General features: G+C 45.5%; 1 protein-coding gene and 1 pseudogene across 1 annotated transcript; both read right to left on the bottom strand.

The window, feature by feature from the left end:
• Window positions 1-2,971: 2,971 nt before the first annotated feature.
• On the bottom strand, window positions 2,972-7,598 carry LOC119339346 (annotated as a pseudogene).
• Window positions 7,599-18,784: 11,186 nt separating this feature from the next.
• Window positions 18,785-45,613, bottom strand: LOC119339345 (F-box protein At5g07610-like). The gene is made up of 5 exons (XM_037611447.1): window positions 45,552-45,613; window positions 45,244-45,474; window positions 33,503-33,510; window positions 18,940-19,396; window positions 18,785-18,848 (listed from the first exon to the last, which is right to left on the bottom strand). The coding sequence occupies exons 1-5, from the start codon at window positions 45,611-45,613 to the stop codon at window positions 18,785-18,787; spliced, it is 822 nt and encodes a 273-aa protein (XP_037467344.1).
• Between the last annotated feature and the right edge of the window lie 16,982 nt (window positions 45,614-62,595).

Here is a 62,595-nt window from a genome sequence, read left to right as displayed (position 1 = left end):
GGTGGCAGTCTAGCGCCCTATAGGCGGTGGTTCCTATTCTTCTCCTGCATCGTCGTCCATACCGTCGATGTCTTCGGAGTTGAAGTTGAGCACGTCGGTTAAGTCATCGACAGTGGCTATTAAGTGGGTGGTGGGTGGGGAACGAATTTCTTCGTCGTCCGCTTCCCACTCGAGCCGGATATAATTCGGCCAAGAGTCTCCTGACAAAGATAGAGACCTTAATGAGTTTAGCACGTCACCCAAGGGTGAGTGCTGAAAGATATCCGCGGAGGTGAACTCCATGACCGGTGCCCAATCAGATCTGGTAGGCACGGGTGTACGCGGTTCGGATCCTGTAACCGGAGACGAGTCCGAGGGTCCGATGGTACCGACCTCATGGGAGGTGGAATGAGTGTTCGGCTCCAAGGCCGATGAGTGTGCGGCCTCCGTGGCAGGGTCCATCCACCCGTCCTCGTATGGCACAATCTACTCCGGATTGATTCCCGGGGTAGCCGCAGGCGCGATCCCTCGAATACTGTCCGATGGCAGATCTAAGTCATGCTCGTCGGGACTGTTCGGCGCACCTGACATGGGCTCGAATCCGTCGAAGATCAAGTCTCCGCGGATGTCGGCAGTGTAGTTCAAGCTTCCAAACCTGACCTGATGGCCAGGGGCGTAGAAATCTATATGCTCCAGATGGCCAAGCGAATTGGCCCGCAGTGCGAAGCCGCCGAATACGAAGATCTGTCCGGGAAGGAAAACCTCCTCCTGGACCTCGTTGTTGAAGATGATTGAAGGAGCCATCAAGCTTTATCGTGACGACACGGTGGAACTCTCAATGAAAGCACCAATGTCGGTGTCAAAACCGGCGGATCTCGGGTAGGGGGTCCTAAACTGTGCGTCTAAGGCTAATGGTAACAGGAGGCTGGGGACACGATGTTTACCCAGGTTCGAGTCCTCTCAATGGAGGTAATACCCTACTTCCTGCTTGATTGATCTTGATGATATGCGTATTACAAGAGTTGATCTACCACGAGATCGTAGAGGCTAAACCCAAGAAGCTAGCCTATGATTATGATTGTTGTTGTCCTACGGGCTAAACCCTCCGGTTTATATAGACAACGGAGGGGGCTAGGGTTACACAGAGTCGGTTACAGAGATGGAGATCTACATGTCCGAGCCAAGCTTGCCTTCGACGCAAAGGAGAGTCCCATCCGGACACGGGACGAAGTCTTCAATCTTGTATCTTCATAGTCCAACAGTCCGGCCAAAGTATATAGTCTGGCTGTCCGAATACCCCCTAATCCAGGAGTCCCTCACTTGTTGCAAAGGGCTACATACAACGTCAAGGAGTTGACTATGAGGAGGTGTTTGCACCGGTTGCTCGAATCGAGACGGTGAGAGTGCTCCTAGCTTTGGGAGCAGAAGAGGATTGGAAGGTTCATCATATGGATGTTAAATCTGCTTTCCTCAACAGTGAGCTCACAGAAGAAGTTTACATGGAACAACCCCTCAGCTATGAGAAGAAAGGCAAAGAAGGAAACTTTACAAGCTCAAGAAGGCACTTTATGGGCTGAAGCAAGCGCCAAGAGCTTGGAACTAAAAGTTAGACCGAAGATTGGTCTCGCTCGGATTCAAAAGATGTCTCCATGAGAATCCGAAAGACAATCTATCAAGTACCGAAGAACAGGTGAAGTTTTAAGATGCGACCAAAAATGAGTGTTGTTGTCAACCTCCGGATGAGCTGACGGCATTGAAGTCAGTCCCTGCAATGCTACCAAGAACGACGAAAGTAATGCCTATAAGTAGCAGCAATCGTGTCTGGGATCCGGGTCGTAACGAGGATGGTGTGTTTAAGGGGGTGAATGTTAGAGTTAAACACGGCTTAGTCTCCATATCTGTACGGGTACTACACGTGTATATGTATGTCTCCGTGTTGGATTAGAATTAGACACGGAGTAGGCTAGCTTATGCTGGCTAGCTAATATACATAGGTACGTACCCCTGTAACCTTTGTAACAACGAGAAAAGCAAAGCAATAAAGAACCAGGCTCGAAACGAGCCTGTTGCGATACATCGATTTGGTGCCTCGTATCTCTTCCGCCGAGAGAAGCCGATCGCTAGCCCAAGTCAAAGTTCGTGTACCTGCGTGTGTGCTAGTGCTACTGATGTAGATCAAGCCAGGTGCTAGCTAGCTTTCTAGCTTTGCAGTGCACAACTATGGAAGATTTGGTCTAGCGTTTCTAAAGCCAACAATCTTGCTGTGCCATATGTGCTAATTGAAGTTGGTGTGACACTTCAATTTGGTGCACTGTATCTGCATTACCGACAGCCTGCAATGGTGAAGCTTGCCACGAGACATCTGCTGGTGTGGTTGCACGATAATAACCTGCGATCACGCGGAAGTTAACTTTGAAATCATGTCAAAAATGGTCCACCTCGGAAGGCAACTACAGTTGACAAGCATTGACCAACTGAAGTGGGTCAGGCATGGCAACTGTAGCTGTTAAAACATGGCAACTGTAGTTGTTGACTCATGGCAACTGCATTTGTTGACTGATGGCAACTGTAGTTGCTGACTCATGGCAACTGCAGTTGCTGAGACATGGCAACTGTCAGCCCTACATTTAATTTCACACACACATTCGTCTACATGTGGCAAATAAAGCTGTGCAGGCTTGTCATTTGCACTTCCCATCATTTTCTTGATTTCTATCAACTACAAATTCAAGTTGCCATCTTTTCTTCATTTTTATCGTCACACCATGCAAACACCAATGTCATCTAGTTTCCTTTCCCGATACACTATCCGCAAAATCATTTACATATGTCTCACATGTGTATGACGTTGATGGCAGGTATCCGGTTGCCGCCTGTCGCCACGTGCTGCATGATGGTCCTGTGTTTTTGCAAAATACTCGTAAGTCTTGCCATCCTTCCAAGTTTTATTCGCCAATTTTTCTTTTTTCATTACCTTGATTTGCCACATTTGCTACTTGAAGTTGGTTTCCTGTATATCTATCACCGATAGCCCCTTGTGTTCCAACTTGCCACGGTTCCCCTGCATGTGTGTTTGTGGCATAAGAACCTGCAAACAATGTCATTGTAGTACATAAGTAGAATACCATTTTGAAGTCCACAAACATGTCAACTGTCCTTTTTTGATCATGCATCGTACCTAAGCTCGTGTACTGCTCTAGTAGTGGCAGCAATGGTCCTGCGGAAATGAGTTGATTGTACTCTATTGCATCCCAAGATGGTGCTTGCGGCCTTCCAGAAAACCAAGAATCAACCATGTCTTCATGATTCATTTTCTCTGCTTATCACACTCTGTTTTAGGTCACTGCACGAATAAGAATGCATCATTATTCGGTATTTGAATTCCATTTGTTTGTTGTTTGCACATAAAAGGAAACATGACAATGTTATCACATTTATGTCATAAACAACTATTACAGCATGTCAAGTAGGAATCATCGTAGCCGTGCATTTTTCGGATGATATGGAATGCATGTTCATCCTCTTTCTACAATCTGGACGGCAACTAGTTTGTTGAACATATGGCAACTGATGACATGGATATGATGGCAACTGACGACATAGATAGGTGGCAACTGACGACATAGATAGGTGGCAAATATTTTTTTCGCTTCATACGACCTGCCCCAAATTGCTCTGTTCTGCCTTGTTCTTAGTGAATCTCGAACATCCTTTTCAAACACCTACTAACAGCATCTGGAACCTAAATTCTTAGATTAAAGATCCATGACAGAACATGGCAAATTTGTGTTCGTTGGAGGGCAGAGGAGAATAAACATGAACGGCTGGAACTATGGATCCAGTCGCCATCTACATGGGCAATCTACAGTGGGGTGGGGGAGGGGGGGAAGTGGGGTGGGGGTTGGGGAAGGAGGAGGAGACATGTTTTCTTACTTGTGTGCTTGTTGCCGTCTTTTCCGTCGATGGGGGGTGTGGGCGCTAGGGATCTGATCTGGTTGCCATGAAAACTAGAGAAGGAAGACCGTTAACTCTACATTATGCTTTGAGAGTCTCGATCCCACTTCCAAAAATTGGAGTTCTTTTTCACTAGTATTCAGCCCAGCCTAGTATCAAAATTTTATCCTTATTTGAACTAAATTGAGATTTTTAATGGCTTTTTCTTCACACCGTTAACTTTGAGCCTCCCTTCATTTTCTTTTCAAGATTCGGCACGGATACCATGCAACAATTTATTGCTTTTATTTTACTATCTAATTGTTGTGTTTGATGATGAAAGTATGTTTCTTAGAAAAACGTGGCCCAAACAGACCAAATGAGTCAGCTACCCAGAAATGCACAGACAAAGAAGGGACGTTGCATCTACTGACCCAAACGAATGAAATCCAGGTTTACTTGGGTGGGCGCGTTGGAGCTGGCCCTGGATCGAGGCAGGGTACGTGATATTGCTGGCCGCTTGCGGCATGCCGCAGCCACAAGCCCACAACAGATCGAGGCAAGTGCACGAGGTTGAGGTCACGACCGAGACAAATTTATAATCCGTAGCGGCGGGCGCCCGTGGTCGAGATACGGGAAAAGGATACGCCAGTCAGTGGCCAGTGCGGTCGCGCTCGATCCGAGCAGGGCGGAATCTGCAATCCAGCGGCTGCCCAACTCAACTACGGTGGGGGCGGTCGACCATGGTGCGTGTTGACGTCGTGCCGTACGCTGCGGTGGGCGTGTTGGAGTTGGACTCCGCCGTGGCCTCGGTGATTGTGAACCACCCGCCCATCAGTAAACTGAGATGAGATGGCCAGAACCGAGCGTCGCAGAATCAAGGGCAAACAGAGGCGGAAAATGAGCGTCGCGACTTGCTGCTACTGTGCTGTGTCTCTGTGTAGGGCATCCATCGTCACGGCCGGCCGTACGTGCATGGAAGGAAGGAAGGAAGGAATGAGTAGTTTACGCGCTGCATGGAACGCGCGGTTGGACGTGAGTACGCACCTGAGACCGACCGACCGATGGGCACCTGACACCAGATCGATCACTCACTCATATGATCATCAGGATATTATGGACTACACGCTACGTAGTACTAACCATGCATACATGTTCAGGCGCTAGCTGCATTTAATCCGTGGCTGACTGACGACCTGCTCGTCACAAGATTCTGCATATGTTCATTTGATTTGATTTCATCAAGGATTCAAGGGGAATCTTGGAAGATTGGCACAAAAAGGTTAACATCTATAGGTAGGAGTATTATGCTTCCACGTAAGAACGGCACTGCTACGGGCAAAACGAAAGGCGCACTGAGCGCGTCAGCAAACCAGCTCTAGCCACCTACCCGGCCGATCTTGTGGCCGAGGGTTAACAAGGCATGCAGGCACCACTCACTCATGCATGCTGACATAGTGACAGGGCCATCGCTGAAATGGATCGCAGGTCACATCGTGCTCGTGTGTCTGCATTAGCAGAACCACATCCGATCGAGATGCATGCATCTCAACAGCTGCAAGCAGCTCTGCCAGAACAAGAACATCAACTTTGTTCGTATTTTACCCTTTTACTGCAACAGCCACTTGTTGCTCGTGCTGTAGGAAGTCCAAAATCAACAATTCGGAAATACTATCGCCGTAAAAAAAAGTTTGCATTGGACTGGTGGAGTGCCCGTGCAGTTCGCTTGTGCACGAACGCGTTAATCATATAGCTAAAAGTGACATGGCAGTGCTTATTCCAAACCCTTCTAAAATGGCTACCTGAACAAAACTCAGACACCAATTTCGTGTTATATGTCTAACAGAAGAATGACACTGCCATGGAGCAAATAGCGCACTCCACTCCACTGAATAACCCAACAGCCGGCTAACCTACCTATAGCTCCTGGCAGCTAATTAACCGATACACTCTTTTTCCTGTTATCCGTCACAAACTCCACATCAAGTGTTCATTACCTTGCCAATCAGAAGGCACAGCTCGCTGATGTTCTGCTTTCATCGGAAGACAGATATACGATTCTCACACAATCACGAAAACTCTGTCAATACGATATGCTTATACTCCCCAAGTGCAAATTCAACGTACGAAACCTTAACATGCATGACAATCATTGATAATGTTTTCTACGAAATGATCATAGTACCTTCACTCAAACACTGCTACACAAAGCTAACCAAACCCATGCAGGTAGCAGTGTCCAAAACACTACTGGTACACACGACAGGAAGTTTAGTGAAATTTTGCATAGCTAATCATTTGACAGGGGAATCAGCCAGGTTGCCTCCATAATGAACCACCATAGCTCAAAACTTAAAGCCATGCATACAACAGTGAGAGAAAATGAGGACCAGATTCAAGCATACATTGATACATACCACCTGCCGACGATCCATATTATAGCAAATCAATGTGGTGTCCCGCCCCACAGTGAAGAACACCAAGTTGCATTCCGGATGAATCGCAATCCAAATAAAGTCACCATTAAGGAGACTATTTATTCCTCCAAAGATGTATGACATTTCTTCAATGTTGTGCTTCATTATCCATTCTTGGCTGTCATAGTCCTCGAGAACATAGACTACTTGTCGAACCACATCACTATGGCCATCATTTTGAAAATTGGCGTAATGCAGATAGCCCTGTGACTGCTGAACAAAACCATCAACCAGACCACCAGGGACACCGAACCGCATCCATGTTTCCCCCTTCGTGTCGACAACAGCCAAACAATTGTATGTCTCGTGGTCGAAGGCATGAAAAAAGATACTCCCTCCGTCCCATAATGTAAGATGTTTTTTGACACTCGGAGGGGGTATATCCATTAAGAAAGACAGTTGCTGAGGAGTGACGACTAGCGATGAAGGTGTGCCCGTTCCATCTCTTCTCCTTATTAACCCATCGTCCAGTTTCAGAAGAATACACTGCCACTCCGGCAAGGTCGATGTTCCACTGATCCCACTGGTCCTCGACGCCATAGTACTTCTGCTCCTTTACCCATTCAAACACATGGAAATGCTGCAAGGAAAGAGCCGGGTCGAAGCCCAAACGTGTAGTGCCCACCTGTTAGTGGCCTAGCCAGAGTCTGGCATGACGACCCACTCCTTCGTGGCGGGATTGCATACAATATAATGGAACTGGCCAACCTTGTCGGAAACATCGTGCCAGCGGCAGAGGAGGAGGCCATTGCAGCAGTCCAACTGTCCAAGACATCAATGCGCCAGTGGTTAGGCAGGAAGGCGAAAGAGGTGTCGATCAGACGGCGGCAGATCCTGCTCATTGCCCCTGGGACACTTGTGAAGTGGACAGGTGACTTCAAGAAGAGCTCTTCGACGCTGCTTTTGTTGCTGGTGTAGAAGAAGCCGGCCAGGGTTTTTGGGAGCTTCTTGCGGTGGTCCGGGTGGTCGATGAGGACGAGCCAGTGGTTGGAGACGCACTTGATGCGGCAGACCGACTTGGTGGGGACCCGCGAGAGGATCTCCACGAGGAGGTCGTCGGTGAGCGTATCGTCCGCCGCTGTTCTGCTGGGGAAAGCAGAGGAGGACCTGCACAAATAGAGATGGATGAGATGTGAGGGGATCAGTGAAGGGAGAGAAGTCGATGGTGATGACGCTGCGCAGACCAAGCACGAACTGAAGCGCGGCCATCCTCCGGTGGGCGAGTGCGATCTGCCGGGACGGACTGGCGTCGGAAGAAAACGGCGGCGGCACCGTCGAGCGAGGAGGAATGAAAACCTATGGCAGGACGAGGCCTTTTCTTGGTAGAACAATGGCTGGACGTGACGGGACATCCTAAGTGCCGCTTGCTGCGGCAAAAGGAAAACCCTATATGCCGCATATTGCGTCAAGATGTCGAGGGTTTGCACAGGATTATGCAGGGAACGACGCAATCTGGCCCGGCCCGTTAGCGGTTAGCCTAGCAACGGTTTTTTCCGGTTTTGGGAACCTTCTAGAAGGTTCCCTGAATTGGTTTTTCTTTTTCCTGTTGTTTTTTGTGGCTGGTTTTCATTTCGTTTTTCTTTCTGTTTCTTTTTTATTTTCATTTTTGTTTTTATCTTTTCTGTTTCTTTCTTCCTTTTTGTTTATTTTTTCAAAAATTTCAAATTTTATTTAGATTTAAAAAAATGTTCCTCCTAACAAAATTTGCTCAGAATTTAAAAAATATTTACATATCAAACAATGTGCAGGAATTTTAAAAGAAATCCTGTTATATTTTTTTCAGAAATTCAATTTTTTTTCAGATTTTCAAAAAGTATTCCTCTTAAAAACTTCAGAATTTAAAAAAAGTTCATGTTTCAAAAAATGTGCAGGAATTTAAAAAAAATCTTCCTGTTATAAATTGTTCACAAATTCAAATTTTGTTCAGACTTTCAAAAAATGTTCCTCTTAACAAAATTGTTCAGAATTTTAAAATTGTTCACGTTTCAAAAATTGTGCAGGAATTTTAAAAAAAATCTTCCTGTTTTAAATCGTTCACAAATTCAAAAAATGTACAGGAATTCCAAAAATGTTCCTATTTTTAAAAATTTGTTCACAAATTCCACAAAAAGTTCACGTTCTGTTAAATTTTGTTGAAAATTCAGAAAATATTCATGATCCCAAAATCTGGTCTGAAATTTTTGAAATTTCGTGGTTGCAATTTTTTGTTCGGAATTTGATGAATCCATTTTTGCCCTTTTTGTTAATAAATTCTAAAAATGTTCGTAGTAATAAATTTTTGTTCAAATTTCTTGAAATGTTCCTTTTTAGTTATTTGTTCTAAAATTCAAAAAATGTTTGAAGTTTCAATTTTTCTTCAGATTTTCATAGTTTGTATATGTATTGAAAAAAATGTTCCTTTTGCCGAAAATTGTTCAGGAATTCTAAAAATGTTTGCACATTTTCAAAGTATACACTTTAAAGAAGTACGCTTAAAAAAACTATCACTGTAAATTCCAGTTCGTGACATTAACTGATTGAAATTCGCTGCAGTAGAGTAGCCCAGTTCTACGCTAAAACTAGTTCCTTAGATGCGCTGCGTTAAGATGTTAAAATATGGGTGGTCTAGTGGCTGTGCGGTAGCGACGACAACCTGGTGGTCTCGTGTTCGAATCCTGGATTTGTACCGTCGCTGCGTTTTCTACCTTTTTGCTACGAACCCACAGAGATTAGTAGCAATCGCTTTGTGTCACACAAAGGATTCAGTCACAAGAACACATAGTTCTGTAGATGAGAAGAGGGGAAAGCGGAGATACAGAGTAGCGGATAGGAAGAAGATAGACGGACAAAATATTCTTTTTACCCTCCTTATCTCCTCAGGTTAGCCTTAGTTTTTGCTTAAGAGGGGCACGTCCGGTAGATGGGCCAAGCCGGTCACGCGAGCGCCGGTTACCTGCTGGGCTTGACCGAGTCAGCTTCTAGGAGAGGCCTTGGTCTTGGCTGGCCCACATGGCAGGTGCGTAGCATGCCCTCCTCCTTGAGACACAGCATGCCCCCATGCTGCTGTAGAAGGAAACCGGTGCTGGAGTGCGTTCTTGTCTTCCCAGGAGTTCAGATTAGATGAGAGGCCAGCCCAATGAACGAGCACTTGTGCACGAGCGCCATTACCAGCTCGCACCAAACGAGAATCAAGAATCTGCCCCGGCTGAATAGAAACTGGAACATCCGTAAGCAGATGCAAAGAAGCATCAGAAGGCACCTGATTTGCCGGTAGAGAGGGCTTCAGCTGGGAGACGTGCACCACCGGATGAATACGACTATTTGTTGGAAGCTTCAATTTGTAGGCTGACTTTCCCACGCGAGCGAGCACCTCATAGGGACCATAAAATTTGAAGGACAACTTGTGATTTGCACGACGAGCAACAGACATTTGTGCATATGGTTGAAGCTTGAGATAAACAAAATCTCCCACCTGAAACACCCGATCAGAACGATGTTTATCTTCTTGTTGCTTCATGCGGTGCTGAGCTCGAAGTAGGTGTTGCTTAACAAGTTCTTGCATCATTTCTCTTTCTTGTAGCCAACCCGCCAGATCAGATGGTGTGGATTCTGGAATATGAGCAATGCCCAATTGTCGTGGTTTATAGCCATATAACACCTCGAATGGAGACTTGCCCAGCGCTGAGTGAAAATTAGTGTTGTACCAATGTTCAGCCGAAGGCAACCATTGAGACCATTTGGTCGGCGAAGCATGAACCGTACACCTGAGAAAGGTCTCAAGACATTGATTAAGCTTTTCGGTCTGACCATCAGTTTGGGGATGGTGTGCCGAACTCATATTCATCTTCACATCCGTCATCTTGAACAAAGATTGCCAAACATTGCTGGTAAATACCTTATCCCGATCAGATATAATGCCGGACGGCAGACCATGTAACTTATAGATGTGGTTGTAAAAGAGTTGAGCAACTTGAAGAGCAGAGTAGGGATGAGCCAGAGGGATGAAGTGACCGAACTTAGTGTACTTGTCAATCACCACCAATATGGTATTATATGAGCCAGACTTGGGAAGGCCCTCCACAAAATCCATGCTCACCAAACTCCAAGGTTCATCTGGGATGGGTAATGGATTCAGAAGACCTGGCAACTTCACAGTTTCAGATTTGGCTTGCTGACATATGGTACAATTTTGCACATATGTTTTTACATCAGTCTTCATACCAGGCCATGCAAACAGAGCACTAATGCGCTTGTAAGTTGCTAAGAACCCAGAGTGACCACCAATGCCACTTGCATGCAAGGAGAGCAGAATAGCTTGATGTGCCTCAGTGTTAGAGCCGAGCCAGACGCGTCCCTTATGCCTGATAATACCATTCACCAACGTGTAGCCAGCAGAGTTAGATCCAGTGAAACTCAACTCCTGTAACAACTTTTTAGTTGTATCATCTTTTGTGTAGCCATCCACAATTACTTCCAACCACTTGGGCTGACAGAGAGAAATTGCATGACATGATTCAGGAATTGCTTGACGGGAAAGAGCATCAGCAGCAGCATTTTCATGGCCTTTTTTGTAAACCAACTTGTACTGGAGTCCCATTAATTTCAGAAAAGCCTTTTGTTGGATGTCAGTAGTAAGCTTTTGCTCAGACAAGTAAGTTAAGCTACGGTGATCAGTGGAAATGGTGAATTCAGCGTGCTGGAGGTATGAACGCCATTTCTCCACCGCCATCAAGATAGCAAGACACTCCTTCTCATAAGTGGAGTAGCCTTGCGTCTTGGGTCCCAAAGCCTTGCTGAGAAAACTGATCGGATGCCCTTGTTGCATCAGTACAGCACCAATACCATACTTGCTTGCATCTGTTTCGACAACAAATGGCAATTTGAAATTTGGTAGAGCCAAGACAGGGGCTTGAGTAAGAGCTGATTTCAAATGTTGAAAAGCTTCATCTTCTTTGTTTGTCCAATAAAACATGGTATCTTTACGGAGCAAATCTGACAATACTCGACTGATGATCCCATAATGTTTTATGAACTTGCGGTAATAACCCGTTAACCCAAGAAACCCCCTAACTTGCTTGATAGTTGTCGGTGTAGGCCACTGAGCGACAGCTTGGATCTTCGAAGGGTCAGTAGCGACCCCTTTGTGACTGATGATGTGACCCAAGTACTCAAGTTGTTTTTGGGAAAAGGAACATTTACTCTTCTTGATATACAACTGGTGCTGGTGGAGAAGAGCAAACACTTGTTTCAAGTGACGCACATGATCTTCAAGTGTATGACTATATATTAAGATATCATCCATGAAGACAAGAACACATTTTCGAATGAGGGAAACAAAAATTGTGTTCATTGCAGCTTGAAACGTTGCAGGGGCGTTTGTGAGACCAAAGGGCATCACCTTGAATTCATACAACCCTTGGTGTGTTTTGAAAGCCGACTTGTGTTCTTCACCACGCACTAGCCGAATTTGATGGTACCCAGATTTGAGATCCAGTTTGGTAAACCAATTTGCACCGGACAATTCATCAAGCAGCTCATCGATCACTGGCATTGGGTATTTATTCTTAACTGTAATATTATTGAGGTGCCTATAGTCAACACAAAAACGCCATGAACCATCCTTCTTCTTCACCAACAACACCGGAGATGCAAATGAGCTAGTGCTATTCTGTATAAGTCCCTTTTGGAGCATTTCACACACTTTTCGCTCAATCTCAGTTTTCTGCATAGGAGCATAACGATATGGCTTGACATTAACAGGCTTCACCCCTGGAAGCAGTGGAATGTTATGGTCAAAACTGCGGTGAGGAGGCAACACCTGAGGATCTTCAAACACAGCCTCATGCTGAGAAAGAACTCGGGTAATGGCTGGTGGTAGAGGGGTGGATGAGCCAGGTGCCTCGAATACGTCTTGCACAGCACACAATTCTAACATATGCACCACACCTCCATTGTTAACCAAGCCCTGAAGCTGTTTAGCAGAAATAGCTGAGCAACTGGCAGGTTTATCTTTAATGCCTCGAAGAGTGATGCGAACTCCATTATGTGTGAACCGTAATGTCTTCTTTTTCCAATCTACCCACATTGGGCTCATCTCTTCAAGCCACTCCATACCAAGGATGATGTCATATGTGCCTAATGGAAGTACCTTCAGCGAAGATGTAAATGATGTGCCTTGAGTCCACCACTGTAGAGATGACACCATCATGTTACAGTCAAGAGTTCCTCCATCAGCAACTGTCACTTTGGCAGCAGGAAACGGAGCAGTGGTACACTGTAAACGGTCAACCAATTTGGAGCTTATGAAGTTACTGGAGCTTCCAGAATCTATCAGGATCAATACTTCTTGTTTGCCAATGAAACCCTGAAGCCGAATACTCTTCTTACACTGTGTCCCACATGCTGCATGGACAGATAGCTTCATGACATGGTCATCCTCATCCGGGTCAGGGGTGTGCTCTTCAGGCCATCCATTGTCATCTTCGTCATCAGAAATATCAAGAGAGGTAATCAGTTCTTCAAGGACATGCAACTGAACCTGCGGGGGGCACTTGTGGCCCGGGGAGAATTTTTCCCCGCACTTAAAGCATTCGCCACGAGCACGCCGTTGGGCCTTGAGAGAATCAAACTTAGTGTTGTACTTGATCCTGTCATCCGTCTGCTTCTCACCCGGGTTTCCTAGAATGCTTGGCAGCTGAGCATTCATCTTGAATTTGTGGCGATAATCCCCCTTCTTGAAGGACGGACGAGTATCTTCCACCAACAACACTTCCTGTGTTTGAGCAAGGGAACAAGCCAGATCAACAGTTCCAGGATTGTGTAATTTAATAGCAGACTTGATGTCTGGCTTAAGACCATCAATGAAACGGTTCACAAAGAAGGTTTCATCATAGGAGTGATTGTAAACCAGAATCTTATGCATGAACTCTTCAAATGTATGGGCATATTCATCTACTGATGCAACTTGCCGAAATGCAAAAAACATGTCCATGAGTTTAGCATACTGATTTTTGTTGAACTTAGCAAACACTCCTACACACAAGGCAGGCCAGCTATCCACTGAATGCATGGCTTCGAAAGTTTGCAACCACAGGGCAGCATTGCCGGTGAAATGCATAGTGGCAAAATCCACCCACAACTCAGGATTAACATGGTACATTTTAAAATACTTTTCGCATTGTTCCTTCCACCATTTGGGATTATCACCAGTGAATTTTGGGAAATCTGATTTGGGCAACTGCAGACCACTATGACTGTAGGGCTGATGCGGATATGCAGTGGTACGATCATCATCTCTCTCTGCTGAACCATACATAGCAGAAGTAAGGTGGTCACGGGTTTGCGATTGCTCACCCCCGACCAGGGCGTGTCCGGAGGTTCGAATCTCTCCAGAAACAGCACCCTGGTGATGCAGTTCTTCACGGTGCCCATGGGGCCGAAGCACACCCGGTCGCTGATGCGGCTGCGCCGGGGTCGTGGAAGGAGGCTGCCCCCGCTCGAGGAAATCGACGCGGCGCGCCACCGCCTCCATCGACAACTTCAACTCGTCGGCTGTCTTGTCGAGCTTGTTGTGGGCCGTGATTATGCGGTCCAGCGTAGTCTCGACACGCTGGGTCGCCGTCGCCGTGGAGCTGGTGAGATCGGAGAGAGCCTTGGTGGTCGATTCAGAGAAGGAGTCGACCGTGGTGCGGAGCTCGTCGATCCGCTCGGAGTTGCGGACCCCCGCGTCGGAGACGGCCTTGCTCTGAATCACCGTCGCTTGGATCAATTTCTGCAGCTCAGAGATGGTCAGCTCTGCCGCCCCCATCCTGTCCGTCAACGTTGGGCGCGCAGATTTCCCCGTCGTGGCTGGGAAAAAAAAATCGGTGGGAAATGATGCCGAAAGATCGGTGGCTCTGATTCCAATTGCTACGAACCCACAGAGATTAGTAGCAATCGCTTTGTGTCACACAAAGGATTCAGTCACAAGAACACATAGTTCTGTAGATGAGAAGAGGGGAAAGCGGAGATACAGAGTAGCGGATAGGAAGAAGATAGACGGACAAAATATTCTTTTTACCCTCCTTATCTCCTCAGGTTAGCCTTAGTTTTTGCTTAAGAGGGGCACGTCCGGTAGATGGGCCAAGCCGGTCACGCGAGCGCCGGTTACCTGCTGGGCTTGACCGAGTCAGCTTCTAGGAGAGGCCTTGGTCTTGGCTGGCCCACATGGCAGGTGCGTAGCACTTTTTTTCCTCTCGCGGTAAAGCTCGATGAGCCGGCCCACTCACCCTGTCTCCTATGCGGACGCCCCACATTTTTGACGCATAATGCAGCGCATAGGACCACCGGCAAATCCTATTTGACGCCCGCAGGCGTCAAAAGGAGGAGCCTTCGCTGAAGCAAGTCGCCACTTGGGCCCGCCCAGGTACGGATTTTCGTTCGCTGCTGTTTTCCCTGTTTCTTGCGGGGTTTTTTCGTTTTTCTTCTATGGATTTTTTGCTTCCAGTTTTTTCACGGTTTTGGCCGGTTTTCAGTTGTTTTGTTCCGTTTTTTAATTTTCTGTTTTGATTCCTTTTTATCCTTTTCATTTTCTTTCATTTACATTTCCTTTTTTATTTTCTGTTTCTGTTCTTCTTCTCATTATTGTGTATTTGTATAAAAAGTTCACCGTGTGTTACAAAAATCTTCAATGTATTAAGAAAATGCTCATCGTATATTATGACATAGTTCACCTTGCACTGTAAAATTGTTCATTGTGTATTAAAAAAATGTTCATTGTATATTATTAAATTGTTCAACGTATATTAGAAAATGTTCATTATGTATTACAAAAATGTTCATTATGTATTATTAAATTGTTCAACGTATATTAGAAAATGTTTATTGTGTATTACAAAAATGGTCATTGTATAATATGAAATTGTTCAACATATAATTAGAAAATGATCATTGTGTATTTAAGTTTTGTTCATCATATATTAAAAAATTGTTTAGTGCACACCCATCAAATGTCCATTTTAGTATTTGAAATTTGTTCAGTATTTTTTTACAGAAACGTTCACTGTATTTTAAATTTCTTCAAGGTATATTATAAAAATGTTGAACGTTTTTTTTTTAAGGATTTGCCCCTGTACATTCTACTTTAAGATTGGCGCTGCATGTAAAATTGTCGTGGTAGGTAGCTCAGCTGGTTAGCCTCACTTGATTCACGCAAGAGGTCGTCAGTTTGATCCCACGCTTTTTCTTTTTTTTGTTTATTCGCTCACAGCCAGATGATTGGGCCGGCCCGTGTGCGCGTTGCTTCAACAAAGTCACAACGATCGGACGCACGGGCGCCGTACGGGCGCTCCCAGGACCACCGCGACAAAAATGCCGACGTTTCGCATAGGGCGCGACTAACCTGGGCCGGCCCATTTCCGGTGGCACGATCGCAGTATGAAAAAAAGCAAAAAACACTAGGGGTCAATTCTATGACTTCGCAGTAGCTGGAGCGCGGTGCTAGCGCTGCGACTGTCAGCTTCAAATCTTAGGATTGCAGCGCCAAACTTAAAGAAGCATACAACATCGGCAGGGATCTAGGGATGACCTACTGCAAGTGAGCATCAGCCACCAGAATTCCTGGGATTTTGTAGACAAAATGGCAATCCGCCTTATAAAAACATAAGCCAAAACAGATTTAAAACTATTTCATATTTCATAGCAAAACAATTCATATTTCATAGCAAAAAAAATCATATTTCATAGCAAACATTATCATATTTCATAGCAAAAAAATGTAAAACTCAAACCATTTTTGGCAATCTCAAACATTTTTGCAAAAAAATGAACAAAATGAAAACGATATTGTTTTCAAAATTATGAGGAATTTCTTGAAATGCAAAACAATTTCCAAAAAACGGAACAAAAAGCTAAAAGCCTGATTTTTTCCAAATTATGAAAAAAATTCAAGACATGAATATTCTTTGAACTCCGACGAACATTTTTGGAATTCGGCATCAAATTTGAAAAATATGAACATTTTCATCATGTGAACAATTTTGGAAAGCGGGAACATTTATGGAAATTTCCTTTTTTTTGAATTGGTGATGAAAAGTTAATAAATGTGAACCTTTTTTAAAATTACCGAACATTTTTTTAATATGTGAGAGAAATTTAAAAACATGATTTTTTTTTTGAATTTGCGAAGAAATTTGGAAAGTTGGAACATTTTTTGAAATCTCGTTTCCTTTTAGTTTTGAATAATTTTGGAAAGCGGAAACATTTTCTGAGGCCGTAAACAAAAATAAAAAATACGTACATTTCTTGAAATAACGAAGAAACTTTCAGAACATGAACGAAAAAATTGGAAAGTAGAAACTTTTTTGAAAAAACACGAACATTTTCTGAATTTGAGAACAAAAATTAAACTACAAATAATATGTTATGAAATTCTCCCAAAACTTTTTTCAATTTCCGGAAAATTATGAAAGGATAATTATGTTTTCTTGATTTTGTGAACATATTTTGAAAACAGAAACATTTTATTTAATGAACAATTTTTGCATGACGCGAAAAGTTTTCCAAAATTTTATTTATTTTCCCGAACATTTTATGAATTTACGAACCAATTTTGGAAATATGAACATTTTTAAAATTTCCAAACTGCTTTGAAAATAGTAACATTTTCTGAAATCTATGAACATTTTTTGAATTATTGAACAAAATTAGAAAATGCTAAAAAACTTAAATTGTCTTATTTTTTAATTTTGGAAAATTTTTTGGGAAGAAGTGAACAAAATTTGAAGTACTAATCTTTTGTGCAATTTGTCAAGGAAATTTGGAAACTGGAACAAAATCTGGAAAATGAACACACTTTAAGAAATACAAACATTTTTGAAGTCCAGAATTTTTTTGAAAAAAAAGAAATAAATGCGAAAAGGAAAACTGAAAGTAAATTAAAAAGAAAAGTAATGAAAACAAAAAAAGGAATAGAAAAAAGTTAAATAGGGCAGAAAAAAGTAAAAAGAAAAATAGGAAGGAAAAAAGAAAAACCAGTTCAGGAACTTCTAGAAGGTTCCCAAAACCAGGAAAACCGGCTGGGAATCCTCTAGAAGCTTCCTAAAACCAGAACCTCAAAACTGTACGACTGTTTGACATGAAATACGTCAAATAGGTTTTTCCGGACATGACTGGCACTTTCGCATTTCCTGCCTAGCGAATGGGTCGCGGCGCGTCAATAATGAGATAACTATATCCTCGCGGATTGGGCTATGTACACGTTCATTAAGTTCTGGAAGGCCTTGGCCCTGCTCGAGCGAATCAGGTGATGATTGTTTTTTAACCCCTCAAAATAAAATAAGGTGATGCTTGTTTTTGTATAAAAACAAGATGATGATTGTTTTGGTTATATTAAGGATTTACACTTTCGACAATATATGCTCGGATCTATTATAAAACTTCACGGCAAGTAATTGGCCTCAACTGACGTGACACCATATTCATCCAGTTTCACTATGTGTTTGTATTAGGTGTATTTGTTTTTTAATAAAATTCCACAATATAAGGTGCATTTGTGCTAATTCCTCGTAATTCCGTTCTTTGGCCCTCCGGAAAAAAAGAAAGTATCTCTCACCTGATTGCATGTATCTCTCCTTGTAGAGAAAAAAGGAAACCATCTCTCTCCCGATTGCGTGTATCTCTTCCTTTCCTAGCCTAAGTGATTTACTTGCCGCTAATCAATGAATTTGACAAGGGTAGTTTTGTCCTAAGTGTCTATAATCATGTGTCTTGGTCAATGTGCCGAAAATAATACACCTTACATAACGGAATAGAGGGATTATAACAGATACGTAAGAGCAAAGGTGACATATTTCACACATGTGCCAGTAGCAGACAAGCGATCATTGGCTAGTTCTTTCTCAATAAAATGCTTATGCTTTTCCCTGACTTAAAATAGAACATACAAGTTTATTGATCATGACTTTTGCTTAAAACGTGCATACATCAGTCAAGAAAACGAGAACCAAATCCGAGCAGACATATAAGATACTTCTCCATAGCATGAAATAATGACTCCTATCATAGATGTTTCTATAAAGACAGCGGTGGTTTCATATTGATATCATGCATGAAGTGAATTTCGTATTGACGTCATGTATGCAGTGATTGCAACTCTGCATACAATGGCACATATGGCAGGCGTGGCAGATAACCATCAAGACTGCAGATCACTTTGACTTTTCGACGGTCCATATCATAGCACATTAATGTGGAAGCTGACCCCACAGTGAAGAAGATTAAGTTACATTCCGGATGAATCGCAATCCAACGGGAATCGACCGGATGAATCGCAAACGAATCGGAATCTGTAACATGTGTCCCTCCAAATATGTCTGAAGTTTTAACGCTATGCTTCAGTTTCCACTTTTTGCGGTCATAGTCCTCGAGAACATAGACTACTAGTCGAACCACATTACCATCACCTCTCTTGAACTTGGCATAATGCAGACAGTCCTGTGAGTGCTGAATAAAACCATTATTCAAATTATCAGGGATATGGAAGTTCATTGATGTTTCCCCCGCCGTGTCTACCACACCTATAAAAAAGGGTGACCTTTTGCCGAAGGAGTAAAAATGCAAACAGCCGTTGAGGAAGACAGCGCTAGACTGCTCAGCAGGAAGCACAATTCTTTTGTTCCATCCAATTTCCTTGTAAACCCATCTCTTGGTTTCCGACGAATACACTTCCACTTCAGAAAGGTAGGCGTTAAAGTTGACATTCTCTAGCAACACAAACACATAGAAGTGGGAAGACATGGTCGGATCGAAACCCAGACGCTCTATGCCCACCTTGTTTTCATGGCTACGGTCGGGCAACGAAACCCACTCCTTCGTGGCAGGATTGCACACGATGTAACAAAACTCATCACCAAGAGAGGAAACGCCGTACCAGCGACAGAGGAGGAGGCCATTGCAGCAGTCTAGTAGATCGACGCGCCGATGGCTGGGCAGGAAGGAAAAAGAGGTGTCGACTGGAGGGCAGCGTTTCCCCGAGACACCGGCGAAGCGGACTTCTGTTTCCAGAGGCAATTCCCCGTTGTCGCTCCTAGCGTAAAAAAAGCCTGCTAGGGTTTGAGGGAGCTTCCTGCGGTGATCGGGGTGGTCGATGAGGCTGAGCCAGTCCTTGGAGACGCACTTGAAGTGGCACACTGATCTTGCGGGGACGCGCGCGAGGATCTCGATGAGCAGATCGTCGGCGAGTCTCTCGGCTGCCATGCCGCCATAGGGAGGAGAGGAAGATCTGCACAAACAAAGACAGATGAGATGTCAGACCAGGGGATCAGTGAAGGAGTTTGCGATGGTTGATACATAGAAAACAACAGCCCAGGTGTTCTTTATATACACACCTCGGACTAGACATAACCTAGACGAGCTACTCACTCCTGGAACAAACAAGATCTGACCTGATTACAACTTGTACTACCAGGACACGACACGCCTAATAGCTATAGTCCTAATTGACTACTGTAGCATACTAGTACGAGACTAGGTTTGGATTATTTCCAACAATGGACTTACTCCCGTGGACGAGAGCGATCCGCCGGCATGGACATGGCGGCGGAAGATGGGTGGTGCCGTCGAGCGAGAAGGAGGAAGGGGATTGAAACCTACGACCAAGGGTTCGAGAGTTTTTCTCGCGTTAGCCAATGCCCAATGGGCCGTCAGTGGTTCGCCCAATGGGCTGAAACAATGAAGCTTTTTTCAAGAACCCACAAGCTGTGCGTCTTCTGTAATAAGAAAGGGGATAGAACCCCGTTTCAAAAAAAAGAGAAAGGGGATAGAACACAATACTAGTTCTGTACATATGTTAGAAGAGAAACAACAGGCTACTGGGAGCATCCACCATAGGCCTAAAACGACCTGCCTGGCAATCCTAATCTCCCTCAATCCTAATCCAGAGGGCTACCTCACTTTTAATTCTGGCCGTTGTAACAGACTCAACGGTCGCAATCCTGTCCAACAATGAAGCTCTCTCGACAATTCATCATCACTCTGCTGCATCCAAGGCCTTCTCATGTCCGCATTAGCAGGTTGTTGCCTTCCTTTGTCACACACGGACACGTGCAAAAACGACCTTCTATGAGCAACTGTAACGTGCCGACCTAATCATATGATAATTTTGTCCTTTTTTATTCGGTTCGCCTAGTTTATCATTTGGATAGGCAGAGCGCCCAACACCTGCGACTCATATTTGCCGATGTGGCCGGCTGGCCGCTGTTTTTAACAAATATGCTTACATTTTGCATAGTTTCACTAAAAAAATAGCATAGTTTCACAATCAAAAAGCATAGTTTCACAACCAAATAAATTTAGCATAGTTTTACAAACTGAATAAAAATTAATTTGTCTCGAATACATGTGAAGAAATATACATCTATTGATTGCCCACATGAGCCCAAATATGCTCAACTAAATCATTTTGTAGCTGCATGTGAGTTTCTCAATCACGCATTTCATGATGAAATCGTACAGGATAAGTGCCCGGGACGTATCTACGATCACCTGATCATAGATATGTTTCGGGCACTTATCCTCTACGATCATATTATGCATGATCACACAAGCAGTCATCACGTCCCACAATTTCTTGGTGCTTCAAGTCCTAACAGAATACCGAACGATGCCCCATCGATATTGCAGAATCCCAAAGGCACGCTCGCACTACTAGGGAAAAGCTTATCAGCAGCGTGGGTAAAAGGCCTATAAGTAGCATGGACGTGCGCACTATGGCGCTACAGCTAACTTTTAGCAGTAGCGCGCTTTCTCCCACACTATTGTCATCATATGTAGCAGTAGTGCGTTGCAGGGCGTCATCATAAAGCGCGCTACTGCTAAAAGCTCGCTGCTGGTACACATGAACCCCTTGCTACTGTTATTATTATTATTTTTCTCTGCTGCATGTTTGTTTTGTATATTTACAGGTTTTATACAAATGTAATCATATCATACACATATAAATAGTCTCATCAAATCATGTCATCATCATACTCATCATCGAACACAAATGATGTCTCTTGTCATCATCTCGAAATAGCGATACAAGTTTTGACATGTCTCGAATATTGCAACTACATCGTCATCCATCTAAACAATGATATAGAAGAGAAAAGCTATCACTATGACTGAGAGCGAAATTATGCAGTACATGAGGCGGTTGTTTTGATTCATCTCTCGCGCTAGCATGTACCTCAAGTAACTCGCTTCTGCTTCTTGTCTGCTATCCAACCCTTTATGGCTAGCACCTGAGAACCACTCCACTTGGGCCTGACACTCGGGCCACTCGTCGTACACTCCCAGAATTTTCCCTACGTACATGACATAGCACTTCTTCGCCATCAAGGATCTACGTACCTGTTCAAGATGCATCTTCATCAAGGGAAGCAACAATAAATATGCAAGATAATATACTTGAGCAACATAAAAAGAAAGGGTTAGCAAATAGATGCAACATATAGTAAACATAATTAATAAACACACGTTCATCGTACCCAAACTAATTAACTAGATGTACGCAGGTCATCGTACCCAAACTAATTAATTAATTAACTAGATCCCTTAAAAATAATTTTGTAATCATAATAAATTTTAGAAATGCATTAGAACAGTTCAACTTTTATTAGAAAAATCAACGTGTTTCTGGAAATGCAAGAATGATCTTACAAAATAAGTTTCTAATACATGCTGAACATTTTTTGAAATACAACAATTTCACCAGGTATTAAGAAAATATTCACCATAATATTCTTGAAACTCATCGTGTATTAAGAAAATGTTCACCATAAGTTACAAAAAAAATCACAGCACATTAAGTAAAATGTTCATCCTATCTTAAGAAAATTGATCAACCTATATTACAAGAATGCCCAATTTGCATTTAAATTTTTTTCAACGTTCTTTGCAATGGAAAAACCGTTAACCATTTGTAAAGAAATAGTTGACAACCTGTATTAAAAATAATTGTGTGATCATAATAAATTTTAGAAATGCATTAAAACTGTTCAACTTTTATTAAAAAAATCGATGTGTTTCTGGAAATGCAAGAATGATTTTACAAAATAAAGTTTTTAATACATGCTCAACATTTTTTGAAATACAAAAATTTCACCATGTCTTAAGAAACTATTCAACTTAATATTCACTATAAATTATAAAATAATGTGATGATAATATTCTTGAAACTCATCTTGTATTAAGAAAATGTTCACTATAAATTACAAAAAGTTCACCGCGCGTTATGAAAGCATAAGAGAAATGAAAGGAATAGAAACCGGAGCAACGAACGAGCCTAACATGTGCGCCGGTTAAGTGCGAAATGGAAAAAAATGCAGGAGTATAAAAGAAAGTGTAAGGGCAAATTTATCCCCAAGATGTTTTGATGATTGATGATAATGCTTTTGCGGACTAATCGTGTGCGTTAAGTTCTTTCAGAGATTCATCCATTGGCACGAGACGATTACCTCCCCTCGGTGTTTTATTCAAGATGGTGTAGCTCCTTCGTTTCTCTGTTGGTGGACTAGTGTAGGAGTCACCATACTATCAAGAGGGGATCCGCTTTGGTAAGGCTAGGGTGGAATCAACACGTACACATCCGTATCACACCTGATGTTTTCCTTCCGCTTCAATGGAGCTGCCTTTCCCTCCGTACCTGCTCCGTCCTGTCCCAGCGGTAGTACCGCGGTCCTCAGCGGTAGTACCGCCGAAGCTCGTCAAGCGGTAGTACCGCTTCCAGAGCGGTAGTACCGCTCCCAGCGGTAGTACCGCTCCCAGAGCGGTAGTACCGCTTGTGGTCTTCGGCCGTAGTACCGCAGTGGTTCCGGGCTACTACCGCCTCGACTCGAGCCCGATGTTTTTCGTGTCGGGTTTTACGGTACTAGGAGCGGCAATAGTGGCGGTAGTACCGCTCTAAGCGGTAGTACCGCTCTTACTCCCTCGGTAGTACCGCTCTGGGGCCAGGACCCTGCCTTCCTCGTCAGCGCGGTAGTACCGCTGGGTGGGAGCGGTAGTACCGCTCTTCAGCGGTAGTATCGCCCTGCCCAAGCAGTAGTACCGCTCTGTGCGTGGCTGTTCAGTGGGATAACGGTTGGATTGTTTCCCCCACTATATAAAGGTATCTTCTTCCCCAAAGTTGACCTACCTCTTTCCCCAAAAGCTCCATTGTTGCTCCAAGCTCCATTTTCGCCCGATCTCTCTCCCTAGCCAATCAAACTTGTTGATTTTCTCGGGATTGGTTGAGAAGGCCCCGATCTACACTTCCACCAAGAGAAATTTGATTCCCTCTCTTATCCCTAGCGGATCTTGTTACTCTTGGGTGTTTGAGCACCCTAGACGGTTGAGGTCACCTCGAAGCCATACTCCATTGTGGTGAAGCTTCGTGTGGTGTTGTTGGGAGCCTCCAATTGTTGTGGAGATTGCCCCAACCTTGTTTGTAAAGGTTCGGTTGCTGCCTTCAAGGGCACCAATAGTGGAATCACGGCATCTCGCATTGTGTGAGGGCGTGAGGAGAATACGGTGGCCCTAGTGGCTTCTTGGGGAGCATTGTGCCTCCACACTGCTCTAACGGAGATGTACTTCCCTTGAAAAGGAAGGAACTTCGGTAACACATCCTCATCTGCACCGACTCCACTCTTGGTTATTTTGAGCCTTTACTTTTGCAAGCCTACTTGTGTTGTATCCCTTGCTTGCTTATGTGCTAGTTGTTATTGCATCATATAGGTTGCTCACATAGTTGCATATCTAGACAACCTATTTTGTCGCAAAGTTTAAATTGGTAAAGAAAAGCTTAAAAATTGTTAGTTGCCTATTCACCCCCCCTCTAGTCAACCATATCGATCCTTTCAATTGGTATTAGAGCCTCGTCTCTTTATTAAGGACTTTGCCGTCCGAAGAGTATGGTTGACACCACAGACGGTGCGGAGGAGCACTCCGTGTGAATCCCGTCTCATCTACGACCGATGGGGGAACCTCGGTCTCTCGTGAGGAATTCAATGTGGCTCTAGACACATTGAAAGACTCCATGACGACCAAGGTTGAAAGCATGCTTACTAAATTTCTTGAAGGGCTTAAACTGTCCACCTCGCCGATGAAAGTGGGTGATCCCACTAACAAGGTGACGGATGCTACCTCCGACAAGGGGGAAGCTAACAGTGAAAAGAATCCTTCTACTAGTGGTAGAAATGGCACCGGCATCTTTGCCCATGTGGAACCCCCAATTTATGGAGGACCGATTCCCTCTACTCATTTGAATCATGCCGGTCCTCCTCCTAAGTATGAGAAACATGAAGATTTTGATTCTTGGGTTTATCACTTCAAGCGTCATTTAAAACATGTGAATACTAACCTTTGGAGAATCATTGAAGAAGGTTTCTATCCTCATGACCCAAGCAACTTCACCCCTCGAGAAGCCGTGGACAATCAATTCAATGAGAGTGCTCTCTTCATCATCCAAGATGCAATCCTTCTCGAAGATCTCCCTCATCTTCGACCTCATGCCGTCGCTAAAGACGCATGGAAATGTGTTGTGTCTCTCTATCGAGGAAGTGCTAGCATTCAACGCTCCAACTATGAAGTGGTGCAAGATGAAGCCGATGAGTTTGCAATGAAAGAAGATGAAGAACCTCGTGAGCTCTTTCGAAGAGTGACCAAACTAGCAGTCTCACTCCGAGATCATGGAAGCAAGGACACAGATGACAATTGGATCAAGCGCAAGTTCCTCAAGGCCATGATGCCCTACAACAAGGCCATGTCCTCCGTCATTCGTCAAAGACCGGACTTCCACTCCATGACCTCAAGTGAAGTGTTGGATGAGTTCGTTGCAATGAGCATCTTGGACAAGACCGCCGACAATGCGGTGCTCCATTCTCAAAGGGCAAAGAAGCCCAACCTTGCTTTGAAGGCCAAGGTTATTATGGAAGAAGAGGAAGAAGTGGAAGATGAGGAGAGCAACCTCGAAGACACCAAATATGATTATCATGAGCACATGGCCCTTGCTTCAAGACAATTTTGGAGCAAGAAGAATACAAGACCCAACTTTAACAAGAACAACTCAAGTGGCGTCAAGGGCAAGCAACGAGTTAGAACTTGCTTCAACTGTGGCAATGTGAGCCATTTCGTTGCGGATTGTCCTTACGAGAAGCGGGAAGACAATGGTGGCAAGTTCGTCCGAAAAGACAAATCCAAGTCCTTCCCCAACAAGAACAACTTCACCAAGAAGACTCCCACTCGTGGATTGGTGGTTCAAGAAGAATACCAAGAGGATGACGATGATGATGAAAATGGAGAAGCAATGGCCATGGCGTCCGTTGCCATTTCTACTACTCCCCGGGTGTCTCTCTTTGACTCACCCAACGAGAACATCACCGCCAAGTGCCTCATGGCTAAAGCTTCAAACAAGGTAACCCCCAACATCAAAACCACCATCATTACTAATCCCTCCTCGGAGGATTGCATTGATGAACATAATGGGTCTAATGAGGAAGTGAATGAATTTCAGTCTTTTATGAGTAAGCTCAAGGGCAAGTCCAAGAAGCATTTTGTTGCTCTCTTGGAACAACTTGGTGAGGCCAATGACATGATCGAGGCTCACGAAGAAACCATCTCTAAGATGGAAGGTCATAGTCGTGACTATGCCGATGAGATATCGGATCTCTCTAATGCTCTTGAGGAAGAGCGTGTGCATCGTTTGACTTTTGAGGAGTCACACAATGATGACCATGCTAAGTTAAAGAAAGATCTTGATCATGCTCTTGTCGTGTCTCATGTGCTAACTTCCGAGAAGGCTAAACTTGGGGTTGGTCATGCTAGACTCAAAGAGGAGTTTGAGATACTTGACAAGGCCCACAAGGTCTTGAAGGGTGCTCACGCTAACCTCAAGGAGTCTCATGCTCAACTCCAAGTTAAGCTAACCAAGGAAAAGGCCACCTTTCCTCATATGGTATTAATTGATAATGCATGTGCTACTAACCCGTGTTGTGAGCATGTGCACCTTGTGGAGGAGAATGCCAAGTTAAAGGATCAACTTGAGAAAGGCCATGTGACATGCGTTCAAGGTGAGAAGAACCTCAATGACCTTTTGAGCAATCAGAAGGAAGTTGTGCCCAAGGAGGGAATTGGGTTTGCACCCAAGTCCAAGAGCAAGAAGAAGAACGACAGGACCAAACGCCCTCCTCCTCTCAAGCAAACTTTTGTGAAAGAGGGAGAGGGTGCTCCTAAGGAGAAGAAGGAAAAAGTGAAGGGAGTTGATGTCCAAAAGGGCAAAAGCATTTCCTCCAACAAAGCCGGCGACTTTAACCCGTCATATGTGTTGTGCCGTGCTAGTGATGGACATGTTTATGCTAAATTTGTTGGTTCTCCTTATGAGTACATTGAATGGTCTATTTGGGTTCCTAAGACCCTTGTTACTAACATCAAAGGACCCATTACTAAATGGGTACCTAAAACCAAGCATTAATTGTTGGAAATATGCCCTAGAGGCAATAATAAATGGATTATTATTATATTTCCTTGTTCATGATAATTGTCTTTTATTCATGCTATAATTGTATTATCCGGAAATCGTAATACACGTGTGAATACATAGACCACAATACGTCCCTAGTAAGCCTCTAGTTGACTAGCTCGTTGGTCAACAGATAGTCATGGTTTCTTGACTATGGACATTAGATGTCGTTGACAATGGGATCACATCATTAGGAGAACGATGTGATGGACAAGACCCATTCCTAAGCATAGCACAAGATCGTGTAGTTCGTTTTGCTAGAGTTTTTCCAATGTCAAGTATCTCTTCCTTAGACCATGAGATCGTGTAACTCCCGGATACCGTAGGAGTGCTTTGGGTGTACCAAACATCACAACGTAACTAGGTGACTATAAAGGTGCACTACATGTATCTCCGAAAGTGTCTGTTGGGTTGACACAGATCGAGACTGGGATTTGTCACTCCGTGTTACGGAGAGGTATCACTGGGCCCACTCGGTAGTGCATCATCATAATGAGCTCAAAGTGACCAAGTGTCTGGTCACGAGATCATGCATTACGGTACGAGTAAAGTGACTTGCCGGTAACGAGACTGAATGAGGTATTGGGATACCGACGATCGAGTCTCGGGCAAGTAACATACCGTCTGACAAAGGGAATAGTATACGGGGTTGCTTGAACCCTCGACATCGTGGTTCATCCGATGAGATCATCGAGGAGTATGTGGGAGCCAACATGGGTATCCAGATCCCGCTGTTGGTTATTGACCGGAGAGCTGTCTCGGTCATGTCTGCATGTCTCCCGAACCCGTAGGGTCTACACACTTAAGGTTCGGTGACGCTAGGGTTGTATGAATATGAGTATGCAGCAAACCGAATGTTGTTCGGAGTCCCGGATGAGATCCCAGACGTCACGAGGAGTTCCGGAATGGTCCAGAGGTAAAGAAAACTATATATGAAGTGTTGTTTCGTCCATCGGGAAAGTTTCGGGGTCACCCGGTATTGTACCGGGACCACAGGAAGGGTCCCGGGGGTCCACCGGATGGGGCCACCTATCTCGGAGGGCCCCGTGGGCTGAAGTGGGAGGGGAACCAGCCCCTAGTGGGCTGGTGCGCCCCCCTTGCCCCCCTGCGCCTAGGGTTGGAAACCCTAGGTGGGGGGGGGGGGGCGCACCACTTGCCTTGGGGGGCACTCCACCCCCCTTGGCCGCCGCCCCCTTGGGAGATTGATCTCCCAGGGCCGGCCCCCCTGGGGGCCTATATAAAGGAGGGCAGGGGGAGGGCAGCCGCACCCCAAGTCTTGGCGCCTCCCTCCCCCTGCTACACCTCGTCCTCCTCCCGCAACAGCTTGGCGAAGCCCTGCCGGAGTTCTGCTGCATCCACCACCACGCCGTCGTGCTGCTGGATCATCATCAACCTCTCCTTCCCCCTTGCTGGATCAAGACGGAGGAGACGTCACGCTGACCGTACGTGTGTTGAACGCGGAGGTGCCGTCCGTTCGGCGCTAGGATCTCTGGTGATAGGATCACGACGAGAACGACTACTTCAACCCCGTTCTTTTGAACGCTTCCGCTCGCGATCTACAAAGTGGTATGTGGATGCATCTCCCCTTTGACTCGTTGCTTAGATGAACTCATAGATGGATCTTGGTGAAACCGTAGGAATTTTTTTATTTTCTGCAACGTTCCCCAACAGTGGCATCATGAGCTAGGTCTATGCGTAGTTCTCTACTGCACGACTAGAACACAATTTTGTTATGGGCGTAGATCTTGTCAACTTGCTTGCCGCTACTAGTCTTTTCTTGCTTCAGCGGTATTGTGGGATGAAGCGGCCCGGACCGACCTTACACGTACGCTTACATGAGACAGGTTCCACCGACTGACATGCACTAGTTGCATAAGGTGGCTAGCGGGTGTCTGTCTCTCCTACTTTAGTTGGAGCAGATTAGATGAAAAGGGTCCTTATGAAGGGTAAATAGAAGTTGACAAAATCACGTTGTGGTTATTCGTAGGTAAGAAAACGTTCTTGCTAGAACCCAATTGCAGCCACGTAAAAAATGCAACAACAATTAGAGGACGTCTAACTTGTTTTTGCAGCAATTGTCATGTGATGTGATATGGCCAGAAGTTGTGATGAATGATGAATGATATATTGTGATGTATGAGATCATGTTCTTGTAATAGGAATCATGACTTGCATGTCGATGAGTATGACAACCGGCAGGAGCCATAGGAGTTGTCTTTATTTTCTGTATGACCTGCGTGTCATTGAAGAACGCCATGTAAATTACTTTACTTTATTGCTAAACGCGTTAGCCATAGAAGTAGAAGTAGTCATTGGCGTGACAACTTCATGAAGACACAATGATGGAGATCATGATGATGGAGATCATGGTGTCATGCCGGTGACGAAGATGATCATGGAGCCCCGAAGATGGAGATCGGAGGAGCTATATGATATTGGACATATCATGTCACTACTATATAATTGCATGTGATGTTTATTATGTTTTATGCATCTTGTTTACTTAGAACAGCGGTAGTAAATAAGATGATCCCTTATAATAATTTCAAGAAAGTGTTCCCCCCTAACTGTGCACCGTTGCTAAAGTTCGTCGTTTCGAAGCACCACGTGATGATTGGGTGTGATAGATTCCTACGTTCACATACAACGGGTGTAAGACAGATTTACACATGCAAAACACTTAGGTTAACTTGACGAGCCTAGCATGTACAGACATGGCCTCAGAACACAGAGACCGAAAGGTCGAACATGAGTCGTATGGAAGATACGATCAACATGGAGATGTTCACCGATGATGACTAGTCCGTCTCACGTGATGATCGGACACGACCTAGTCGACTCGGATCATGTAACACTTAGATGACTAGAGGGATGTCAAATCTGAGTGGGAGTTCATTAAATAATTTGATTAGATGAACTTAATTATCATGAACTTAGTCTAAAATCTTTGCAAAAATGTCTTGTAGATCAAATGGCCAACGCTCATGTCAACATGAACTTCAACGCGTTCCTAGAGAAAACCAAGCTGAAAGATGATGGCAGCAACTATTCGGACTGGGTCCGGAACCTAAGGATCATCTTCATAGCAGCCAAGAAAGATTATGTCCTAGATGCACCGCTAGGTGAAGCACCCATCCCAGAGAACCAAGACGTTATGAACACTTGGCAATCACGTGCTGATGATTACTCCCTCGTTCAGTGCGGCATGCTTTACAACTTAGAACCGGGGCTCCAAAAGCGTTTTGAGAAACACGGAGCATATGAGATGTTCGAGGAGCTGAAAATGGTTTTCCAAGCTCATGCCCGGGTCGAGAGATATGAAGTCTCCGACAAGTTCTATAGTTGTAAGATGGAGGAAAACAGTTATGTCAGTGAGCACATACTCGAAATGTCTGGGTTGCACAACCGCCTGTCCCAGCTGGAGATCAACCTCCCGGACGAGGCGGTCATTGACATAATCCTTCAGTCGCTCCCACCAAGCTACAAGAGCTTTGTGCTGAACTACAATATGCAGGGGATGGTGAAGACCATTCCTGAGGTATTTTCAATGCTGAAGTCAGCAGAGGTTGAAATCAAGAAAGAACATCAAGTGTTGATGGTCAATAAGACCACTAAGTTCAAGAAGGGCAAGGGTAAGAAGAACTTCAAGAAGGACGGCAAAGATGTTGCCGCGCCCGGTAAGCCAGTTGCCGGGAAGAAGTCAAAGAATGGACCCAAGCCTGAGACTGAGTGCTTTTATTGTAAAGGAAAGGGTCACTGGAAGCGGAACTGCCCCAAATACTTAGCGGATAAGAAGGCCGGCAACACTAAAGGTATATTTGATATGCATGTAATTGATGTGTACCTTACCAGTACTCGTAGTAACTCCTGGGTATTTGATACCGGTGCCGTTGCTCACATTTGTAACTCACAGCAGGAGCTGCGGAATAAGCGGAGACTGGCGAAGGACGAGGTGACGATGCGCGTCGGGAATGGTTCCAAGGTCGATGTGATCGCCGTCGGCACGCTACCTCTACATTTACCTACGGGATTAGTTTTAAACCTCAATAATTGTTATTTAGTGCCAAGTTTGAGCATGAACATTGTATCTGGATCTCGTTTGATACGAGATGGCTACTCATTTAAATCCGAGAATAATCGTTGTTCTATTTATATGAGAGATATGTTTTATGGTCATGCCCCGATGGTCAATGGTTTATTCTTAATGAATCTCGAACGTAATGTTACACATATTCATAGTGTGAATACCAAAAGATGTAAAGTTGATAACGATAGTCCCACATACTTGTGGCACTGCCGCCTTGGTCACATTGGTGTCAAGCGCATGAAGAAGCTCCATACTGATGGACTTTTAGAGTCTCTAGATTATGAATCATTTGACACATGCGAATCATGCCTCATGGGCAAAATGACCAAGACCCCGTTCTCCGGAACAATGGAGCGAGCAACCAACTTATTGGAAATCATACATACTAATGTGTGTGGTCCAATGAGCGTTGAGGCTCGCGGAGGATATCGTTATGTTCTCACTCTCACTGATGACTTGAGTAGATATGGGTATGTCTACTTGATGAAACACAAGTCTGAGACCTTTGAAAAGTTCAAGGAATTTCAGAATGAAGTAGAGAATCAACGTGACCGAAAGATAAAATTCTTACGATCGGATCGTGGAGGAGAATATTTAAGTCACAAATTTGGTACACACTTAAGAAAATGTGGAATCGTTTCACAACTCACGCCGCCTGGAACACCTCAGCGTAACGGTGTGTCCGAACGTCGTAATCGCACTCTATTGGATATGGTGCGATCTATGATGTCTCTTACCGATTTACCGCTATCATTTTGGGGATAGGCTCTAGAGACAGCTACATTCACTTTAAATAGGGCACCGTCTAAATCCGTTGAGACGACACTGTATGAATTATGGTTTGGGAAGAAACCTAAGCTGTCGTTTCTAAAAGTTTGGGGATGCGATGCTTATGTCAAGAAACTTCAACCTGAAAAGCTTGAACCCAAGTCGGAAAAATGCGTCTTCATAGGATACCCTAAGGAAACCATTGGGTATACCTTCTACTTAAGATCCGAGGGCAAGATCTTTGTTGCCAAGAACGGATCCTTTCTGGAAAAAGAGTTTCTCTCGAAAGGAGTAAGTGGGAGGAAAGTAGAACTCGATGAAGTACTACCTCTTGAACCAGAAAGTAGTGCAGCTCTGGAAAATGTTCCTGTGGTGCCTACACCGACTGGAGAGGAAATTAATGATGATGATCAAGGTACTTCTGATCAAGTTGCTACTGAACTTCGTAGGTCCACAAGGACACGTTCCACACTAGAGTGGTATGGCAACCCTGTCCTAGAAATCATGTTGTTAGACAACGGTGAACCTTCGAACTATGAAGAAGCGATGGCGGGCCCAGATTCCAACAAATGGCTTGAAGCCATGCAATCCGAGATAGAATCCATGTATGAAAACAAAGTATGGACTTTGACTGACTTGCTTGATGATCGGCGAGCGATAGAAAACAAATGGATCTTTAAGAAGAAGACGGACGCGGATGGTAATGTAACCATCTATAAAGTTCGACTTGTCGCTAAGGGTTATCGGCAAGTTCAAGGGATTGACTACGATGAGACTTTCTCTCCAGTAGCGAAGCTTAAGTCCATCCGAATCATGTTAGCAATTGCCGCATACTATGATTATGAGATATGGCAGATGGACGTCAAAACGACATTCCTTAACGGGCATCTTAAGGAAGAACTGTATATGATGCAGCCGGAGGGTTTTGTCGATCCTAAGAATGCTAACAAAGTATGCAAGCTCCAGCGATCCATTTATGGGCTGGTGCAAGCATCTCGGAGTTGGAACATTCGCTTTGATGAGATGATCAAAGCATTTGGGTTTATGCAGACTTATGGAGAAGCCTGTGTTTACAAGAAAGTGAGTGGGAGCTCTGTAGAATTTCTCATATTATATGTAGATGACATACTTTTGATGGGAAATGATATAGAATTCTTGGACAGCATTAAGGCCTACTTGAATAAGTGTTTTTCAATGAAGGACCTTGGAGAAGCTGCTTACATATTAGGCATCAAGATCTATAGGGATAGATCGAGACGCCTCATAGGTCTTTCACAAAGCACATACCTTGATAAGATTTTGAAGAAGTTCAAAATGGATCAGTCCAAGAAAGGGTTCTTGCCTGTACTACAAGGTGTGAGATTGAGCTCGGCTCAATACCCGACCACGGCAAAAGATAAAGAAGAGATGAGCGTCATCCCCTATGCCTCAGCCATAGGATCCATTATGTATGCCATGCTGTGTACCAGACCTGATGTAAACCTTGCCGTAAGTTTGGTAGGAAGGTACCAAAGTAATCCCAACAAGGAACACTGGACAGCGGTCAAGAATATCCTGAAGTACCTGAAAAGGACAAAGGACATGTTTCTCGTTTATGGAGGTGACGAAGAGCTCGTCGTAAAGGGTTATGTCGACGCTAGCTTCGACACAGATCTGGATGACTCTAAGTCACAAACCGGATACGTGTATATGTTGAATGGTGGAGCAGTAAGCTAGTGCAGCTGCAAGCAGAGCGTCGTGGCGGGATCTACATGTGAAGCGGAGTACATGGAAGCCTCGGAGGCAGCGCATGAAGAAATTTGGGTGAAGGAGTTCATCACCGACCTAGGAGTCATACCCAATGCGTCGGGGCCAATCAAACTCTTCTGTGACAACACTGGAGCTATTGCCCTTGCCAAGGAGCCCAGGTTTCACAAGAAGACCAGGCACATCAAGCGTCGCTTCAACTCCATCCGTGAAAATGTTCAAGATGGAGGCATAGATATTTGCAAAGTACATACGGATCTGAATGTCGCAGATCCGTTGACTAAACCTCTCTCGCGAGCAAAACATGATCAACACCAGAACTCTATGGGTGTTTGATTCATCACAATGTAACTAGACTATTGACTCTAGTGCAAGTGGGAGACTGTTGGAAATATGCCCTAGAGGCAATAATAAATGGATTATTATTATATTTCCTTGTTCATGATAATTGTCTTTTATTCATGCTATAATTGTATTATCCGGAAATCGTAATACACGTGTGAATACATAGACCACAATACGTCCCTAGTAAGCCTCTAGTTGACTAGCTCGTTGGTCAACAGATAGTCATGGTTTCCTGACTATGGACATTAGATGTCGTTGACAACGGGATCACATCATTAGGAGAATGATGTGATGGACAAGACCCATTCCTAAGCATAGCACAAGATCGTGTAGTTCGTTTTGCTAGAGCTTTTCCAATGTCAAGTATCTCTTCCTTAGACCATGAGATCGTGTAACTCCCGGATACCGTAGGAGTGCTTTGGGTGTACCAAACGTCACAACGTAACTGGGTGAATATAAAGGTGCACTACAGGTATCTCCGAAAGTGTCTGTTGGGTTGACACGGATCAAGACTGGGATTTGTCACCCCGTGTTACGGAGAGGTATCACTGGGCCCACTCGGTAGTGCATCATCATAATGAGCTCAAAGTGACCAAGTGTCTGGTCACGAGATCATGCATTACGGTACGAGTAAAGTGACTTGCCGGTAACGAGACTGAACGAGGTATTGGGATACCGACGATCGAGTCTCGGGCAAGTAACATACCGTCTGACAAAGGGAATAGTATACGGGGTTGCTTGAGCCCTCGACATCGTGGTTCATCTGACGATATCATCGAGGAGTATGTGGGAGCCAACATGGGTATCTAGATCCCGCTGTTGGTTATTGACCGGAGAGCTGTCTCGGTCATGTCTGCATGTCTCCCGAACCCGTAGGGTCTACACACTTAAGGTTCGGTGATGCTAGGGTTGTATGAATATGAGTATGCAGCAAATTGAATGTTGTTCGGAGTCCCGGATGAGATCCCGGATGTCATGAGGAGTTCCGGAATGGTCCGGAGGTAAAGAAAACTATATAGGAAGTGATGTTTCGTCCATTAGGAAAGTTTCGGGGTCACCCGGTATTGTACCGGGACCACCGGAAGGGTCCCGGGGGTCCACCGGGTGGGGCCACCTATCCCGGAGGGCCCCGTGGGCTGAAGTGGGAGGGGAACCAGACCCTAGTGGGCTGGTGCGCCCCCCCTTGGCCCCCCCTGCGCCTAGGGTTGGAAACCCTAGGTGGGGAGGCGCACCACTTGCCTTGGGGGGCACTCCACCCTCCTTGGCCGCCGCCCCCCTTGGGAGATTGATCTCCTAGGGCCGCCCCCCTGGGGGCCTATATAAAGGAGGGCAGGGGGAGGGCAGCCGCACCCCAAATCTTGGCGCCTCCCTCCCCCTGCTACACCTCGTCCTCCTCCCGCAGCAGCTTGGCGAAGCCCTGCCGGAGTTCTGCTGCATCCACCACCACGCCATCGTGCTACTGGATCATCATCAACCTCTCCTCCCCCCTTGATGGATCAAGACGGAGGAGACGTCACGCTGACCGTACGTGTGTTGAACGCGGAGGTGCCGTCTGTTCGGCGCTAGGATCTCCGGTGATAGGATCACGACAAGAACGACTACTTCAACCCCGTTCTTTTGAACGCTTCCGCTCGCGATCTACAAAGTGGTATGTAGATGCATCTCCCCTTTGACTCGTTGCTTAGATGAACTCATAGATGGATCTTGGTGAAACCGTAGGAAATTTTTTATTTTCTGCAAAGTTCCCCAACATTAGTCTCTTGTAGGTGTTTGCTTCCGGTGGGGGATCATGGTTGCTCGATAGTGGAGCAACAAATCATATGACCGGGAGCAAGGACTTGGTGGTGGATGTGCAAAAGATTCCATCTATGCCCACCAATATCGAGTGGGGTGATGCATCACATTCTAAAGTATTAGGTCTCGGCAAGGTTGTCATTTCTCATGATCTAACGATCGAGAAAGTCATGCTTGTTGAGTCCCTTGCATACAATTTGCTTTCCGTTCATCAACTTGCACTCATAGGTTTTGCTACTTTCTTTGACATTGATACCGTGGCCCTCTTGTGGAGCAAGACTCTTAAAGTAGCCTTTGTTGGGCATGTCGAGAACGGTCTCTATGTGATTAACTTTTCGGAGCGACCCACTAATACCGCGACATGCCTAATGGCTAAAGTTGACATGGGATGGCTTTGGCATCGCCGTTTAGCCCACGTCAATATGAGATCTTTGCAAAGTCTTCTCAAGGGGGACCATGTCCGTGGACTAACAAATGTTAGTTTTGCCAAAGATTGTGCTTGCAGTGCTTGTATTGAAGGAAAGCTCCATGAGAAAGCTCACCCTCCCACGACCATCATCTACTCGAAGAGACCCTTGGAGCTCCTTCACATGGATCTCTTTGGGCCTCCATCTTTTGATAGTCTTGGAGGTAGAAAGTATTGCTTGGTGATTGTGGATGATTACTCAAGATACACTTGGGTATACTTCTTCAAGAGGAAGAGTGAGACTCAACAAACCGTCATCGACTTTGCAAATGAAGCTCAACGTCAACATAATGCAAAGATCTTGACAATCAGAAGTGACAACGGCACCGAGTTCAAGAACTACACCTTGGATGAGTTTCTTAGTGATGAGGGGATCAAGCATCAATATGCTGCTCCATACACCCCTCAACAAAATGGTGTTGCGGAGAGGAAGAACCGGACGTTGATGGATGCGGCAAGGACCATGATGGTGGAGTTCAAGTCTCCATACAACTTTTGGGCCGAAGCCATCAACACCGCATGTCATGCATCCAATCGGCTCTATCTCCGCAAAGGCTTGAACAAGACTCCTTATGAGATACTCACCGGCAACAAGCCCAATCTCAAGTACTTCCGGGTGTTCGGTTGTAAGTGTTTCATCCTCAAGAAAGGTGTTCGTTTGTCTAAATTTGAGGCTAGAGCTCATGAGGGCATTTTTGTTGGTTATGCTACAAACTCTCATGCTTACCGTGTTCTCAACAAGTCCACCGGACTCATTGAGGAGACGTGTAACGTGGAGTTTGACGACAATAATGGCTCCCAAGTGGAGCAAAGTGGTACTTGTGATGTAGGTGATGAAATTCCTCCCCAAGCCATAATAAGAATGGGTATTGGTCATATTCTACCCATTGAGGAACCCCTTGTGGCCGAAGGAGAAGGACAATGCTCCACTCAAGTGGAGCCATCACCTCACCAAGACCCACACGCTTCCGAAGAACAAAGTGAAGGCCCTCAACCTCGTGAACAAGACCAAGGGCAAGATCAACCTCAAGATGGTAGTGAACCTCTAAATGATGCCCAAGGTCAAGTTCTCCCCTTCGAGCAAGTTCAAGATCATGAGCAAGCTCAAGATCAAGAACAAGCTCAAGACGGCGCTCAAGATAATCAAGTTAACCCTCCTCCTTCCACGACCGAGGAGGAATTAGAGCATCGTGTCGTGAAGATTGCTTCCAAGCTCACCACCCAAGATCATCTCATGGAAAATATGGTTGGAAGCCTAAGAAAGGGGGTAAGCACTCATAGACAATTGGCAAACTATTGTGAACATCACGCGTTTGTCTCTTGTGTTGAACCCCAAAAGGTCTATGAGGCCCTCGAAGACTCGGATTGGCTCAATGCCATGCATGAAGAACTCAATAACTTCGAGTACAACAAGGTGTGGAGATTGGTGCCAAGGCCATCGGGGAACCACAATGTCATTGGAACCAAGTGGATTTTCAAGAACAAGCAAGATGCTCATGGGAACATCATTCGCAACAAGGCAAGATTGGTAGCACAAGGCTACTCCCAAGTCGAGGGTATCGACTACGATGAAACCTTTGCTCCCGTTGCTCGTCTTGAATCAATTCGTTTGTTGATTGCTTATGCTTCCCATCACAACTTTAAGTTGCAACAAATGGATGTGAAAAGTGCTTTTCTTAATGGTCCTATTAATGAGTTGGTCTATGTCAAGCAACCCCCCGGGTTCGAGGATCCCTACTTCCCGGATCATGTGTATCAACTCGATAAGGCACTCTATGGCCTTAAACAAGCCCCACTGTGCGTGGTATGACCACCTTACCGAGTTGTTACAAGATCGTGGATTTGAGGTGGGGCTAATCGATCCCACTCTTTTTACTAAGAAGGTCAAAGGGGAATTGTTTGTATGCCAACTATATGTTGATGATATTATCTTTGGTTCCCCTAACAAAGATTTCAATGAGGAATTTGCCGCTCTCATGACCTCCAAGTTCAAGATGTCTTCGATGGGAGAGTTGAAGTTCTTCCTTGGTTTCGATATCAAACAAAGAAGAGAAGGAACCTTCATCAACCAAGCCAAATACACTCAAGACATGCTAAAAAGATTCAAGCTAAGTGATGTCAAGCCGGCTACTACACCAATGTCCACCAAGTGCCAACTTGACATTGATCCCAATGGTAAAGCGGTGGATCAAAAGGTATATCGCTCCATAATTAGCTCCTTGCTTTACCTTTGTGCATCTAGACCGGATATCATGTTGAGTGTGGGGATGTGTGCACGGTTTCAAGCTGCACCGAAGGAAAGTCACTATGTGGCGGTCAAGCGAATCTTTCGATATTTGGCTCATACCCCAAACTTTGGCTTATGGTACCCAAGAGGGGCAAACTTCAAGCTTGAAGTATTTACAGATTCCGATTGGGCGGGAGACAAAGTGGATAGGAAGTCCACTTCCGAAGGGTGCCAGTTTCTTGGGTGCTCTTTGGTGAGTTGGTCTTCCAAGAAGCAAAGTTGTGTGTCTCTCTCGTCCACCGAAGCGGAATATGTGGCGGCCGGTAGTTGTTGTGCACAACTATTATGGATGAGGCAAACTTTAAAGGAATATGATGTCATTTGTGACAAAGTGCTTCTTTGGTGTGACAATGGAAGTGCCATCAAGATTTCTCTCAACCCGGTGCAACACTTCAAGACGAAGCATATTGAGATTCGGTATCATTTCATCTGAGATCACATTAGGCGAGGGGAGATCGAGCTCAAGTATGTCAACACTCATGATAACCTTGCAGATATTTTCATGAAGCCCTTGGATGAAGCAAGATTTCGCGAGTTAAGGCATGAGCTAAATATCATTAATTCGAGCAATGTGACTTGAACCCTTGCACACCCCACCTCGCTCAACTTGGTGTTTAGTTTAGATGTAGGCATGGACATAGGGGGAGTGTTGTTCTCTCAATGAACTCTCCCTCCCCCCATTATGCATAAAACGATCAACTCTTTCACATTAGCCATTTTTTATGGTACTTGTGCTTCAAAGACGAGTTTTGGTCATGGGCCCAAGGATAATTCTTCGCGGTGCCATACCAATTGACTCAAACATAGGTGGCTCCGGCCACCGCCCTCTCTTGAGAGAGGCCAGAGCTCACTCTGCTTTCATGTGGTTGTTTTGATGGAGTGCGTTCTAGACCGTTGTTAGTGTGTGTGTTGCCTTGTTGGTCTTTCCTTTTTCTTGGCCTTGCTTTCTCGTCTCCTTTTGTGCTTTAGCCGTTTGTCTAGAGGCCATTTGGTTGCTGAGCGGTACTACCGCTGGTGGTGAGCGGTACTACTGCTCCGAGCGGTACTACCGCTGCGAGGCGGGGCAGGGGGTTATATCGGGGGCAGGGGGAGTTTCCTTCTCCCCCATACCCATTCGCACGCCCCCTCGCTCTATTCATCTCTCCAGCAACCGGCGCTGCGGGAAGGCTCCGGCGGGTCTCCCTCTCCGGGGCGTTCCTCTCCATTTCCTTCGGTGGAGACGATCCCCACCTTGTCCTCTTGCCATGGATGCCGGTATTGCCCCCGTTCCCTCTATCTTCTTGTCTAGATTTCCAATCTAGCATCTTAGGGACAATAGCAGTTGCATCTCTAGATTTTTGGCCAAATCTAGGCTTTAGTAGGATGGAGAAAGCTTCTAGGCAGTTTGGATTGGTGTTTGGTTGGAGTATTTTTGAATTTGGTAGGACGGTAGTGCCGGATCTGACCACGGCAGTAGGAAACTGTTGTTTCCCCGTCTCGAGCGGTACTACCGCTCTCTCCGGAGCGGTACTACCGTTTGGAGCGGTACTACCGCTCTCTGTGGAGCGGTACTACCGCTTGGGGCGGTACTACCGCCCTCTACCAGTTTCCACCATGCTCTTACCTCTCAGTGATCTTTTTGCTTGTGTTTTGTGGCTTATGCTCGTTCTTTCTGGTTGTTTGCGTGTTCTTGTGTGTGGTTCCAGGTGATGAGCTTCCTGAGCATCAGGCTCGGCGTATCAACCCCGGTCGTGCCACATCCAAGCGTTACCGCACAACTGAGTCTGCAGGAGGTTCCTCAAGTGCTCCACCTCCACCTTAACTCAAGAAGAAGTCTGGTGTCAAGCCAAAGCCCGCTGGCAAAACCGTGCCAGAAATGCAACCCAAGGAGTTCTGGGCAAGGCGTTGCCGCAACCCCTATGAGGCAGACCAAGATCCCACCTTGGTCAACCGTCCGTTCTGGAACAGGTTTCAGTTTGCCATCTTCTTTGATGTTCTCAAAGCCAAGAAGAACCTCTTTGTCAACGTGCACTCCATCGACACCGACCATATGGAGAAGGATCCTGATTACTTTGGTGAAGCTCTTCAGATGTGCTCTCAACTGAACATTCTTGGGGTCATGATATTCAACAAAGATTATGATGCTGGCATTGTGGCCCAATTCTATGCCACGGTTCATCTCGGGACTGATGAGGACATGACTCTGACTTGGATGACCAATGGAAAGTTGCTTTCAGTCAAGTGGAATGCATTCATGGAGTTGATTGGGGTGGAAGATCAAGGACTTGGGTCTCCTGTCGGCTTTCGCCCACACCGCAACACCTCCTCCACTCACAAGCAAGCTCTTTGGCCCTACTGCACTTTGAAGATCAACCCTGAGACGAAGAAGGAAACATATGAGCTACCTGCCTTTCTGGATATTCTTCACCGTGTCTTCCGAGAGACTCTTTTCCCTCGTATCGGGAATCTGGATATGGTTCATTCTTATCTCGTGGACATGCTTCTTTTCTGCCAGCGTCAGAAGGAACAGAACACCGGAGAGTCCCTGGATATCTCTCATGTTATGTGGTATGAGCTGTTATCTGCTATCTCCGAGCGCAAGTGCCCGATCTATGGTCCGTTCATCATGCTGCTTATTGAGAAGGCCTGGGCTCGTGTCTATCCCAAGGTGATGCTGGAGACTAGAGAGCTGGTTTCTCATGACATCAAGCGCCTGAGGAAGAAGGACAACTGGGGCACTCAGGTCCCTAAATCTGGTGGTCCTTCATCTGCTACTGCCATGGAGACCGAGGAGGAGACTGGGGCTGAGACCGAGGATGATGATGAGGACTTTGTGCCTTCTGCGGCAAAGCCTTCTTGGGCAAATAAGCTCAAGCTCAAGATGAAGAAGCTGTTCTGCATTGAGTCTCACGGTCAGTACATGACTCATGTGGCTGAGAAGAAGGCCCGAGGTCGTCACAAGGAGCTCATGCGTTAGTTGGGTGCCACAGTTATCAGCGGATCTGAGGACCAGCTTACTGAGGAGGAGGAATGGATTCAACAGCACTGCCCGTGGACCAATTCTGATGCCGAGCACTTCCCGACCGACGACGGTGGCACAGACGATCTCGCTGAGCTCTGATGTTTGAGTCCCTCTATTGCTATCACCTAGAGCCGTAGCAACACTCCCTCTCCTTTTTGGTGTCTCGATGCCAAAGGGGGAGAGAGTTTAGGGATTTGTGTTTTGTGTCTTCCGTCTTCTGTGTTTGTGTTTTCCTCGCAGTTTGCTTTGTTTGGTTTGTGTCAGTGAGACCTAAGTTCCCGTCATATGGTGTGAGACATATGCTACCTTATCTTTCCAGTATCATTATCTATGTCACTATCTAGCTTATGAGTTGCTGCTTATCCTGTTAAGTTATCTATGCTACTCTCATATACCCTGCTTAGGTGGTTGGTCTCTAAAATGTAGGGGGAGCGTTGATCCTAGTATGTGTGCCGTGCAGTCCAAAGCACTTATCTAGATAGCACACATCTAGGGGAGCCCATCTACATTTTAGGACGGTGGGGTTTTTGCGCTTGTCCTATATCTCTCATGTTTATGCAAATCCCGTATTGTCATCAATCCACCAAAAAGGGGGAGATTGTAAGGGCATATTTATCCCCAAGATGTTTTGGTGATTGATGACAATGCTTTTGCGGACTAATCGTGTGCGTTAAGTTCTTTCAGAGATTCATCCATTGGCACGAGACGATTACCTCCCCTCGGTGTTTTATTCAAGACGGTGTAGCTCCTCCGTTTCTCTGTTGGTGGACTAGTTTCGTAGGAGTCACCGTACTATCAAGAGGGGATCCGCTTTGGTAAGGCTAGGGTGGAATCAACACGTACACATCCGTATCACACCCGATGTTTTCCTTCCGCTTCAATGGAGCTGCCTTTCCCTCCGTACCTGCTCCGTCCTGTCCCAGCGATAGTACCGCGGTCCTCAGCGATAGAACCGCCGAAGCTCGTCAAGCGGTAGTACCACTCCCCGAACGGCAGTACCGCTCCCAGAGCGGTAGTACCGCTTGTGGTCTTCGGCCGTAGTACCGCAGTGGTTCCGGGCTACTACCGCCTCGACTCGAGCCCGATGTTTTTCGTGTCGGGTTTTATGGTACTAGGAGCGGCAGTAGTGGCGTTAGTATCGCTCCAAGCGGTAGTACCGCTCTTACTCCCGCGGTAGTACCGCTTTGGGGCCAGGACCCTACCTTCCTCGTCAGCGTGGTAGTATCGCTGGGTGGGAGCGGTAGTACCGCTCTTCAGCGGTAGTACCGCCCTGCCCAAGCGGTAGTACCGCTCTGTGCGTGGCTGTTCAGTGGGGTAACGGTTGGATTGTTTCCCCCACTATATAAAGGTATCTTCTTCCCCAAAGTTGACCTACCTCTTTCCCCAAAAGCTCCATTGTTGCTCCAAGCTCCATTTTCGCCTGATCTCTCTCCCTAGCCAATCAAACTTGTTGATTTGCTCGGGATTGGTTGAGAAGGCCCCGATCTACACTTCCACCAAGAGAAATTTGATTCCCTCTCTTATCCCTAGCGGATCTTGTTACTCTTGGGTGTTTGAGCACCCTAGACGGTTGAGGTCACCTCGAAGCCATACTCCATTGTGATGAAGCTTCGTGGTGTTGTTGGGAGCCTCCAATTGTTGTGGAGATTGCCCCAACCTTGTTTGTAAAGGTTTGGTCACCGCCTTCAAGGGCACCAATAGTGGAATCACGGCATCTGTAAGGGCGTGAGGAGAATACGGTGGCCCTAGTGGCTTCTTGGGGAGCATTGTGCCTCCACATCGCTCTAACGGAGACGTACTTCCCTTTAAAAGGAAGGAACTTCGGTAACACATCCTCGTCTCTACCGACTCCACTATTGGTTATTTCGAGCCTTTATTTTTGCAAGCCTATTTGTGTTGTATCCCTTGCTTGCTTATGTGCTAGTTGTTATTGCATCATATAGGTTGCTCACATAGTTGCATATCTAGACAACCTATTTTGTCGTAAAGTTTAAATTGGTAAAGAAAAGCTTAAAAATTGTTAGTTGCCTATTCACCCCTCTCTAGTCAACCATATCGATCCTTTCAGAAAGGACGCCTGTAGTAGAATGCGAGCTCCGCGGTGGCCTATTGGTCTTCTTTTATTCGTTTGTTCAAGTGGATGGAAATTTCCAAACCAGTCCAATTCAGTGGTGGAAATTGCGAACGAAAAAAAAGCCTCTCAGAAACTTTTTTCCCGGATTTTTTTTGGATATTCATGTGATTACATACAAAGTAAGGGGGTTTTCTGCAAAAACAATGCCACGTCGGCACCTGATGGGCGGGCTGGCCGGTCATACACCATCAATATACGGATTAAACCTTTTTGTAGCTATTAGCCGTAGACTTGGTACTGACATACAAAAGAGTTAATTGCACAGAAGTACCACAATTGGGACATTACGTGCAGATTGATACCAATTTTACTAATTTTTACATGTCAGTATCAAGTTTGCGGCTAGCGGTTACAAAAAGGTCTAAACCACGTATAAACATGTATTGACGGTGTATCTGACCGGTGGGACCCGCCTGCCAGGTGCCGATTTGGCACATTTTGTGCAGAAACCCCCTTACGTTGTATGTAATCACAAAAATGCCCAATTTTTTTGCGGGAAAAAGGCTCCATGAGAGGCTTTCTTTTTTCTTGGCAATTTCCACCATCGAATCTGGACTGGTTTGAAATTTTCCGCCACTTGGAAAACTAAATAAAAGAAAGGAAAACCAGAAGCTATGGGAATCGGTCCTGCGACCTGCAGTCCATAGGCGCCACACGCTAACCACCACGCGACAGCACACCTAGCGTTTGGATACAGGCATTCCTTTTCTTATACTGTGCCTGAATCGCTGGGCCGGCCAATCGTGGCCTGAATTTTTTTTTCGTATCGCACTTAACTGGCGCGCGTGCTGGGCTCGTTCGTTGCCACGGTTTCTAGGGTTCAAATCCTGGTGCTCGCATTTATTTCTGGATTTATTTTAGGATTTCCAGCGATGCGCATTCAGTGGGAGGAGATGTTCCCGTCGATGACGAGGTGCCTACGGTGACTTCGTAAATTTCAAGATGATATGCCGGCTCGGTCTTTCGGAGGTGCTCATAGGGGGGTGTACGTGTCTGTGTTTATAGAGGTGAGTGTATGCGCGTGTATATGAGCGCTTGTGTCTATACTGTGTTAAAAATAATAATTCTCTTATGCTTTCAAATACACATGAACATATTTTTAATATACGCTGAGCACCTTTTCTGCTTATAGTGAACATTTTTCAATGCATGATGGACTTTTCTTTACAAACGGTGAACATTTTCTTAATATAATAAACTTTGGTAATATCCGTTGAACATATTTGAAATGCAAATTGAACATTTTTGTACTATAGGTTGTTCAATTTTCTTACGATAAGGAACATTTTACTTAATTCGCGGTATTTTTTGTAATTTATGGTGACATTTTATTAATACACGGCGAGTTTCAAGATTATTATGGTGAATATTTTCTTAATACATGGTGAAAATTTTGTATTTCACAAAATGTTCAGCATGTATTAAAACACATGGAAATGCTGCAAGGAAAGAGCCGGGTCGAAGCCCAAACGTGTAGTGCCCACTTGTTAGTGGCCTGGCCAGAGTCTGGCACGACGACTCACTCCTTCGTGGCGGGATTGCACACAATCTAATGGAACTGGCCAACCTTGCCGGAAATATCGTGCCAGCGGCAGAGGAGGAGGCCATTGCAGCAGTCCAACTGTCCAAGACATCAATGCATCGATGGTTAGGCAGGAAGGCGAAAGAGGTGTCGATCAGACGACGGCAGATCCTGCTCACTGCCCCTGGGACACTTGTGAAGTGGACAGGTGACTCCAAGAAGAGCTGTTCGACGCTGCTTTTGCTGCTGGTGTAGAAGAAGCCGGCCAGGGTTTGGGGGAGCTTATTGCGGTGGTCCGGGTGGTCGATGAGGGCGAGCCAGTGGCTGGAGACGCACTTGAAGCGGCAGAGTGACTTGGCGGGGACCCGCGAGAGGATCTCTATGAGGACATCGTCGGTGAGCGTATCGCCCGCCGCCGTTCCGCTGGGGAAAGCAGAGGAAGGCCTACACAAACAGAGATACATGAGATGTGAGGGGATCAGTGAAGGGAGAGAAGTCGATGGTGATGGCGCTGCGCAGACCGGGCACAAACTGAAGCGCGGCCATCCTCCGGTGGGCGAGAGCCATCCGCCGGGACGGACATGGCGGCAGAAGAAAACGGCGGCGACGTTGTTGAGGGAGGAGGCATGAAAACCTATGGCAGGACGGGGCCTTTTTTTCTTAGAACAATGGCTGGATAGGACTGGCACTTTCGCATATCCGGCGAGTGGGTCGTCGGTGCGTCAATAATGGGCTAACTATATTCAACTATATTCTCGGCGATTGGGCTGTGTACGAGTTCATTAAGTTCCGGAAGGCCTTCGCTCTGCTCGAGCGAATCACGTGATTCTTATTTGTTTCTTAAAAGAAAGGTGATTCTTGTTTTTGTCTCAAAAACAAAAAAGATGATGATTGTTTTGGTGATATTAAGGAGAAGCGCCCGTGCGTCGCAATGGAAAAAATATCGTAAACTTCAATAGTCATGACTACATTTTGCTACATCACCGATGTACACTATCACTCTCAATTTCGTGAAATCATGAACAATTTTTCACATCATGAATATTTTTTAAACTCATGCACATATTTGAAATTGTGAATATTTTTTCAGCTTCATGAACAATTTTAAAAAATTTCGAACATTTTTGAATTCATAAACATTTTATACTATTTGCAAACATTTTTTAAAAATTGTGAACACTTTATTAAACAATTTTCTTGAGTCAACGAATATTTCTAGAATCGACAAATAATTTTTGGAAATTGGTGGAACAATTTTTGAAATTCGTGAACATTGTTTTGATTTAACGAATTGAAATGCATGATCATTTTTTTGAATTAGCAAACATTTTATGAATGAATAAAAAAAGTTGTAAGTCACGAAAAGTTTTTAAATTTTTAGGATATTTTTCCATTCATGAACAATGTTTGAATTGACGAAATTTTGTTCAATTTTATTAACATTTTTTAATACACGAACTTTTTAAAAATCATGAATTTTTTTAATACACGAACTTTTACCGTGTAATCAACGCAAAGAAAAAAGACACAACCTCGTTCCTAAACACCGTTCGGTGTCGGCAAACCCCGGTACCGACAGAGGAGCTCAAGGACAGTTTCAGTTGGTTTTCGAGGGTCGGAGATGAGACCTGTGCCATGGCAGCCACCTGTTGTGTCGGTGCAAATAGGCTGTGAAAAATGGAATGGAGCATATGTGCAAGGTTATATCAGAATCAGGTAACTACTACTAGTAGAACTTATAGAAGCAAGACTAGCATGGGAATAGCACGGCATTGGCAATTTCATACCCTGTTAAACCTAAATGCCTGAACGAACACCACAGACAAACAGCATGTCTCCGCCCAATTTTGTGTCCAGAAAAAGATTTGCTTCCGTCTAACAAAAGATTCAACACACCATGGTACATACACGGCCTGCTGATGTTCTGCTAGCAACACTTCCTAATTAATTAGGCCATGCCATAAGCAACTACTAGTATCAAAGGAAGCGACACTGTATTTCAACCAAATTAATAGTTTTACCATCAGAAGACATGTATTTAGGGCTGGAATTCGAGCCGAGTCGAGCCAGCTCGGCTCGACTCGCTAAAGCTCGTTTCGTTAACGAGCTAGCTCGACTCAACTCGTTAGTATAAGGAGCTCAAATCAAAGATTGGCTCGACTTGTATAACTCACGAGCTGGCTCGTTTAGCTTGTTAAGCTCGTTAAGGATATGAACATAAAACCTTACAAATAAGATAAAAAGGAACATTGTTTGTGAACGTTGTACATGTTTAATATGTACACTTTGCATTCGCAAGTAATAATTTTTTTCATATTTGTAAGGTGCCTTGCGTGGCTGGGCCTTGTGTTGTGCTCCTAGGACGCAGGGTGCTTGGTTGATCTCTTGTAACGAGCCTAACGAGTCACACGAGTACTCGTGAGATTGGCTCGTTTAACTTGATCTATAAACGATCTTAAACTAAAGCTCGGCTCGACTCGTTATTCTTCGAGTTCGAGTCGATTCGAGCCGAGCAACGAGTTACTCATTTAGCTCACGAGCTTCGAGCTTTTTTTCCAGCCCTACATGTATTCGATTCTCACGCATTGTATCGTTAGAGGACGAGTAAACATTCACTGAAGCTCTGTCGATAAGATATATGTTTATACTCCCCAACAGCAAATGCAACCTACAAACAGAGCTTAACACACATACCACTACTACACAAGGCTAACCATACACATGGAGGTGGCAGTGTCCAGAACCACTGATACACAAAACAGAAGTTCACTGAAATTTCACATAGTTAATCACTTGACAGGGAAATCAATCAGGTTGCCTCGAAACTTAAAAGCATGGATACATCAGTCACATAATACGAGACTCAAATTCAAGCATACATACCAAGCCCACTGCTCCATAGTAGCACGAACAATTGACTGCTATCAAAGATCCACTTCCAACAAAGGAAACGGCTATCTGATATTCGATCTCACATGTGCAACGATTGTAGCTCTGCATACAACGGCATGTATGGCAGATATGGTGGCCTGCCATCTTCAAGTTCGCGGATTACTTCTACTTGCCGACGATCCATATTATAGCACATGAATTTTTCATACCAACCGACAGTAAAGAATATCACGTTATATTCCGGATGGATTCCAACCCATTCAAAGTCATCTTGAACATAGCAAACATCTATCCCTCCAAACAATTCCGAAGCTTCAACAGTGTGCTTTACTTTCCACTCTTTGCTTTCATAGTCCTCCAGAACATAAACTGCTAGTCGAATCACATTGTTGTAGTCGTCGCGATCAAAATTGGCATAATGTAAGCGGCCCTGAGAACACTGAATAAAACCATCAATCAGACCACGACCATGACGAGGGAGAGCGAATTTCATCCATGTCTCACCCTTGGTGTCTACCGTAGCCACACAAAAGTCACGGTCAAAGGCTTGGAAATACAGATGGCCGTTAAGAAAGACAGTTTGTTCCGAGCGTCAAATGATGTGTCCACTCTGTCTCTTTTCCTTGCATACCCATCCTCCAGTTTCAGATGAATACACTGCCACTCCGACAAGCTCGGTGGTCCAGTTCTCCTTCTGCTCCAGCAACTCAAACACATGGAAATGCGACGACCGGGCCAGATCGAAGCCCAAGCGTGTGACGGCCACCTGGTCCCTTGCCCGGCCGGAGTTCGGAAAGTCGACCCACTGCTCGGTGGCGGGACTGCACACAACATAACGGAAGTGATCATCCTGGGCGGAGACGCCATACCAGCGGCAGAGAAGGAGGCCGTTGCAGCAGTCCATGACATCGATGCGCCGATGGTTAGGCAGGAAGGCGAAGGAGGTGATCATCAGAGGGCAGCGGCTCCATGGGAGACTTGTAGAGTGGACAGGTGAGTCCAAGAAGCGACCACTGGAGGTGCTGCTGTACAAGAAGCCGGCCAGAGGTTGGGGAAGCTTTTTGCGGTGGTCTGGGTGGTCGACGAGGCTGAGCCAGTGGTTGGAGACGCACTTGGAGCGGCAGAGCGACTTGGCGGGGACGCGCGAGAGGATCTCGATGAGGAGCTCGTCGGTGAGTCTCTCGATTGCCATCCTGCCGTCGCCTTCGGGGGAAGAGGCAGACCTGTAGAAACGCAAATGGATGAGTGGTCAGAGTATCAGTGGAGGAAGAGGGGTGGATGGTCATGGTGCTGCCTGTACCGGTCGGGGATTGAAGCGCGGCCTTCCTCATGCAGGCGAGAGCAATCCGCGGGGATGGACATGGCGGGCGGCGGCGGCGTCGGCGCCATCGAGCGAGGAGGGAGGGGAACGAAACCTACGGCTGCTGGCACCAGGCGCGCACCCCCCTGCCGCGCTGAGAGCTCGTATGGGCCGGCCCATATCCTATTTATTTTTTCTTTTCTTTCCAAATTCGTGAACATTTTTTTGTATCAAATTCAAAAAATGTTCGCATTGTGTAAAAATGCTCAACGTTTCATAATATTCCTTTTTTGTTCATCGGATTGAAAAAATGTTCATCAAAATTCAAAATTTGTTCATCGAATTGAAAAAATGTTCACCAAATTCAAAAATTGTTCATCAATTTCAAAGTTTGTTCCCAAATTTAAAATTTGTTCACCGCTTTCAAAATTTGTTCATCAAATTAAAAAGTTGTTCATTTTCTTTTTTTCTTTTCTTACAAAATTTATATGTTCATAAAATTCGTTTTGGTTCATCGGATTGAAAAAATGTTCATCAAAATTCAAAATTTGTTCATAAAATTCAAAAACTGTTCATCAAATTCGAAATTTGTTCATCATCAATTTCAAAAATTGTTCACCAAACTCAAAATTTGTCCGGCGATTTCTAATTTTGTTCAATGAATTCAAATTTTGTTCATTTATCTTTCATAAAAGTATTCTTAAATACAAATTTGGTTCATCAAGTTTAAAAAATGTTCATCGTATTCAAATTTTGTTCATCAAATATAAAAAAATGTTCATCACTACTAGAAAAATGCTCATATAAATTTTTTCATCAAAATAAATATTTTTTCATGAAAATTCAAAAAAATCACTATTTTGAAATCACGAATTGTTTTTACAAAATTCACTTTCCTAAATTACGAACTATTTTGAAGAAAAACGAAAAGCAAAAATAGTAAAAAAAACAATTTTAAAAAACTGGGGCGTTCAGCCCCGCTCGTGGGCCGCCCCAGTAGGGGCGCACGGGAGCGGACGGGTGCGCGCTGGCATGTTCGCCAGCGCGTCACGCGCCATATAGGAGCTCCCGGACGGGACTGGCAATTTTCGTTTCTTGCCGTAGGGAGTGGGCCGTCGATGCGTCAGTAAATGGGCTACCTGTATGCATGATCCCGTTCTGTGACTGAAGTTCTGGAGGCAATCGGCTTTGCTTGGAAGGCCTTGTCCTTGCACAAGAGGCTGTTGGGCCACAGATTGCTAAAGTGTAACAAGAACCACTCAAAAAAGAAAAAAACAAGAACCACTCAAAAAAGAAGCGTAGGAGGGTCTTGCCCTAAGCGGACAATCTTCATATCCAGAATATGATTGTGGCTTCTGACTGCCGAGTTGTTAATGACATCAACGAGGGGGTAGGAGGTCCCAATGCAGCTATCATCCAAGAAATAGTAGATCGTAGATTTTTTTACAATTCTTGCTTTTTTTAAAACGAAGATGCTAGACGCGTCCGGCTTTAAATTAATATAAAGCCCACAACATAGGCAGTGTACTAAAGATCCAAACCTTACACACACAAACGGCCTCAGGCCACGTACGAGGGAAGTCATAGGGTTCAAGGCCAAAAAACCGCGAGCAAGAGTTACATGGCATGAAGGCCAAATACTAAGCACGCAGGCTCGCAATCGAACAAAAGGGCCGCTCCTTTCAGAAGTGGCAATTGGCTCCCTAGCCATCACGTACACCTGGCGGAGACGGTCTTGAGCGTGTTGCATCCTCTCAGCATCCTTGCGTCTCGCCAACGGACTCCACTGCTGCAGAAACAGATTGCATTTGTAGATAACATTAGTCGGGTGAGTCAGGAAGATCCCCTCGATAGCTAGTTTGTTCCTAGTCAACCAGAGAGCCCAGAAAGGTGCCCCAACACAGCTCCATAAAAACGCGCTTTCCGCTCCCTTGGACCGAGTCTAGAATAGCCACTAAATCGCCGGTGGATCGCGGATCCCATTGCACTCCCGCTGCGGTATGAACAACGTTCCAAGCGAACCTAGCCAGCGGGCATCAAAAAAAGACGTGGTTTGCGTCCTCGGTTACACCACAGACCGCGCATGTGCCTGTAGTCGGCACATGCCGTTTTGCCACATTTTCAGACGTGGGCAATCTGTTGCGAAACAGTTGCCACATAAACATTTTGATTTTGAGTGGGAGACGTGCCTTCCAAAGGCCCTTAACCACCGGCTGGGCCAACCCTTGGCATAGCTTGTGGTAAAGCGATTTGACCGTAAAAACTTGCCGGACGCGGTGAGCGCCCAAGTCACCGAGTCGGATGCTGCAGACAGCGAGGACGAGCTAATAAGGACAAGCATCTATTGGGGAACGTTGCAGAAAATAAATTTTTTCCTACGGTTTCACCAAGATCCATCTATGAGTTCATCTAAGCAACGAGTCATAGGAGAGATGCATCTACATACCACTTTGTAGATCGCGAGCGAAAGCGTTCAAAAGAACGGGGTTGAGGTAGTCGTTCTCGTCGTGATCCTATCACCGGAGATCCTAGCGCCGAACAGACGGCACCTCCGCGTTCAACACACGTACGGTCAACGTGACGTCTCCTCCGTCTTGATCCAGCAAGGGGAAGGAGAGGTTGATGAAGATCTAGCAACACCACGGCGTGGTGGTGGATGCAGCAGAACTCCGGCAGGGCTTCGCCAAGCTGCTGCTGGAGGAGGACGAGGTGTAGCGGGGGGAAGGAGGCGCCAAGACACAGGGTGCGGTTGCCCTCCCCCTGCCCTCCTTTATATAGGCCCCCAGGGGGGAGGAGCCGGCCCTGGGAGATGCAATCTCCCAAGGGGGCGGCGGCCAGGGGGGGTGGAGTGCCCCCCAAGGCAAGTGGTGCCCCCCCACCTAGGGTTTCCAACCCTAGGCGCAGGGGGGGGGCAAGGGGGGGGGGGCGCACCAGCCCACTAGGGGCTGGTTCCCCTCCCACTTCAGCCCACGGGGCCCTCCGGGATAGGTGGCCCCACCCGGTGGACCCCCGGGACCCTTCCGGTGGTCCCGGTACAATACCGGGTGACCCTGAAACTTTCTCGATGGCCGAAACATCACTTCCTATATAGTTTTCTTTACCTCCGGACCATTCCGGAACTCCTCGTGACGCCCGAGATCTCATCCGGGACTCTGAACAACATTCGGTTTGCTGCATACTCATATTCATACAACCCTACCGTCACCGAACCTTAAGTGTGTAGACCCTACGGGTTCGGGAGACATGCAGACATGATCGAGACGGCTCTCCGGTCAATAACCAACAGCGGGATCTGGATACCCATGTTGGCTCCCACATACTCCTCGGTGATCTCATCGGATGAACCATGATGTCGAGGGTTCAAGCAACCCCGTATACTATTCCCTTTGTCAGACGGTATGTTACTTGCCCGAGACTCGATCGTCGGTATCCCAATACCTCGTTCAGTCTCGTTACCGGCAAGTCAGTTTACTCGTACCGTAATGCATGATCTCGTGACCAGACACTTGGTCACTTTGAGCTCATTATGATGATGCACTACCGAGTGGGCCCAGTGATACCTCTCCGTTATACGGAGTGACAAATCCCAGTCTCGATCCGTGTCAACCCATCAGACACTTTCGGAGATACCTGTAGTGCACCTTTATAGTCACCCAGTTACGTTGTGACGTTTGGTACACCCAAAGAACTCCTACGGTATCCGGGAGTTACACGATCTCATGGTCTAAGGAAGAGATACTTGACATTGAAAAAGCTCTAGCAAAACGAACTACACGATCTTGTGCTATGCTTAGGAATGGGTCTTGTCCATCACATCATTCTCCTAATGATGTGATCCCGTTGTCAACGACATCTAATGTCCATAGTCAGGAAACCATGACTATCTGTTGACCAACGAGCTAGTCAACTAGAGGCTTACTAGGGACGTATTGTGGTCTATGTATTCACACGTGTATTACGATTTCCGGATAATACAATTATAGCATGAATAAAAGACAATTATCATGAACAAGGAAATATAATAATAATTCTTTTATTACTGCCTCTAGGGCATATTTCCAGCAGTCTCCCACTTGCACTAGAGTCAATAATCTAGTTACATTGTGATGAATCGAACACCCATAGAGTTCTGGTGTTGATCATGTTTTGCTCGCGAGAGAGGTTTAGTCAACGGATCTGCGACATTCAGATCCGTATGTACTTTGCAAATATCTATGTCTCCATCTTGAACATTTTCACGGATGGAGTTGAAGCGACGCTTGATGTGCCTGGTCTTCTTGTGAAACCTGGGCTCCTTGGCAAGGGCAATAGCTCCAGTGTTGTCACAGAAGATTTTGATCGGCCCCGACGCATTGGGTATGACTCCTAGGTCGGTGATGAACTCCTTCACCCAAATAGCTTCATGCGCTGCCTCCGAGGCTGCCATGTACTCCGCTTCACATGTAGATCCCGCCACGATGCTCTGCTTGCAGCTGCACCAGCTTACTGCTCCACCATTCAACATATACACGTATCCGGTTTGTGACTTAGAGTCATCCAGATCTGTTTCGAAGCTAGCGTCGACGTAACCCTTTACGGCGAGCTCTTCGTCACCTCCATAAACGAGAAACATGTCCTTTGTCCTTTTCAGGTACTTTAGGATATTCTTGACCGCTGTCCAGTGTTCCTTGCCGGGATTACTTTGGTACCTTCCTACCAAACTTACGGCAAAGTTTACATCAGGTCTGGTACACAGCATGGCATACATAATAGATCCTATGGCTGAAGCATAGGGGATGACACTCATCTCTTCTTTATCTTTTATTGTGGTCGGGCATTGAGCTGAGCTCAATCTCACACCTTGCAATACAGGCAAGAACCCTTTCTTGGACTGATCCATTTTGAACTTTTTCAAAATCTTATCAAGGTATGTGCTTTGTGAAAGACCTATGAGGCGTCTCGATCTATCCCTATAGATCTTGATGCCTAATATGTAAGCAGCTTCTCCAAGGTCCTTCATTGAAAAACACTTATTCAAGTAGGCCTTAATACTGTCCAAGAATTCTATATCATTTCCCATCAAAAGTATGTCATCTACATATAATATGAGAAATGCTACAGAGCTCCCACTCACTTTCTTGTAAACGCAGGCTTCTCCATAAGTCTGCATAAACCCAAACGCTTTGATCATCTCATCAAAGCGAATGTTCCAACTCCGAGATGCTTGCACCAGCCCATAAATGGATCGCTGGAGCTTGCATACTTTGTTAGCATTCTTAGGATTGACAAAACCCTCCGGATGCATCATATACAGTTCTTCCTTAAGATGCCCATTAAGGAATACCGTTTTGACGTCAATCTGCCATATCTCATAATCATAGTATGCGGAAATTGCTAACATGATTCAGACGGACTTCAGCTTCGCCACGGGAGAGAAAGTCTCATCGTAGTCAACCCCTTGAACTTGTCGATAACCCTTAGTGACAAGTCGAGCTTTATAGATGGTAATATTACCATCCGCGTCCGTCTTCTTCTTAAAGATCCATTTGTTTTCTATCGCTCGCCGATCATCAGGCAAGTCTGTCAAAGTCCATACTTTGTTTTCATACATGGATTCTATCTCGGATTGCATGGCTTCAAGCCATTTGTTGGAATCTGGGCCCGCCATCGCTTCTTCATAGTTCGAAGGTTCACCGTTGTCTAACAACATGATTTCTAGGACAGGGTTGCCATACCACTCTGGTGTGGAACGTGTCCTTGTGGACCTACGAAGTTCAGTAGCAACTTGATCAGAAGTACCTTGATCATCATCATTAATTTCCTCTCCAGTCGGTGTAGGCACCACAGGAACGTTTTCCTGAGCTGCACTACTTTCCGGTTCAAGAGGCAGTACTTCATCGAGTTCTACTTTCCTCCCACTTACTCCTTTCGAGAGAAACTCTTTTTCCAGAAAGGATCCTTTCTTGGCAACAAAGATCTTGCCCTCGGATCTTAAGTAGAAGGTATACCCAATGGTTTCCTTAGGGTATCCTATGAAGACGCATTTTTCTGACTTGGGTTCGAGATTTTCAGGTTGAAGTTTCTTGACATAAGCATCGCATCCCCAAACTTTTAGAAACGACAGCTTAGGTTTCTTCCCAAACCATAATTCATACGGTGTCGTCTCAACGGATTTAGAGGGTGCCCTATTTAAAGTGAATGTAGCTGTCTCTAGAGCGTATCCCCAAAATGATAGCGGTAAATTGGTAAGAGACATCATAGATCGCACCATATCCAATAGAGTGCGATTACGATGTTCGGACACACCGTTACGCTGAGGTGTTCCAGGCGGCGTGAGTTGTGAAACGATTCCACATTTTCTTAAGTGTGTACCAAATTCGTGACTTAAATATTCTCCTCCATGATCCGATCGTAAGAATTTTATCTTTCGGTCACGTTGATTCTCTACTTCATTCTGAAATTCCTTGAACTTTTCAAAGGTCTCAGACTTGTGTTTCATCAAGTAGACATACCCATATCTACTCAAGTCATCAGTGAGAGTGAGAACATAACGATATCCTCCGCGAGCCTGAACCCTCATTGGACCGCACACATCGGTATGTATGATTTCCAACAAGTTGGTTGCTCGCTCCATTGTTCCGGAGAACGGAGTCTTGGTCATTTTGCCCGTGAGGCATAGTTCGCATGTGTCAAATGATTCATAATCGAGAGACTCTAAAAGTCCATCAGCATGGAGCTTCTTCATGCGCTTGACGCCAATGTGACCAAGGCGGTAGTGCCACAAGTATGTGGGACTATCATTATCAACTTTACATCTTTTGGTATTCACGCTATGAATATGTGTAACATTACGTTCGAGATTCATTAAGAATAAACCATTGACCATCGGGGCATGACCATAAAACATATCTCTCATATAAATAGAACAACCATTATTCTCGGATTTAAATGAGTAGCCATCTCGTATCAAACGAGATCCAGATACAATGTTCATGCTCAAACTTGGCACTAAATAACAATTATTGAGGTTTAAAACTAATCCCGTAGGTAAATGTAGAGGTAGCGTGCCGACGGCGATCACATCGACCTTGGAACCATTCCCGATGCGCATCGTCACCTCGTCCTTCGCCAGTCTCCGCTTATTCCGCAGCTCCTGCTGTGAGTTACAAATGTGAGCAACGACACCGGTATCAAATACCCAGGAGTTACTACGAGTACTGGTAAGGTACACATCAATTACATGTATATCAAATATACCTTTAGTGTTGCCGGCCTTCTTGTCCGCTAAGTATTTGGGGCAGTTCCGCTTCCAGTGACCCTTCCCCTTGCAATAAAAGCACTCAGTCTCAGGCTTGGGTCCATTCTTTGACTTCTTCCCGGCAACTGGCTTACCGGGCGCGGCAACATCTTTGCCATCCTTCTTGAAGTTCTTCTTACCCTTGCCCTTCTTGAACTTAGTGGTCTTATTGACCATCAACACTTGATGTTCTTTCTTGATTTCAACCTCTGCTGACTTCAGCATTGAGAATACTTCAGGAATGGTCTTCACCATCCCCTGCATATTTTAGTTCAACACAAAGCTCTTGTAGCTTGGTGGGAGCGACTGAAGGATTCTGTCAATGACCGTCTCGTCCGGGAGGTTGATCTCCAGCTGCGACAGGCGGTTGTGCAACCCAGACATTTTGAGTATGTGCTCACTGACAGAACTGTTTTCCTCCATCTTACAACTATAGAACTTGTCGGAGACTTCATATCTCTCGACCCGGGCATGATCTTGGAAAACCATTTTCAGCTCCTCGAACATCTCATATGCTCCGTGTTTCTCAAAACGCTTTTGGAGCCCCGGTTCTAAGCTGTAAAGCATGCCGCACTGAACGAGGGAGTAATCATCAGCACGTGATTTCCAAGTGTTCATAACGTCTTGGTTCTTTGGGATGGGTGCTTCACCTAGCGGTGCATCTAGGACATAATCTTTCTTGGCTGCTATGAGGATGATCCTCAGGTTCCGAACCCAGTCCGAATAGTTGCTGCCATCATCTTTCAGCTTGGTTTTCTCTAGGAACGCGTTGAAGTTCATGTTGACATAAGCGTTGGACATTTGATCTACAAGACATATTTTGCAAAAGTTTTAGACTAAGTTCATGATAATTAAGTTCATCTAATCAAATTATTTAATGAACTCCCACTCAGATTAGACATCCCTCTAGTCATCTAAGTGTTACACGATCCGAGTCGACTAGGCCGTGTCCGATCATCACGTGAGACAGACTAGTCATCATCGGTGAACATCTCCGTGTTGATCGTATCTTCCATACGACTCATGTTCGACCTTTCGGTCTCTGTGTTCCGAGGCCATGTCTGTACATGCTAGGCTCGTCAAGTTAACCCTAAGTGTTCTGCATGTGTAAATCTGTCTTACACCCGTTGTATGTGAACGTAAGGATCTATCACACCTGATCATCACGTGGTGCTTCGAAACGACGAACTTTAGCAATGGTGCACAGTTAGGGGGAACACTTTCTTGAAATTATTATAAGGGATCATCTTATTTACTACCGCCGTTCTAAGTAAACAAGATGCATAAAACATAATAAACATCACATGCAATTATATAGTAGTGACATGATATGGCCAATATCATATAGCTCCTTCGATCTCCATCTTCGGGGCTCCATGATCATCTTCGTTACCGGCATGACACCATGATCTCCATCATTGTGTCTTCATGAAGTTGTCACGCCAACGACTACTTCTACTTCTATGGCTAACGCGTTTAGCAATAAAGTAAAGTAATTTACATGGCGTTCTTCAATGACACGCAGGTCATACAAAAATAAAGACAACTCCTATGGTTCCTGCCGGTTGTCATACTCATCGACATGCAAGTCATGATTCCTATTACAAGAACGTGATCTCATACATCACAATATATCATTCATCATTCATCACAACTTCTGGCCATATCACATCACATGACAATTGCTGCAAAAACAAGTTAGACGTCCTCTAATTGTTGTTGCATCTTTTACGTGGCTGCAATTGGGTTCTAGCAAGAACATTTTCTTACCTACGAATAATTACAACATGATTTTGTCAACTTCTATTTACCCTTCATAAGGACCCTTTTCATCTAATCTGCTCCAACTAAAGTAGGAGAGACAGACACCCGCTAGCCACCTTATGCAACTAGTGCATGTCAGTCGGTGGAACTTGTCTCACGTAAGCGTACGTGTAAGGTCGGTCTGGGCCGCTTCATCCCACAATACCGCTGAAGAAAGAAAAGACTAGTAGCGGCAAGCAAGTTGACAATATCTACGCCCACAACAAAATTGTGTTCTACTCGTGCAATAGAGAACTACGCATAGACCTAGCTCATGATGCCACTGTTGGGGAACGTTGCAGAAAATAAAATTTTTCCTACGGTTTCACCAAGATCCATCTATGAGTTCATCTAAGCAACGAGTCATAGGAAAGATGCATCTACATACCACTTTGTAGATCACGAGCGGAAGCGTTCAAAAGAACGGGGTTGAGGTAGTCGTTCTCGTCGTGATCCTATCACCGGAGATCCTAGCGCCGAACGGACGGCACCTCCGCGTTCAACACACGTACGGTCAGTGTGACGTCTCCTCCGTCTTGATCCAGCAAGGGGAAGGAGAGGTTGATGAAGATCCAGCAACACGACGGCGTGGTGGTGGATGCAGCAGAACTCCGGCAGGGCTTCGCCAAGCTGCTGCAGGAGGAGGACGAGGTGTAGCAGGGGGAGGGAGGCGCCAAGACACAGGGTGCGGCTGCCCTCCCCCTGTCCTCCTTTATAAAGGCCCCTAGGGGGGGGGGCGCCGGCCCTGGGAGATGCAATCTCCCAAGGGGGCGGCGGCCAGTGGGGGTGGAGTGCCCCCCAAGGCAAGTGGTGCGCCTCCCCACCTAGGGTTTCCAACCCTAGGCGCAGGGGGGGGGCCAAGGGGGGCACACCAGCCCACTAGGGGCTGGTTCCCCTCCCACTTCAGCCCACGGGGCCCTCCGGGATAGGTGGCCCCACCCGGTGGACCCCCGGGACCCTTCCGGTGGTCCCGGTACAATACCGGGTGACCCCGAAACTTTCCCGATGGCCGAAACAGCACTTCCTATATAGTTTCTTTACCTCCAGACCATTCTGGAACTCCTCGTGACGTCCGGGATCTCATCCGGGACTCCGAACAACATTCGGTTTGCTGCATACTCATATTCATACAACCCTAGCGTCACCGAACCTTAAGTGTGTAGACCCTACGGGTTCGGGAGACATGCAGACATGACCGAGACGGCTCTCCGGTCAATAACCAACAGCGGGATCTGGATACCCATGTTGGCTCCCACATACTCCTCGATGATCTCATCGGATGAACCACGATGTCGAGGGTTCAAGCAACCCCGTATACTATTCCCTTTGTCATACGGTATGTTACTTGCCCGAGACTCGATCGTCGGTATCCCAATACCTCGTTCAGTCTCGTTACCGGCAAGTCACTTTACTCGTACCGTAATGCATGATCCCGTGACCAGACACTTGGTCACTTTGAGTTCATTATGATGATGCACTACCGAGTGGGCCCAGTGATACCTCTCCGTTATACGGAGTGACAAATCCCAGTCTCGATCCGTGTCAACCCAACAGACACTTTCGGAGATACCTGTAGTGCACCTTTATAGTCACCCAGTTATGTTGTGACGTTTGGTACACCCAAAGCACTCCTACGGTATCCGGGAGTTACACGATCTCATGGTCTAAGGAAGAGATACTTGACATTGAAAAAGCTCTAGCAAAACGAACTACACGATCTTGTGCTATGCTTAGGAATGGGTCTTGTCCATCACATCATTCTCCTAATGATGTGATCCCGTTGTCAACGACATCTAATGTCCATAGTCAGGAAACCATGACTATCTGTTGACCAATGAGCTAGTCAACTAGACGCTTACTAGGGATGTATTGTGGTCTATGTATTCACACGTGTATTACGATTTCTGGATAATACAATTATAGCATGAATAAAAGACAATTATCATGAACAAGGAAATATAGTAATAATCCTTTTATTATTGCCTCTAGGGCATATTTTCAACAGCATCGCCGCAAAATTTGCCCGCTCTTGATCATTGAGCTCGCGACGGAAGTGCATAGCCAGGGGAACGAGGCTAAAGCCGAGGCCACGATCATGTCCGGGTCTACAACGATAGCATACAGGTCTTGGTATTCCGACCAGAGCGGTTGGGAGCCAACCTAAAAGTCTAGCCAGAACTTGGCCGATCGGCCATCTCCAATAGCATATTATGCCCCCATGGCAAAGGCCGGTTTGATGGTTTGGATGTCATTCCAGAAAGGTGAGCCCCTTGCTACACCTTCAAAAAATTTCCCATCCAGAAAGTACTTTGCACGGAGGAGATCCACCCACAAGCCCGTCGCCCCTTGTGATATCTTCCAAATCCACTTGCACATGAGTGCAATGTTTAGAATTCTGGTGTTGGTGATCCCGAGGCCCCCCATGTCCTTGGGCCGGTAGACCGCCGCCCATTTAACCATGTGGTACTTGCGCTTCGGGTCCATTCCTTCCCAAAAGAAATGCAACTGTGGTGTGTCCATTTTGGCGTGGACTCCTTCAGCCAGAAGAAAGAGGCCCATCACAAACATATGCAGGGAGGACGGGATTGAGTTCGCAAGCACAAGCCTTGTTGTGGAGGAGAGGAATTTGCCACGCCAAGGGCACACCTTTCCCCCAATCTTGGCGCAGAGCGGAGCCCAATCATCGATCATTGGGCGTTTAGTATCAAAAGGTTGGCCTAAATACGTAAAGGGAACTTGCCAACTTTACAGTTGAGCAAATCTGCGATGCGCCTGCCCTCCTCCGGGTCCAATCCCATGGACAAAACTTCACACTTGTGGAAGTTGATCTTCAGCCCGGTCATGAGCTCGAAGCTGTGGAGGAGGGCTTTGACCGTGGCCACGCTGTGGAGGTCCGGCTGGAACAGCAGTAGCGTGTCGTAGGCATACTGAAGGTGGGAGATCCCCCCTGGGGTGAGGTGACTTATGATACGTCTCCAATGTATCTATAATTTTTGATTGTTCCATGCTATTATATTATCTGTTTTGGATGTTTAATGGGCTTTATTATACACTTTTATACTATTTTTGGGACTAACCTGTTAACCGGAGGCCCAGTCCAAATTTCTGTTTTCTTACCTATTTCAGTGTTTCGCAGAAAAGGAATATTGATAACCCATAAGTATAGGGGATCACAACAGTTTTCGAGGGTAGAGTATTCAACCCAAATTTATTGATTCGACACAAGGGGAGCCAAAGAATATTCTCAAGTATTAGTAGCTGAGTTGTCAATTCAACCACACCTGGAAACTTAGTATCTGCAGCAAAGTGTTTAGTAGCAAAGTAATATGATAGTGGTGGTAATAGTAACAAAAGTAAAGACAGCAAGAGTAATGTTTTTGGTATTTTGTAGTGATTGTAACAGTAGCAACGGAAAAGTAAATAAGCGAGAACCAGTATATGGAAAACTCGTAGGCACCGGATTAGTGATGGATAATTATGCCGGATGCGGTTCGTCATGTAACAGTCATAACATAGGGTGACACAGAACTAGCTCCAATTCATCAATGTAATGTAGGCATGTATTCCGAATATAGTCATACGTGATTATGGAAAAGAACTTGCATGACATCTTTTGTCCTACCCTCCCGTGGCAGCGGGGTCCTATTGGAAACTAACGGATATCAAGGCCTCCTTTTAATAGAGAACCGGAACAAAGCATTAGCACATAGTGAATACATGAGCTCCTCAAACTATGGTCATCACCGGGAGTGGTCCCGATTATTGTCACTTCGGGGTTGCCGGATCATAACACATAGTAGGTGACTATAGACTTGCAAGATAGGATCAAGAACTCACATATATTCATGAAAACATAATAGGTTCAGATCTGAAATCATGGCACTCGGGCCCTAGTGACAAGCATTAAGCATAGCAAAGTCATAGCAACATCAATCTCAGAACATAGTGGATACTAGGGATCAAACCCTAACAAAACTAACTCGATTACATGATAATCTCATCCAACCCATCACCGTCCAGTAAGCCTACGATGGAATTACTCACGCACGGCGATGAGCATCATGAAATTGGTGATGGAGGATGGTTGATGATGACGACGACGACGAATCCCCCTCTCCGGAGCCCCGATCGGACTCCAGATCAGCCCTCCCGAGAGAGATTAGGGCTTGGCGGCGGCTCCGTATCGTAAAACATGATGATTTCTTCTCTCTGATTTTTTTCTTCCTCAAAGCCAATATATGGAGTTGGAGTTGGCGTCGGAGGGTCTCTAGGGGGCCCATGAGGTAGGGGGGCG

The sequence above is a fragment of the Triticum dicoccoides genome, chromosome 7B, assembly GCF_002162155.2.
Source record: "Triticum dicoccoides isolate Atlit2015 ecotype Zavitan chromosome 7B, WEW_v2.0, whole genome shotgun sequence".
In the NCBI taxonomy this organism is placed as follows: domain Eukaryota; kingdom Viridiplantae; phylum Streptophyta; class Magnoliopsida; order Poales; family Poaceae; genus Triticum; species Triticum dicoccoides.
The sequence above is the reverse complement of the archived record's forward strand: the minus strand, read 5'-3'. Positions and strand labels throughout refer to the sequence as shown.

Bases quoted from the DNA above. Each gene is read 5' to 3' on its own strand.
- LOC119339345 (XM_037611447.1), bottom strand. From the start codon at position 45,613: ATGTCCGTCCCGGCGGATGGCTCTCGCCCACCGGAGGATGGCCGCGCT. The intron at 45,475-45,551 runs GTCTGCGCAGCG...CTGTTTGTGTAG, and splicing joins CGCGCTTCAGTTTGTGCCCG to GCCTTCCTCTGCTTTCCCCA. The intron at 18,849-18,939 runs GTCACCCTTTTT...GGTTTTATTCAG, and splicing joins TTTTACTCCTTCGGCAAAAG to CACTCACAGGACTGTCTGCA.